Raw genomic sequence first — 72,089 nt, 5'->3', positions numbered from 1 at the left:
GGGTTCAGTTAATTAATTCATGCAGACAGCAGAGAAAGAAGGCTGTTCACAGAGGTAGCCCATTCATGCTTCCTCCAAATTGCATGTTTGCATACCAGAAATAAGCTAAGGGTTCTCAGGGGCTGAGGCGGCTGCCAGGATGCAACCCTCAAAAAAAGTCACGAGTCGGGCTTCCCTGGTGGCGCAGTGGTTGAGGGTCCGCCTGCCGATGCAGGGGACGCGGGTTCGTGCCCTGGTCCGGGAAGATCCCACATGCCGCGGAGCAGCTGGGTCTGTGAGCCATGGCCGCTGAGCCTGCGCGTCCAGAGCCTGCGCTCCGCAACGGGAGAGGCCACAGCAGTGAGAGGCCTGCGTACCGCAAAAAACAAACAAACAAACAAAAAGAACAAAACAAAACAAAAAAGTCACGAGTTCTGGCAGAGGACTGTGGCTAGAGGAGGCTAACATAATAATAGTAATAATAACAGCCGATACTTCTTTATGGTTTATCATGTATAATTCCAAGTGCTTTGCCGCTTTGCAAACTAGAGTGTGATCTGCAGACCTACAGCGCCTAGAAGCTCATCAGAAATGCAGACTCTCAGGTCTCATCCCAGACCTACCAAATGGAAACTGCAGTTTAATAGGATGGCCAGGTCATTTATTCGCAGGTTAAAGTTTGGAAAGCACTGCTTTGCTGTGTTAACTCTTTTAATTCTCAAAAACAAAACAAGGGGGAGCTACTATTGTTATTTCTATTTTACAGATGACGGCATTTAGGCACAGAGGAATTAAGCGATAAATCCCACAACTGATAAATCTCTCACCAGGATGGAATTGAGGAAGTCTATCGCACAGTCTGAGCTCTTAAGCTCTCCTGCTCCTGAAAGGAATGACTACGTTGCCACAGAGAGCTGGGTTCATGCATCATGTCCTTCTTGCTGTCTGTGTGCCTCTGGTCAGGTTATTTAACCTCTCTGAGCTGCCGTTTCCTCATCAGTGAAGTGGGTCAGGATTAGCATTGATGTCACAGGGCTTTTGTGAGGCAAACTAAGAAAATGCACGTGAAGCACTTAGCAATCGGTGTTCATTTCTGTTACGATCACTGTTATTTTCATCATCATCATTGTCATTCTTGTGATCATCATCATTGCTGTCATCATCCTCATCATTGTCACCATCAGGTGGAGGTTGCCAGGATGAGGACCCAGGTTCAGGGGGCTCAGGAGCTGCCAGAGCTCAGCAAGAAGTCATGAGGGCGAAGTTGAGGACTGGTCCTGACCGCTGACTCTGTGGCTTACCCACAGTACCAGTTTCTTCAACCTCCCTAAGCCCCAGTGAGGTTTGTGACTCATATTCTGTGCTCTTTCTGCCCATGCAGAATTGATAGCCCTGACTAAATATCTTCCTGGGATACATAACTTGAAGGCAGGCTTCTCCCCAGGTTGTGGTTGCTGTGGAAACAGGTGTCCCTCAGGACCAGGAAAATGCTGGCAGAGACTTGGCTTCTCGACTCCTGGAAAATAATTGTTCATTTTCCCCTGTGCTTGTTTTTCCCAAGTAGCATTTATTAAAAGAGCACACGTTGTGTGGCGCCCGTCCTGACTCTCACCTCTGCTTTGTGTCTGTTGGAAGGAGTGTGCCTTCCGGCTTGTATCTATCTGTGTGTTTGCAGTTGGTGCTGGTGGGCTGGCTTAGAACTGGTGTTGACTCTTCGAGATCTAGCCTTGTGTTTTCTTGCAGTGCCTTGAAAACATCCTCTTCTTTTCTGGGACTCCTTGTACAAGCACTGCCTCCCTTGTTTAAAAGAAGGCCAGAGTCTTCAAGGCTTCCCCCCGAGGTTTGTCTTCCTTTCAGGTCAAGCGGTTCTATTTGGATTCCCACTGCAGTCACCACGCTTCCTTCATGAGGAATTGCATCCCCTTTAATCTGTTGGGAGATGTGTGTACGTGTTCATGTGGACACAAATAACTTTCTCTTGTTTTCCTTAGCACAGCTGATAGATGCTGAAATGTTAAAAATAAACAAAGAACCTAACTAAATAGAAAGGAAAAGCAAAAATAAAAACAATAACCAGAAAAAAAAAACATAGAGGCATAAAAACAGTCCAGAACTCCTAGACCGAGGGCTACACTCAGTCCCAAAGTTCTCGTCCTGCTGTGCAGGCTCCTTCCCTTCCCTGGTCCCTTTTTACCTCCCAGGGCCAGGCTTCCACCATCTCTGAACCTGCCCTGAATCCATCACAAGGGGAGCTGGTTACCTGGACACCTCTTGAAGCAAAGACCTAGAAGAAAGATTTTAGCTCTGCTATCTGCTCCTCCCCTCCCAAAGAGAAAGAAAATATTCTAGAATAGAACAGGACGTGGAGAAAATATTGGGTCTAAGCTACCCTGGACCCTGAATCACCCTTCTCCCTCTTCATTATTTCTTTAGAAGGGGACTTAACTCTTTGTGTTTAGTCAAGATAAAAGAAGAGGAATTTTGGGACTTCCCTGGTGGCACGATGGTTAAGTATCCACCTGCCAATGCAGGGGACATGGGTTCGAGCCCCGGTCTGGGAAGATCCCACATGCCGCGGAGCAACTAAGCCCATGTGCCACAACTACTGAGCCTGCGCTCTAGAGCCTGCGAGCCACAACTACTGAGCCCGCATGCCACAACTGCTGAAGCCCATGCGCCTAGAGGCCATGCTCCACAACAAAGACAAGCCACCACAATGAGAAGCCCGCGCACTGCAACGAAGAGTAGCCCCAGCTCGCCGCAACAAAGACCTAACGCAGCCATAAATAAATAAATAAATAAATAAATAAATAAAAAGAAGAGGAATTTGACTTAAAGATCATCCTCACCTCATCTTGAATCTTTTCTGCTTTGAAATTATTGGGACTTCCTACCTCTCTCCTTCCCTCCCTCTCTCTCTCCTTTTCTTTCTTCCTTGTCCTCATTTATCCCATACAATACATATTGAGTTTCAACTATGTGTAAAGTGCATTGAGTGGAGCATTGATTTGAAAATGTCTATTTAAACACATTTTTCGTTTCTAAAATTCTTAAGCTGAATAAAACTGAACTTTGCAAATAACGAAACCTCGGTATAATTTCACTCTCCTCTTTTTGAACACACGGTCTTCTGCAACTCCCTACATGTCCGTGTGCGTATATACGTGTTTGGTGAGACACGTGTGCCAGAATGTGTGCGCCTGTCTTTGGAATACAGGTTTTCCTTCACGTTTTTTTATGTCCGCGGACCCAGAGACTTTTTGGAGGTGGACTTTCCAAGCCATTAGCGTCGCAGCAGCCCATCCCACCGTCACCCCCCCCACCTCCCCGACACATGCTACACCATCACCGCGCATGGCAGGTTGCACAAGTCCTGGGGGCCTAGGGAAAGTAGCTGACCGGATGCCTAAGGAGGTGTAGCACAGCTGCTTCTCACGATTCAAGTTCCAGAACAGGCCGTGCACCACGGGGAGCCCTTTCTCAGCTAGGTAACAGGAGGGAGGCGGCAGATGGCGCCCACACACCCCACCCCCCGCCCCCGCTTTTCTGCTGAAGCCCCCCCCAACGCGAAGCACCACTTAAGCCGGCTTCTCACCTCCTCGCTCTGTTCTGGGGACTGTGTTCACGTGAAACAAAGCTTCTGCCAGCTTTTCCTTCCGAGAAGGAGGGGCTCTCCATTAAGCGTCCCCCCGAAAATTGCCATTCTGCTCTCTGTCTGCTCCCCAGCGGCCCAACTCGCTTCCCTACGTCCTTCTCCTTAACTGCCCTGTCGGGCGCATCCATCTCTGACAGGTGCGGCGCAAGCCGCGTGAATGCCGGCAGCAAAGACCCCAAAGGATGACGAGAACCGTTTGCTTTCATGGAGTGCCTTTCTTCCAAGGATCTCCGAGTACCTTTCGGACAATTAAATGTTATTGTTGTAAATGGGGAAACTGAGGACTAAATAAGCTGCTTCCTCAGAGACGCATGGCTGATGACTCAAAAGAATGCAGCCACCTGTTTTTCTCATTTTCAGTCCCTCCAAAAGAGTGTAATTTACAACCTGAAGAGTGATGCTAATGCAAAATTATGGGGTCCGTTTTCTTCTTTTGAGCAGGTCTCTTTCTTTGACTGCCCTTCTTACCTCACCAGCCCATCATCCCCTTCCCAAGGGTCTGCCTGGCCTAAGTCTCTGAGGGTCCTTCTCTGATGCAATTCTAGGTGCAGAGCTGTGCTCTGGAAAAACAGGGCCAGAAAGGTCATTAGAATATGTGGATGCCAGGATACCTCCCTCCCTGGAATCTTCTCCTCCCTTAGCTTAATTCATTCATCTTATGTGTGTGCGCGTGTTTATATGGCCACCTATGACATCTTCCGTGGGTGTGTTCCTGCAGATACGATAGAAGACAATATCTCATTTGGGACATAGATGACCCATTACAATGTTGATAGATTTATTCATTCCTCACAATGAAGTCTACATAATAATAGTCATAAATATTGAAAAAATAGCAGCGTATGCACACACACACATATAGATTAAGTACTACATGTTGAGTTTCATTTTAAGAGCTGTATTCACATTATCTCTCTACTTATATCAGTTTTCTGAGCCAGGAACTCTTAGTATCCTCTTATGTAGGAGAGGAAACTGAGGCACAGAAATGTTATAAAGTTTCCCCAACATCTAATAAGCACGAGGTATTGAACTTGGAACTTTAAATGTAAAATCGCAAATGCATTCCGCAAATCTGAGAAGAACTCAGCTTTCCACGAAGAAAGGGAGGTTTAGGAGATTAAGTCCATTGCTTAGGGCACACAGCCTGTGAGGTGAGAACAGGCATGGGGCCAAGGCCGGCCATTCCCATGGTTATCACTCTTTCTGCCACTGTCCTCCCTGTAGTGCCAGCTCCTTCTACAGTCTACGCAGTGCCCAGCAGAGGGCTGACCCACAACAGACATCCCATAAACACGTGCTCCTTCTTTTTATTGAGCTCATGGATTCAAAATTAAATATTGCTATTAAATTCTGTTATCCACACTCCTGGGAGTAATGGCATGGGTGATTCAAAGGAGTGAATCATTACTCAATCATGGATGCTTTGTTTAAACATGTATTTATCTTTGAATACAGGTTTGCCCTTTATGGGATTCATGTCACTTCTCACAAAATAATGAGGATGTGGTGTGATGGTCTGACTCAGGAGAAGTTGGGAGTAACCATACCTCTCATTGCTCAGTGTCCTGCTGTGTCCAGCCCTGCCACAGGAGGGAGCTATCACACACATGGAGGCCACACCCTGGCCATCCCGGCCGTCCTTGCCTTATGAATGGCTTTTGTCTGACTCACTCACAGAGTGGACCTGCAAAGTGGTGTCCTTTCTCCCGCCCGCCCTCCCTCTCTCTTTCTTGCAGTAGAATTTATTATCCTTGTCAACATTAAGAGATTAGGAGATTTTGTCGAGATTTCCAGTTTCTCTGAAAAAATTGTGTCTGACAACATAAGCCCCACGTTTGCGCTTGGCAGTTAGCTAGAGCCAATTACTGAAAGGCCCCTCTTCTAGAAGGGACATGAACTCAATCTTCATCATCCTCTGTCATCTCTTTTATACCAAGGCTGAGTGTCAGTTGCCAGCAAACCTCAAGCTTAGGCAAACATTTTCCTGACTCCCAGTCAGTGCCACTCATTCCTGTTATAGATCTAGCAGCTGAAGGCATTTGAGTTCGTGAGCCTCATCTTAGGTGATGCTAATCACCTAGGATGAGTAGAAGAACACGCAAAATGTCACTCCGGCTCATCCCCGTGGTCCACCTTCCTTGTATCTTCTCTCTGAACAGGGCACCAAATGAATGTAGCCTGAGATAGAATGGCTCTGCCCCTAGTGTCAAGCCCATAGAACTTTCTAACTTCTCTCAAGGAACCTAGAAAGAGATAGTCAAACATTAATCTTGAAAATTAACTGCCAAAGAAGTCCAACCCTTTCATTTTAAACTTTTCAATTAAAAAATGCCCTTTCTGTGAAACCACTTAGTAGTGAGTGGGTAGTCTCCATCCCAAATAATTTATTTTAGCCTGAGGAATGCTGATTTTTCTACCCTGATATACTCGCTGTCTGACATGCGCCTTTTTGCGGCAAAAGTCGTAACTGATGTTTTGTTTAAGAAGAGGAAAATCCTATGCCTTATTCCATACTCAGGGTGTGTAAATAGAAACACTGGTGCTGTTGCCAAAGGAGCTAAAGGATAAGGCTGTCAAGAACTTGAGAGCATTCTTTGCCTTACCCGAAAGTCACGGGTCAGCACATTTGACATTGACACACATTTCTGCCAATTTCGGCTCTTTTCACCGTTATTGTGGGAGGCTGAATTAGTGTTCCCAAATCTTTTTCAGAAGAGAATTTATATCTCCATTCCCTTTCCTCTCTGACTTTGCAGATCCTTCCGCTGGAGTCTATAGATTATACATCTGTATCCATTTTTGGACTTTACCATGCACTTTGCTTTGATAAGTGGAATATGGGTAATGAGTGACACTGTGCCAGTTCCCAGCTGAGGATTGAAGAAGTTAGCGAATTTCTACCAGCCCTATTAAGTATCCACTCCCTGTAATGAGAAAAATATGCCCCAGGTAGCTGTCGCCCCTTGGGTTTGGAATGAAAATACAGGGAACAGACCTGGATGCAACATAACCCAGCTGAGCCCAGCTACAATCAGCCACACAGCAGACAAACATCAGTCCACAGCTTAAAACAAGTATTTGTTGCTGCAAATCACTGAGATTTGGTTGGTTGTTATGCCACACTAAAAAAATCTGGCTAATACAGCCAGTGAATGGGAGAAAAAGGAGATTCTTTGTTCTAGTTTGCCAATTATTGAGAATTTTGATTATGCCATTCTATGTCATTATGATTTTATCTGTTCAGTCTGCAAATGCACTTTTACTGAGATCTTTTGATTTTGTTTCGCCGTGTTCAGTATGTTTCTGTGATGGTGCAAGCGAGTAAGCTTCACTGTACCCCTCCACTAGACTGACATTTGTACACATCTTTTGTATTAAGTGAAGCCGTCCACCTCAATGGAATCATTTGATGGGAACCACAAGTTTACCAGATATTGTGAAGAAATAAGAGGAAGGCTGGTCCCCCCAAAAAAGAGTGGGTTGAAGAGATATCTTGTAATTTGTCAAGAGCTAAGATAAGCACCTTATTTTTCTAAATAAAAAAAAACCCTAGGTGTTTCAATCTACCTGACTCTACCAGCTTCTACTTTTCAGTAGAAAACTGAAAAACCAACTCCACTGGCTTCTGTTATCTTGATTCCGTGGGCAGCCTTGAGAACTAGTCCCATTGGTCTTCTTATCTGTTCATTTACAGTCATCTTGTCGGGGTCACAGATAAGTACCCAGCTCATTAGGCGCTGACCCGTAGTGGAGCAATCATCGTAAACCACCATGAGCTCTTCACAGTTCAGTTGACGTGTAAACTATTTAAGGACAAGATGAAATGAACAGGAAAGATTTCCTGGTTTAGTTTAATTGCTTCTCAGGTGGCCTCTCATTTACCAAGCTCTGCTACAAGTAAAGAACCAGAACTACCCTAATGAAACTAATATAAAAGACCCAAGTACTTCGGGGAATACAGCTTGATTCAACAGATCCCAGGGAACCTGCATGGCCAGATTGAAAGAAAGACTGTTTCAGTCGGTGTGCTTGGTGGGTCTTCTCTCGTTTGCATACCAGTAACTTCAAATTGCATTCTCTGTAGATTTAATGAGCAGATTGTGTTGTCCACACATTCCTTGCTCTTTAAAGTATAAAAAATGATGGCTACCTCAGGACTTCCCTGGTGGCTCAGTGGTGAAGAATCCACCTGCCAATGCAGGAGGCGTGGGTTCATTCCCTCGTCCAGGAAGATCCCACATGCTGCGGAGCAACTAAGCCTGTACACCACAACTAGTGAGCCCACGTGTACTGAAGCCCACGAGCCTAGAGCCCGCAACAAGAGAAGCCACCACAATGAGAAGCCCATGCACCACAACAAAGAGTAGCCCCCGCTCACTGCAGCTAGAGAAAGCCTGCACACAGCAACGAAGACCCAACGCAGCCAAAAATAAATAAATTTTAAAAAGTGACGGTTACCTTAAACATGAGTCAGGTTGTCTCTATTGTGATGTCTTTATTGAGATGCATTTTTGAGGGCGTCAAGGAAAAGATGGCTTAAAAATTGCAATAAAAATACAGTGGGGTAGATGAAATAAGATTGGCAGAAACGTGGTTGCTGAGGCCACACGGTGCTTCGTTGTACTAATTTCTCTACTTTTGTGTGTGTTTGAAATTTTTCATAATAAAAAGGAAAAAATAATTTAAGTCTACAGTCGTATCAACTCAGATTTGGGCCCTTGCTTTGTGTCTCCTTTTTTTTAATGAAAGAATGGCAGTCAGGAGACCCCATTTCACAAAGCATGTTGGATCCTGGTGTCCTTAAGCGTTCACTGCTTTGTCGAGTCATGGAAACAACTGGATTTTCGAAGTCCGACTATCAAGTTGATGATTGGTGGTTACGGGGTGGGGTGGGGGTGAGGGAAGGGGGTCAAAAGCTACAAACTTCCAGTTATAAAATAAATAAGTCACAAGGATGTAATTATAGCATGGTGACTATAGTTAATAATACTGTAGTACACATTTGAAAATTGCTAAGAGATTAGATCTTAAAAGTTCTCATCGCGAGAAAAAAAAGGAAAAAATTGTAGCTATATGTGGTGACAGATGTTAATCAGGCTTAATATGGTGATCATTTCTCAATATACATAAATATAGAATCATTACGTTGTACACCTGAAACTAATATAATCTTATACGTGACTTAAACCTCAGTTAAAAAATAAAATGAAAAAAAAATGAAAAATAGGTATGACAATACTTACCTGGTAAGGTTGACATGAGGATTAGATCAATTATACATAAAATGCATAACCTAGTGCCTGGCAGACTATATAACCTCACTGAGTGATGGCTGTTACTTCTCTTTTTACCTCTCAGATCCAGAAAGGCCCCAGACATTCAGATCAAATCGGTAAAACAATGGATGATCCAAATTGTTGATGGCCTCACACCATCCAGGTGCCCATCCACATAGAAGAAAGAGTCCAGAGCCAAAGAGCCTCGCTCCTCCAATAATGGTAAGTGTCAAGGGCTGTTTCTTCATGAGAAAATAGCCTAAGCTTTTGTGAATCACAGATAAGCTTCCGGGGGTCACGGAACCTGAAAATGCCATGCACGGTGTTATCCATGTGCCTCTGTGCGTTCTTCTGGGAAGACAGTCTGTAGCTTTTATCAGATACTCAAATGAGTCTCTTTTCTTTCATTCACTCATTCAGAAAACACTTTTTAAAAAACGTTTATTGAAGTATAGTTGATTTATAATATTGTGTCAATTTCTGCTGTGCAACAAAATAATTCAGTTATGCATATATATATATACATTATTTTTCATGTTCTTTTCCATGCTGGTGTATCACAGGATATTGAATATAGTTCCCTGTGCTATACAGTAGGGCCTTGTTGTTTATCCATGCTATATATAATAGTTTGCATCTGCTAAACCAAACTCCCAATCCTTCCCTCCTCCACCCCCCTTACCCCCTTGGCAACCACAAGTCTGTTCTCTACGTCTGTGAGTCTGTTTCTGTTTTGTAGATAAGTTAATTAGTGCCATATTTTAGATTCCACATATAAGTGATATCACATGGTATTTGTCTTTCTCTGTCTGACTTACTTCACTTAGTATGATAATCTCTAAGTCCATCCATGTTGCTATAAATGGCATTATTTCATTCTTTTTAAGGCTGAATAGTATTCCATTGTATATATGTGCCACATTTCTTTATCCATTCATCTGTTGGTGGACGTTTAGGTTGTTTTGAATAGTGCTGCTATGAACATAGGGGTGCATGTATCTTTTTAAATTAGTTTTGTCTGGATATAAGCCCAGAAATGGGATTGCTGGATCCTATGGTAATTCTATTTTTACTTTTCTGAGGAACCTCCACACTGTTTTCTATAGTGGCTGCACCAATTTACATTCCCATCAACAGTGTAGGTGTCCCTTTTCTCCACACCCTCTCCAGCATTTGTTATTTGTAGACTTTTTAATGAAGGCCATTCTGACCGGTGTGAGGTGGTACCTCATTGTAGTTTTGATTTGCATTTCTCTAATAATTAGCGATGTTGAGCATCTTTTCATGTGCCTGTTGGCCATCTGTATTCTTCTTTGGAAAAATGTCTGTTTAGGTCTTCTGCCCATTTTTCGATTGGGTTGTCTTTTTGTTGTGGAGTTGTATGAGCTGTTTGTATATTTTGGAAATTAAGCCCTTGTCAGTCACATCATCTGCAAATATTTTCTCCCATTCGTTAGGTTGTCTTTTCATTTTGTTTATGGTTTCCTTTGCTGTGCAGAAGCTTGTAAGTTTGATTAGGTCTCGTTTGTTTATTTTTGCTCTTATTTCTTTTGCCTTTGGGAGACTGACCTAAGAAAACATTGGTACAATTGATGTCAGAGAATGTTTTGCCTATGTTCTCTTCTAGGGGTTTTATGGTATTATGTCTTATATTTAAGTCTTTAAGCCATTTTGAGTTTATTTTTTTGTATGATGTGGAAAACACTTTTTGAGTATTTATTATGGCCTAGGTTGTAGAAAGTACAGCAGTGAACAAAACAGGAAAAAATGCACTGCCTTTATGGAATTTAATTTCCAGTGGACCTAAAAATTCCTAAGAATCACTGATCCAAGGAAACCAAGAAGCAAATGGAATGTGGTTTAAATCTTCCAATAGCTCTCTTTTGGTTGCATTGAATTATGGACTCCAAAATCTGTCCAATTGGGTCAAACATGTTTTCTGCAGACATAGGTATTTGATATTGTGGGCACCAATGGAAAGAATTAATGAAATTTACTGATTAATTCAAAGCCAGCAAATTTCCTCCGAGTACCCCACTATGGAACTATAGGAATAAAAGGAAGCTATTAAACAATGTGGTAAAGTGAAAAACAAACATCAAAACGAACAAAAAGTCCTGGTATTTTGGCATCAGAAGGACTTCGGTTCAAATCTTCAGCTACCTAACTGTGAAAGATTAGACAAGATACACAAATTCTTTGAGCAACCACATTATCTTGAATTAGATATATTTACCTTGCAGGGTTGTCTTGAGTATTAAAAGGTAGAACTGGCCCTCAGTGAATGTTAGTTCTCTGTGGCTAAGGCAGTGATTCTTATAATGTTGGGACCATGGACCCATACATGTAAAGCACACACACACACACACACACACACATATAAAAACACGCGTGCAAATGTTTGTGATACTGACAAAGACTTGCCAAATTTTAAATTTTGTCCAAGTTGAAGGATTTATAAAACACAGACGGGCTACAATAAAACCAGGCACACAGTCACATACACACACACACGCAACTATCGGTTACCTTCTTTGATTAATAAAGGATTTGAAAAAGACAATACAGTAAGAGAGGTTTAATTTCAGCATAAAAGACAGTCCTTTAAGTGGAATAGATTTTGCTTAAAAACTAATATATTGAAAACTCAATACATTAAAACTCAATATAAACATATATAAATATATAACAATATATTATAGGATATATAACAATACATAACAATGTAAACTTATTAAGTTAAAAGCTGAGTATGTTTTCTTTATTTCCTCATCTCAGTTGCAAGGGTATTGTAATCCATTTGCTCCATCTCTTGATCCTCAGAACCCTATAATAAGATGGGCAGGATGATGACTTTTAGTTGCATTCAAGAGCAAAGGCTCAGGGGCGAGGTGGCTGCAGGTCCCCTCTCTATTCCTGGCTTTGCCAGTGGGTCCCTTAGAACAGAGGCCTGCAGTTGTTGGTCCAGACACTAGTCATTCTTTTAGGGCAAAGGGAGGGGAGTTTCAGCTTGATGTGAGGCAGAACTCTGAGGACAGACAAAACTGAGTTACCTCACAACTGCAGGAGCCTCGTGGTGGAAGCTGGACAGCCAACTGAGAATATCTGCTCCCCTTTCCAACAGCATCTTCAAAGATGTGAGGTTCACACCTTCCAGGTCTTCCTTTGACTCTGGAAGAAGATTCCCAGGCCCTTCGGTTGAATTCATAGTCCATGGTGAGTTAGGAGAGAGGTTGGATATAACCAGATAGACTTGGGCTAGAATCCCATCAACCAGCGTTCCTGTGAACACAGTGTTTCCTGTCTCCCAGCTATCCATATTTGTAAAATCGGGACGGTAATTTAAACCTCCTCGTGTGGCAAACATTAAGGAAGGTCATATGTGTATGTAAAATTCCTGATGTCATCCTCCTGGGGCCGCTGTATACGGCTGTGCAGGTTGCATCTTGCTTAAGGGCACCAGTTCCAGGGAGCAAATGGGGGCAGTGCTCAGCTCTGCTGCAGCCTGGAATGAAGAAAGGCCTTGTAGTCATTTGTGCACCCAGACTGGACCCTTTCTCCTAAGTCTGACAAAGGCTTTGGATGTTGTGGGTAGGTCCTGCCTCCTTTTCTATCCCCTCCCTTTCATCACTTCCCCTTCAATGAACCTGGGTCGTGAAATCTACTACTCCGAACCGTTCACAATTCTCCGTGGTCTGCTCAGCCCCCGTGGAAGGGACTGCAACTGCTTCCAAGCAAATGAGAAGAGGAAGATTTCTTGTTACCTCCAGGGCCTTGACAAGGATTGGCTCCATCTCTAAATGAAATACCCTTTAAATTGCACTGAAATTGCATCGCTTGTCTCAGTTAAGTGGAATCCTATGCACTATAAATCTGACTTGAAAGGGCTGTTTAATTTGACTAAGATGTTACAAAGGGTTTACCAAAATTTAAAGCATTTGTCTATGGAAAATCAATTAGGGCCCAATCCATCTCACTGATGACGGGAGTGTTCTCATTTTCGGATGGCGCATGTGCACAGGCACGCACGTGCACACACAGACGTTTGGGGTGCAGTGGCCGGAGTCTTGTGTTGCAGGAATTCCATACAGATTAAGAAGGGCTTATCGACTAATGATAAGCCAGTTATCAATTGCAGTAATTTGAGCACATTGCTCATTGTTTCTAGAATGCTCGGTCCTTACCCGCCAGCCACAGACCAAGTTTCAGCTTGTTATTCGCACTTAGAGGAAAGAAAGAAAAGTGCTCTCCATTCCAGGTCCCTCAGTTTCTATTTCCCTCCAGTGACATGGGTACAAGTCCACTCAACTGGGTCACGTAAAGCTCTGGTCCCAGTATTGAAGGCAGATTATCGAGTGCACCAAAAGTTCCACGTGCTAAACCGGGGGTCCCCAACCCCCAGGCCACCGGACTGGTACCCATCCGCTGCCTGTCAGGACCCGGGCTGCACAGCAGGAGGTGAGCAGTGCGTGAGTGCTCCCCATGGCTCGCCATCGCTGGCGTTACCTCCTGAACCATCCCTCCGCCCCCTCAATCCCTGAAAAAATTGTCTTCCACAAAACCAGTCCCTGATGCCAAAAAGTTTGGGAACTGCTGGCTTACATGCATCCCTTCCTCTGGGGTCACAGCCTCACCCCACCCTGCAGAGGGTCAATGGAGGGTCCTTAAGACTATAGAGAAGCAGAGGCAGAATTCTGGAAATACATACCACAGTTGTCACTCATTTCAAAGAAACAGGCAGCAAACCAGAAGGTTCGTTTCCCAGTTCTGGCTTCCCAGTGCCATCTGGCAGCCAGGAGTCAGGCTGCACAAAAGAGTCAAGAATTAGACAGGAGCTGTTTGAGAGGAGACACATGCGAAGGCTCTTTCCATTCAGCTCGGTACCTGCATTGCCACCATTCCCCAAACCCTCCACACCCACTCCTAAGAGGCCCCCCCGCCCCCCTGCCAGCCCTCTGAAAGGATCAAGGGGAGTAACCGAGGAGAGGGCAGTCCTCACCTAGGCTGCTTTGGGCATTTGACTGACATAGCGTTTGTAACATTAGAAGAGAAGGTTTTTAATGGCATGAAAATGTCTTTAATCACAGGAGCTAAACTGCGTGCAGCTCAGGTTCAAGGTGATGGAGATGCTCTTGTTCTACATCTGCATTTCCGTCTCACTTAGATTAATTCATATTTTAATTGCTTCTCTCCCTGATTGAAGTACCAGAAAGGAGCACTTTCCTTCCTTTGATCTCACATTCTCCCAGGCATGGCCAAGGTCAGACGCTGGGGACACAAGCCTCCTGGGAGGATTTCCAGGAAGGGCGAGGGGAGGCGGGCGCCCCCTTATGGGCAACGGCGCTCTTCAGAGGGAGGAAAGGCTAGTGAGGATGCAGGGAAGGCACAGCTGGTCTTGCCGGCCATAGCCGGAGCACAATGGCTTTGAAACTGGTCAAAATAAACAGTCACTCAACTCGTTGTCCCAAGCCCTGTGTTTGGATTCCTGCTTCAGCCATGACGTTAGTAAGAATGTAGCCCATTCTGTCCTACAACTGATGGGGTTCCTAAGTGTTCAGCCCTGACTTGTCACGTTGCTCTTTAGTAAGACAATCACAGCGGTCCTCTTGGCAAAAACCTCTGGGATTCTGAAGGGACGTCGTGTCTGTGTCTTGTGGCCTCCTCTTGTCCCAATTTCCTATCCCTTTGTAGGTCTCACACCAGTGGGTATTTTCTTCCCTCTACCCAGAGGCAGCAAATAAGCAATGCATACTCGATTCCCCAACAGATAAATCCAAGGGTGTTCATGTGAAACAGAAGATTCAGCGAAGGTCGGTGTCACAGCAAACCCTCTAGAAATGAGCATTAGACAATATGTTTCCTAAAAGTTCCCGGGCCATTCTCCCCAGCAGGGATGCTCTCCTGGTTTGACAACTGCATGCCGTTTCTGCAACTGTTTCTCATCCTCTTGACTCAGGTCCATGTATTAGTCTCTTAGGGCTGCAGTAACAAAGTACCACAAACTGGGTGGCTTAAACAATAGAAATTGATTGTCTGTAGAAGTCTGAGATCAGCTGTTGGCAAGGCCATGCTCCCTCTGAAATCCTTTCTTGCCTTTTGGTCATGGCCATCAATCCTTGGTCTTGCTTGGCTTGCAGCTGCTGTATCGGTCCAATCTCTGCCTCTGTCATCACGAGGTGTTCTGCTAGGTGGTTCCTCTGGCTCCTGTAGCCATCTTCCTCTGTGTGTGTCTGTGCGCCCCAGTTTCCCTTGTCTTCTAAGGACACCAGTCATTGGAGGAGGGCCACCCTAATCCAACCTGACTTCATCTGGCCCTGATTACATCTGCAAAGACCCTATTTCCAAATAAGGGCACATTCATAAGTATTGGGGATTAGTACCTAAACACATCTTTTTGGGAACACAACATTTCCTCATTTCTGGGAACTTCAAATTCCTCCTTCCTTATTAGGCTGAGAAGTTCAGTTTTCTATGTTTGTGTTCTACCCCATTGGAGCATGTGGAGTATGGGATGGGGGGTGGGTAAGAGAAAAGAGGATGGGGGCAGAAAACAGGAGGTGTCCTCCCCATCGATATCAAAGAAGGCATCAAGGTATTTTCCCAAACAAGATCATGTCTCTCCCTAATATGGACTCTCCCTACTCTGGACTCTGCCTCTAGTCTTTTAAAATAAGTTTGGTTTTTTTGGTTAAATTTCCCCGCGTCAGTAGTCATTACTTTTTAATGAGCATCCTCCGCGTAGGAGATGGTTTTCTTTTTCTTCTTTTTTTGACTTTTGTATTTCTCACCACAACCCTGAAAGTCAGATATTATTATGTTCTTTTCAAAGATTTCGGACTGACGCTAAACATCGTGCAGCGGGTAGGTGACAGAGCCAAGGTTGGAAGACACAGCTACCTAATCCCAAAGTCAATCTTTCTAACATGCAGTTGATTCCAGCTCCGTCACTCCTTGGCTGGCCGGTCCTCCCCCACCGCTGCCACCCCCTGACTCCAGGTCAGCCCCTTCTGGTTTTACATCTTGGGTACTGCAGGAACTGCCCGCCTTAGTTTCCTGTGCTGCTGTAACTAACCACCATCAAATGATTAGTGACTTCAGGCAACGCATAATCATTTTCATGCAGTTCTGGAGGCCAAAATCTGAAATCAGTTTCACTGTGTCAGAATCAAGGTCTCAGCAGGGCCGTGCTCCCACTGGAGGCTCTAGAGGAGGATCCATTCCTTGCCTCCTCCAGCTTCTAGCTGCCAGAATTCCTTGGCTTGTGGCCTCATCACTCCAGTCTCTGCCTCTCTGGTCACTCTGTCTTCTTCTGTGTGTGTGTGTGTGTGTGTGTGTGTGTGTGTGTGTGTGTGTGTACGTGTGTAAAATCTCTCTCTGCTTCCCTCTTATAAGGATACATTGATTGCTATTAGGGCCACCCAGATAACCCAAGATAATCTCCCCATTTCAAGCTCCTTAGCATACTCACATCTGCAAAGATTCTTCTGCCTTGTAAGAAGACACTTGTGGGTTCTGAAGATTAGGACGTGGGCCTATCTTTGGGGGCCATGATTTAGTCTAGCACCCTGCACTTTATCGCTGTCTTCTGGCTGCCCTTCCTTTGGCTTGTGTCTTGCAAGCTCTGGGTTTCTTGCCCTCCTGGCTCCTTCCATGAGTAGGGGCAGATGGGGAGGGGTAAAGGAGAAGTTCCCACGTGTGGCCTGCTAAGAAGACCGCCACACTAGACCACTCCTAAGAGGCACCGGGGAGCTCTCTCTGTCTCGGTTTTATAAAATGGTTGTAATAATGCTTGTTTGCAAAGGAGCTGGAGATCCTCCGCTGAAGATGAACGCAGAGGCTGTTTTGGATGGTGGATAGCTGCTTTGAGCCTCCGAGATCTCATAAAGTGGAGGTCTTGCAGAGCCAAGATGAGGAAGTTATCGTCCTATTGGGGAAAAGAATTATTCAGAGTGAGAAGCGGGAGGGAGGAAGCCTGTTCACTGACCAATGACAAGACTGAATATCATGGCTGCTACTGCCAGGCGGGGGGTGGGGGGAGTCGGTGCCTTCCATTTGCAACCTTACATATGATAGTCATCATGGGAGATTGGCCACAAGTGCCTGGGTTAAGAAACCCCAAACATTGATCAAGCTTTTCCGCGGCAATACCCGACATGGAAACCTTTCCGTCACTTTCGGTTTTAAGGATTTCTATCCTAAGCTGATTTCATCCCTATTGGTCTCAAAGCATAAAGCTCTTTTGCCTTACACGTTTTAGGATAGGTGGTACCCTGAGGCCAACAGCCAAAGGTCAAGGCCAGCTCTCTAATTATGAGGCTCTGGTTGCAAGAATGCATTTGGGGAGTCTTGATTTGGGATGATGGCTGCTTTACATGTGTGTATTTTAGTCAAACGAAATAAGCTGGATTTGATTGGCTTCAGCTAAGACAGAAAAGAAAGAAAGAAAGAAAGAAAGCCTGCGTGGCAGAGGCAGGAGGGCGCCAGTCCTTCTGAGTCCTTGGGAAACATTCACTATGAATGGATGAGCATATAATTTTTGATCTGTGCTGTGATGCTTTTCAAAGTGAAGGGGACATTACTAACAATTAAGTTGGGTTCGAACCCTGGACTGGGAAGATCCCACGTGCCGTGGAGCACCTAAGCCCGTGCACCACAACTACTGAAGCCCGTGCGCCTAGAGCCCGTGCTCCGCCACAAGAGAAGCCACCCCAGCAAGAAGCCCGTGCACCACAATGAAGACCCAACGCGGCCAAAAATTAATAATAAATAAATAAATGTATATAAAAAAATTATTACCTGAAGGAAGCAGTCCAAATTGATCACCGTGGTATAGCAGGCCTTCACAATCCAGCCGTACCTTGAGTTCTGAAAGGTTGGCTACTGTCCCGCAAAGAACAGCTTCACAAACCACAGAAGCCTGTCTCTTTCCTTGGTGTGTCCTTTGGCCGCCTGTGTTCCTGATTCCGCTTTTCTTTTTCCTCGTCATCTTCTCCTTTACCAACGTTACTCAGAGTGTGGTCCAGGGTTTAGCAGTATCTGCATCCCCTGGGAGCTGTTTAGAAATGCAATACGTGGGCACTGTTCCTGACACACAAAATCAGAGTCACCAGGCGCAGGAACCTGTGCTTTAAGAAGCTTGCCAGGTAATTCTTTTGCACACTAATGTTTGAAACATGATACGCCGGTCTAGATCGTAACATCTCCCAACAGTGCTTGGCAGTTATTGGCTCTCCCAAAGGTAGATTATTATCGAAGTAGTTAATTATTTTGTGGCAGAGCTGGGTCTAGAACCCAGTGTTCCTAATTGCCCTTACTGTGCTGCATCACCTTGACTATCTCATTGCCCTGTAAATACTGAGTTGGGAGAAGCGGAGCGTGTAGTCTGTTTCTCACTTGAATCCTCAGAAATGGCCACTATCCTACCAGCCACATAGCCCAGCGTAGCCCTGCCCAGTGGTCACTGACCTGGGTTGCCCCACTATCCTCTGTTCCACCGTACTGTTCACCACCCATGGGACCGTGACACCTTACTGCTGTTAGAAGACACACTGTGTGCCTTTGAGATCCAAGTGCAGAGACACCTAAGTATGGAAATGGCTGGGACACTAGCGAATTCAGAGGACCATCTGGGCCTTTGTGCATTAATACGTCTACACATGGACGTGTCCGCACCACAGGCTCCTTCTATACCCTCTGATTTCTACTCACTTCCAGCTTCACATGCTCTGCCCTGGATGCACTTTTGATTCCCATTTGGTACCAGGTTCTTGCCCTCAGATTTATGTCATAATTCCTGGCTCGACTTATTTTGATTTCTGTAACACATTCTTAGTGGAGGTCAATCAAAGTTGACTCTTTAGGGTTTCCTGCATTAGCCGGTGACTTCCTAGGACTCCATTTGTCCTGGTCCCAGCCCTTATCCTCAGCAAGCCCTAGTACATGGACAAGATAATGACTGGCCTCAGGGTCACCAGCAAGATACAGGAAGACTTCCACCTGCAGAGGATAACCATCACCAAGGCAACCATTACCATGTTTCCCGCTCACGTTCTCTCATACCCCTGTTTTGATCCCATCAGGTCCTCCAGTTCATTGACATTGCCGCTCTTCTGTCCCACCTCTTGTGTGTTCACTTCCTACCCGGTCCGGCTTGGATTCCACACTCCATCCTTATCATCCCTCCCTTGCGCTCATCCTTATACCCCACTCCCCCCTCCCACCATCCTAACTTCCTCCAACGCAAATTTCAACCTCTCCCCTCTGCCCAGCGCTGAACACGGCCACAGAAGATCACCCTACAGAGCTGACAGCTCTCCCTTTAAATTCATGACTACAATTCTCAGGTGGAACCTCAACGCTGTCCAGGTGCCCCATTACATCTCCAGAGTGGATTCTCCCACATCCTCCAACCTCTCCCTCCCTCCTCCTCAGGCTTGTCTGACATCATAGTTCACTGAGAAAATAAAAGAAGTGGGAGAGCGACCCGGATTTGCCGCCATGTTACCTACTCGCCTGGCTGCAGTTTACACACATTCTCTGCCTTCCCTCCTTACAGAGTGGATGACATGGTCTGGCTCTGATGTAAGACTAATGTCACCACTCAAACACATGCCCTTCCTGCGATTATCCTGTTCTCTTCAGCACTGGTTTTCTCCCTCTTTCCAGAGCCATTTCCATCAGCTTATGAAGGTATTGCCAAAGCTCACATCCTTTTAAAAATGCCCTCCCTGGGGCCTGCCTTCTCCTTCAGCTACTGCCCCAGGTTTCTGCTCCCTTTTAGAGCCCAACTCCTCTTCCTTAATCTCATGGTCTCTCTTCAACTCACAGTGATCAGGTATTTGTCTTCACCACCCATGGAAACACTCTTGCCAAAGTGAGCAACCATCTTCCTTCTGCCACATCCGATGGTCACTTCTCTGGGCTCCTTTGACTCAGGGCTCAGCAGCATGTGGCACAATTACTCACCCCTTCTGTCTGGAATGACTGTCTTCACGGGAATTCTAGGTTACCGCGCTCTCCCGGTTCTCCTCCAACCTCAGCGTGGCTCCTGGGTTCTTTAAGTTTCAGCTTTGCAACCACACTCTCCCCAGAACCCAAAGACTTTGCTTTCCTGGAAGCTGCCCGGGGGGTTGTGGGAATAACACTGCCATGTTGTCAGTTGGCATCACTTATATTTTTCACTGAGGTGTAATTGACAGATAACATTGTATTAGGTTCAGATGTACAACTAATGATTCGATATTCGTAAATATTGTGAAATAATCAGCACAATAATTTAGTTAACACCCATCACCATACATGGTTACACATTTTGTTCTTGTGATGAGGACTTTTAAGATCTTTTAAGATTTATTCTCTTAACAACTTTCAAATATAAAATACAGTATTATTAACTATAGTCACCATGCTGTACCTTATGTCCTCATGATTTACTTATTTTATAATTGGAATTTTATACCTTTTGACCTCCTTCGTCCATCTGGCCCACCTGCCACCTCTCACCTCTGACAACCACCAGTCTGTTGCCACTCATGACTCATTCTGTATCTATGAGGTTTTTTCTTTTCTTTTAGATTCCACACGTAAGTGAGATCATATGGTATTTGTCTTTCTCTGACTCATTTCACTTAGCTTAACACCCTCAAAGTTCATACACGCAAATGGCAAGGGCAGGAGGGTCTGGAGGGGCTGGTGGTGAAAGCACAGTCCCTAAAGCCAGACTGCCTTTGCTCTGCTTCTTCCCTCAAGATATTAGAATCTTTCTGCAGATCTTTGCATGGCTCTCAGATCTTGTGGTTCAGTCCTCCAGCTGATTATGGCCTCTGCTCAAAGGTGACTTTCTCAGACCTTTCCTGATCACCCTAAAGAGATCAGCACCTGCAGAGCTCCACACCTCCCTCTCCATCTCATCACCCTGCTTTCTTGTCTCTGCCAACTTACAGTGTGTAGCTGGTCTCCCCCATCCCCTAGAACGTAAGCTACCTGAGGCCCGGCACATTGGTTTGTTCACGGTGTGCCTCTAGCATCCACAATGGCCCTAGCTCCTGGCGCTTGCTCAGTGAGTGAGGGGATGAGCGAATGAATGAATGAGGGGATGAGCGAATGAATGAATGAGGGGATGAGCGAATGAATGAATGAGGGGATGAGCGAATGAATGAATGAGGGGATGAGCGAATGAATGAAGGAGGGGATGAGCGAATGAATGAATGAGGGGATGAGCGAATGAATGAATGAGGGGATGAGCGAATGAATGAATGAGGGGATGAGCGAATGAATGAATGAGGGGATGAGCGAATGAATGAATGAGGGGATGAGCGAATGAATGAATGAGGGGATGAGCGAATGAATGAATGAGGGGATGAGCGAATGAATGAATGAGGGGATGAGCGAATGAATGAATGAGGGGATGAGCGAATGAATGAATGAGGGGATGAGCGAATGAATGAATGAGGGGATGAGCGAATGAATGAATGAGGGGATGAGCGAATGAATGAATGAGGGGATGAGCGAATGAATGAATGAGGGGATGAGCGAATGAATGAATGAGGGGATGAGCGAATGAATGAATGAGGGGATGAGCGAATGAATGAATGAGGGGATGAGCGAATGAATGAATGAATGAATGTATGGTGGGTTGGCTGTGGGGGCATTCAGAAGTGGGCATGTCTGTGGTCCCAGCTGCCTTCATGTTGAGGGACACAGAATTCAGAATGCCTTCCCTGTGTCTTTCTCCTTCTTCTGCCTCCCCGAGGTCTGGAACAGGAGCTCCATCAATGTTAATTGTATAAATAAACAAATGCATGGATTTCAGAGAGTCCATTGCTCATGACTCTCTGTTGCTTTTAAGAATAGTGACAAGATTTGACGAGCCCTGTATCCACATGGATGTTCTAATCAATAAAAATGTCTTCACAGGGAAAACAAGGCAAGATACTTGATGCCCCCCTACACTGAGGATGCGAGACTATAGTCTTAAAGATAGTCTTTTCTGCCGTGAGCCTTCCCCTCAGCCCACCCCACAGGACCATGTCCGGCTTAAGATACATTTGCACATCCTGCCTTAATTTGCTTAGTGACAGATGCTGTTATCAGAGGAAATCTAAATCGCCTCTTCCTGTGCTAATGAACCACTTCACCAAGTGTGTGGGGATTTGAGAACAAGATAGATTTATTAATGAGCGTCTAATTAAAGGGACAGTGACAGAGCTCTTTGACGGGGTGTTGGCAGTAGGGGGGATGTTTCTATTTCTTGTGAAGACTGACACTTTTATGACAAAATGAAAATGTTTTACATTGGTGTAAAATTTTAAATGTCACAATTTCGAAATGCAATGTAGAGTTAGGTTTAATTAAATGCAATCGAATGTGACACCCTTGTCCTGGATGAAGTTGAGTGAGGTCTGCAGATCTGCTGTCACAGCTCTCCCCCTATCTCGCCAACAACCGGCCCTTCTGCTATTTTTTTGTTTTTTCATCTAACACTACCCTGAAAACCCAACTCTGAAAAAAATGACTTTCTTTGCTACTGAAGAGGATGCGCCAGGAGGTGCTTGGCTGCATGACGGACACTCAGCACGTGTTAATGACACCCTACCCCGACCCTCGACCCTCGGCACACGGCACATGACACACAGCAGGGAGCACAGTGAAGACGGATTCCATAATTGATCCTCCATTTCCCCCATTCTACTCCTTAGTGTAGGAATGCAGAGTGGGCTGGAAGTTGCTGTGTCTTGTCTTTGAAAGACATAAGGGCTTGTTGGCCATGTTCAGAAACGGGACTCAATGGCTTGGCTTGCAAATCCAAGCCAATCTAACCATCGTCGCACATCCACGAAGGAAGGCTTGATTTCGCTGGATGAAGAACTGTCTACTGGGCTGTAGGCAGGAATAGGGGATCTCCGGTGCAGGGGAAGGGAAGAGGGAGAAGGGGAGAGGTGCTCTGGAAATGGGTTGGGTACGGCAGCAGAATCAGAACGGAACTCAGTATAGGTTCTACTACTGTAAGCTCTCTTGACGTCACAGCTTGACTTCTGAGCAGCTCTGGGAGACTCTACACCTGCTCTTGCCAGCCAACATCCCTGGGGAGCCCACCACGGTGACCATCATAGACCCATGATGACACAGTGGAAGGAGGGCTGCTTTTTGATCCATCTGAGAGGGAAACTGAAGCTGCAGAGGCTTGACTCCATCGAGGTCACTACAGTGATACAAAGAAGGAGGCTAGCAAAAAGGTCTGTTAGCCTGGGGCAGGGGGCTACAGTAGAGAAACGACCACATGTGGCTGGAAAAAGACCATTTCTTCAATGAAAGAAATCCATTTCTTTTAAAAAGACATTCCCTAAATTATCATTAGTATCCCATTACCTTCAATTGAGAGTAAAAAGGGTTTGCATTTTCTTTGTACTCCAGCCATGTGAAGGACAAGGAGGCTGGGAGAAAGCAGAAGCTATTCCTTTACTTTTGTTATAACCAAAGATACCGTTTAAAGTGATTGGTTCGGGCTTCCCTGGTGGCGCAGTGATTGAGAGTCCGCCTGCCGATGCAGGGGACACGGGTTCGTGCCCCGGTCCGGGAGGATCCCACATGCCGCGGAGCGGCTGGGCCCGTGAGCCGTGGCCACTGAGCCTGCGCACCCGGAGCCTGTGCTCTGCAACGAGAGAGGCCACAACAGTGAGGGACCCGCATACCGCAATAAATAAATAAATAAATAAAATGATGGGTTCACTTGCAGAGACTCTGGAGTTCAATGTCCCTAGAATCATTTCCTTATTCTTGCAGACTCACTCAAGGATTTCCCAGACAATATTGTGACTTGGAGTACAATTTTTGTAACAGACCCAGAGAACGGAAGAGACGTTTTCCAGCCATACGCATGAAAATAACTTTATCCCTTTACATAAAGAATAGTGATCATTCTGTGAGAGTTCCTCGATTGGTCCACTATGTCTTGTTTGATAAAATAGAGGTGATCCTTCATGCTGTACCCGATGGAGGTTTAAAAGTGGTCTCCCCTTGGTAAGGAATCATGGTTCCCTCTTGGGCTGCTATGCTGGGAAAGTGACACAGCCTAGGGATGCCATATTTCTGCTGGGCTTGCAAGTAGTGAATACAACTTCAGCACTCTGGGTTTGAAGAGGAGGGAGAAAGATACGGCCAAATTTGGGGGACCAACAGTGCACATAAATGTTTGAAGAGCTGGGGTCAGCTCAGGCTTGCAGCAGACAGTGTTCATAGTGATATCAGTCCTGCTCTAGGCCCTTGAGACAGAGGCCTTCTGAGCTTGCCTGTACTTGGGGTGATGTCAGGTAAGAGGTGGTTTCTGGTTCGGGCCAGTAGACACAGCTGGGCATACAGGCAATAGGCTCAGGCCTCCTGGGGAGAAGGCCTGGTAAGAGGTGTGATGTCTGGATCCAAGCAGAGCATTGAAGTTCAGGTCTGGGCTCATCCCAGTGGGGAACCGCTACGAACCCTACCAAAAGGACGGACCCACACTGGGTACCTGCTTCTCCATGGACTAGGGTCTGGGACCCAAGCCTGGGTGGGTGAGAGCATCTGGCCTGCAGGTTCCAGAGTAGAGTCAGAGGAGAGTTCACAGGTAGTGTCTGAAGGTGAACCTGGAGTTGAGATGCAACCGGACTAAATCAACTGAAGTGTTGGTTAGAGAAGAAAAAACAGTACGTGGAAGGCAATGGTAAAACCATGACAGGTACCGCGAGGGGGCACGAAAGTCCTGTTTGATGGGTAAGCGGTAGGACTTAAAAATAGTCCCCGAAATGCCTGGACTTAGACATAATGATTATTACACCTCTCATGCATTAAGTACCTACTATGTGCACCTTTTAAGAACCATGACTGATGCTTATAACAACTGCTCCGGAAAATTATCATCCCAATCTCTCATACTGAGAAACCGAGACCAAGAAATACCTAGTAACTTGCCCAACACCTTAGAGCTAAGAATATTGTAGCTGGAATTGAATCAAATGCATCGGATTTCAAAGGTTGCTGTTCTTTGTCATACTTTCTCTCCATCATATAAAATTCTATAGCTTTGCCCACAGTTGAGTGACACTCCGGTTGTGAGAAAATGGAGTGATCATCCAGGGAAGAAATTGGGGCATAAGAATGCAGTGAGCACACGAAAGGCCTCCTGCAGCTGGGGGTCCACCACCTGCCTCCACATTCCACCCGCCTGCTCGCAGCCAGGCTCCTGTTGGCTCAAAGGTGACGTATGCCAAGGCAGTGGTTTTCAAGTCTTTGGTATGAGTTTGGGTGGGGCTGGAGCCACCAGGGGTGTGATTTTCACCCCTCTACGTTGAGAGGGAGGTGCTCCTTGGGTCTTGATATGCCATCACATCGTGGATTCAAGGGGTTGAGTACCACTGCAGAGTGACATGCCAAGTGATGAGAAATTCATGCCTTGGAGGACAATTTCCTGCCATACTTGGCAACAGAGTCTGTGCTGTCCTTTGAGTCAGGCCCTTTGCTCGAGGGTGATGAGGTGTGAAGCTGACAGCACAGGTAAGGTTTCTTCCCACAGATTCCTAAACTTCAGTGGGGCCAGTGCAGAGCCCTGTTGTGTGAAGAGATGGAATCTATCGAGCGTTCGTTTAAGAACAACTGGCAACGGCGCTGCTATTTGTGCAGAAGAGGTCGGGGATGCAGCCAGAGGTGCTTTGGGGGATTTTGAGGTGGTATTGGATGGCTTCTCCAGAAACCGCAGATGTCAGGCAATCCTCCACGCCAACATCCCACCCATGGCAGAGCGCGGAGGTGTAACATCTCCCTGCTGCAAAAGCTGCGGGTTTTTTTTTTTTACTAAGCTGCTGATTATAGTTAAGAAACATAAATCTCTCACCATTGACGGGAGGTCCTGGTGTGCAGAGCCAGACCTTAGAATCAAAATCTGCCAGGACTGGAGCCTTTAACTCCTAACTTAGCAAAAGTGAAGCCAGAGAGAGAAAATGACTTTCCTAGGAGGACACAGCACCGAGTGGAGGACTTACACTGGAATTTAATCTCTTAACTCCCTGAATATCAGTGATTTTTTTTTTTTCTGCAGAAGCGATAGGGTCTCCTATATCACACTGCATCCCATCAAGAACCCTATACATTCACCAAGTGAGGAAGGGGACACAGGGGTGTGGAGTCCCCGCATAGGGGTGCCCATAGTCTGTCATGTATCCAGGATCCTAGATTTCACTTTCTTTGCTTCCAGATGGAACAGTTGCCTCTCCGCTTAAGCATCCCAAGAAGGAGATTTTCTGGTTTTACTTTTTAAATGTAAGCTCTGCATAGGGTCCTCTGAAATGTCAGGCCACAGTCAAGGTTCCAGTGCCTGAAAAGGGGACTCGTATGGATGGACTCTGCCTGCTCTAGACCAGCTTTCGCTTTCTGCACAGATGCCTTCCTTGTCATTGGAGGATGATGTGCTGCGGGGATAGTAAGAAACAGAGAGGACTATCCCTCCTTACCAGCTGCCCTCTCTTGTCATGCTCTACTCCTGGATCAGATAAGTACAAGGACATAAAAACAAAAAACAAATTCAAACAGAAATCCAAAGGAAGGGGGACTAATACCCCCGCTACCACCTGCCCCAGCACACGTGACGCTACTTACATCACAGATCGAAAGACAGAAAATTCTAAAAAGTGGAAAGGGTAGACGTGTCTTCATAGATGCCTTTCCCCGACGCTGGCATGTAGAAGGGGTGTCCCTTAATATAAGTAGTTTTACAACTCTTTTGGGGACTTCCCTGGCGGTCCAGTGGTTAAAACTTCACCTTCCAATGCAGGGGGTGCAGGTTCGATCCCTGGTTGGGGAGCTAAGATCCCACATGCCTCGCAGCCAAAAAACCGAAACATAAAGCAGAAGCAATATTGTAACAAATTCAGTAAAGACTTTAAAAAAATGGTCCACATCAAAAACAATCTTTAAAACTTTTTGTCATAAAGGTGGAAGAGAAGACTTCAGCCAGGCTCTGCAATCTCACCTCACTGGACAGCTGCCCCCCCCCCCCCACTTTTTAAGGTTATTCCAGGGGAGGATCTGAATAGCAGTGGTTCAGGAAGAGTATCCTTCCCGTACAGGTCATGGGTCACCATGACCCAGGTCACTTCTGCCCCGACACTGTGTGTCCTCCATGGACTGGACTCCACCCAGCCTGTTGGTAAGAGATGAGAGGACAGATGAGCAGAAGGTAAAGCAGAACAGATGGGCTTTGTGAAGAACTTGCACCCTTCCTGACCCAAAGTTCTGAGTTATTCTTTTATAAGGCCAGATAGGCTGGAGTTTTAGTGGTTTGGGTTGGAGGCCAATTGTGATGGCAGTGGAAGTGTTAATCTCATCCAAAAACACCTTCACAGAAACATCCAGAATAATGTTTGACCACATACCTGGGTCCATGGCCCAGCCACACTGACACAAAAAATTAATGAAAACAACGTTCTTCAAATAAGCTTAAATGTGGTGTGAAGAGGGAAACGTCCAGGGGCTCTGTAGCGTTTGGAGGAGACAGGAGTGAAGCTGAGTGTCATGAGGTTAGAAGGAGCTGAAGAGGCAAATAGCCAATACAGAATATCGAGAAGGCGGTGGATCCGGGAACTCGTTTCCCGGTATTTCCTAAATCAAGGACATTTGGCATTGTGACTAAGAGATGCTCACCATTGCGCCGACTTACCAAGAACCCTAACCCTGGGGAAAGCATGGATGCACGAGGGTGTATAGTTCCCTGGAATTTTCCTTACTGGCCCGCTCCAGTCTCAGCAACCTTTAAAAGTTCTCTGTGAGTCGTATAATAAATACAGTATCTCCCCTACATATGAACCATCAAGTTGCAAACTTTCAAAGATGTGAACGTGCCCCTGTACGCCAGCTGTTGTACTGCACTACTGTGCTTTTCAAGGTACTGTACTGTGAAATTAAAAATGTTTTCTTTATTTTTTGTGTTTGTTTTTTATGTATTATTTGTGTGAAAAGTATTATAAACCTATTACAGTACAGTACAGTACTATATAGCCAATTATGTTAGTTGGGTACCTAGGGTAACTTTGTTGGCCTTGTGAACAAACTGGACTTATGAACGCTCTCTTGGAATGGAACTTGTTTCTATGTAGAGGACCCACTGTAGCTAAAAACAGCGTTCCTGGCTCAGAGCTCCCATATCTGTCAATACTTTGTGAAAAATCGTTAACACTTACCACAGCGTGTTCTAATTTTCTGTTTGCCTATCTTGAAACACACATTAGTGGGTTGATTCCTCAAGGCAAAAACCTCACCTTATTTATGTGATGGAATTAGCATGCCCCCTAAAGAAGAAGAGAGGAACCAAAAGACAGGGGATAACCACCCCCCAAACCCCCAGACTTAGTTCCTTTGTGAAAACTAGATCATTCCCCATTTCTCCGAGTCCAGCCCTGACAGCATCCCACACTTTTCTCCCTCTCCTCAGCCCAACTCCCACCAGCTACAATAGTACATATTGTGTAGATTAATATTGAATTTCTTACCTTTTCGTGGCTCGCTTTCTTTCTCTAGCCCTGTGGCAACAGGGGAGTTCTCCCTTATTTGACGCTATAAAACACAGCAACTCTGTTTCAGCTTGCCAGCTGAAGGGACTCTTGCAAATGGGTATGTTTCCACAGGCCTACACAATAGGACTAATTGCATGGGTTTGCAGTGTAAGCGGAGGTCGTTTGATTACTAGCTGTTTTGTACCATGAAAGTGCACATTAATTATTTCAGAGATGGACTTATAATTATTGTAAGCCTTAAGTAATTACCTATAATTTTGGCAAGGGTTAGAAAAACTGATAGTCTAGCAAATTGAGGTTTGAGTCATTAGTAAGATCATAATTACATTTAAATTGCAAAATGAAAATTATGCAATTTATCTCCCCAATAATGCATAAACATTACAGTGATTGTAGGTTTTAATGGACTATAAAAATGAGAGCAGCAATGGGCAGTCAGGGGCAGTTGCAGCCCCTTGCTATTATTTTATGTTTTAACTGCTTCTTGCACACCATTGCTCTGTCTGCTGCTCCTTGGGCGAGCAGTGGGGCTGCTGTTTATCTTTCAGCATGAAAGCAATGAGGTCTTTGAAGGAGAGGAATAAAGGGAGACTACAGCGGTGGATCACGAGAAACCTTAAATACCAGCAGAGTATTTGCGCTAGAGCACAGCAATAAAGAACTTCCTCTAGGGACTATCGCAGAGTTTCATACTTGAGTTTTCATTTGACTAGGGTTGTCGTATCTGTTGTACAGATGAGGAAACTAAGGCTCGGAGAGGGGATGAGACTTCCTTGCAGTTGTACTGCTGGCCCGGAACCCAGCATCTGATGCTTTGTAGCTGGCTCTCTCCACTCCGTCATGCTATATTCGGAGTCGAGACCCATTCAGTAGCATGTAAGGCATTATATGGGTTGGTTCTGCCAGGCAAACACAGCCGTGCTGTTTTTTAGGCGTGAAATTGTGACGCTTTCACAGACGACCATCAGCCTACAGTCTTTTCTCCTCTGGGTGGCCAGCGTACTTGCAAAATGAAGCTCAAATATCCCTTCCTCTGGAAAGCACTTCCTGGGGCAGAATTCATCACCCCTTGCTTTGTTCCCATATTGACCTGATTAATTTCCATTGTGAGTCAAATTCATAAACAACAAACTGTAATAAAACACAGTATCTCCAACTGCACTGAGACGTCCTGGGTCATATATCTTGGGCAGTCAGTGAAAGCTGAGGAAATGTTTATTAACTGAGTCAATCAATTAATCACTTATTACCTGTCCGCTCTGCTCATTATCTTACATTAGATGCAGGGAAGGTTGTAAAGAAAGGTAATAGTTTCTATCTGCTCCAGGATTTTGCAGTCCAGCAAAGAGGAACAAACAGCAGATGAAGACGAAGTGACAGTACAAACATATTTATCATCACTGAGCAAACTCCACCGGTGTTAGAAGTGTTTGCTGAGATAAGTTATGAATTTTTCCTCCGTTGGAATGCCAGAGGAGTTGCCCGGACTCCTATCTGCCTTGCTTAATCAGGTTCAGTTCTACCTAGATGCAAGAAGATAAATATTTCCCGTTGTCATCCTCTAATTAGAGGATGATGCCTACAATAAATATTGACTGAGCACCTAATCTGTGCCAGGCTTCATGCTAGGAAATAGGACACCAAAAGAACAAGCTGCAGCCAGTACATTGTTTGGGAAGACAGACAGGGGCAGTACAAATAGAAAAGCAGGATGTATGCTCTTAACCAGTAAGAGCTACGAGAGGCGGGAAGGAGGGTACCGAGGAGGAACAGAAGAGGGTGAAAATGCCCCCAGTGGTGGGGGCAGAGGGAATGCTTAAGGGAGACTTGAGTTATGAGGAACACCCTGAAAGATAAGAACGATTTCAGTAGTCAGGGAAGAAGGGTTGGAATGGGTACCATCCCGAGAGTAACAACATGAGTAAAAGCATAGGATACGTTTAATTTTAATTTGGACTATTGATCTTTCAGGCTGCATGATTTTGATGATTCTTAGGGTAGCAACTTCCATAGATGGTGGGTTCTTGTTAGTTTCCTGATCCCGGCCCCAAATTCAGCGAGGGGTACTATCTGGATGACCCGCCAGCAACGTCATTCCATAACCTCATAGTGGCTCAGAATGATGGGACATCCCCATGGGTGATGCTGCTTTGCAGAAACGATGTGCTTGCATACTTGTTTTGAGCAAGAATTTAAAAGAGGGGCTAGGGTTTCCCCAGTGGCGCAGTGGTTGAGAGTCCGCCTGCCGATGCAGGGGACACGGGTTCGTGCCCCGGTCTGGGAAGATCCCACATGCCGCGGAGCAGCTGGGCCTGTGAGCCATGGCCGCTGAGCCTGCGCGTCCGGAGCCTGTGCTCCGCAACGGGAGAGGCCACAACACTGAGAGGCCCGCGTACTGCCAAAAAAACTGAAAAAACAAAACAAAAAAAAGAGGGGCTGTATGTCAAGCAGCCCTACCATGGGTAAAGTGTCTATTCCAGGAGCCTAAATCTGAATGCTTAGAACACAGTGTCGTCAGATGGAACTTGCTTGATTGGGAAACTTAACTACTTCCAAAACTCTGCTCCCATGACTCGGAGGAATCGGATGGAGACACAATTCAAGAAAAAGCTAAAAGCATATTTCTTCCCACATCACAGTTCACTGCTGGATCTTACGGGGAAGAGCAAACCAATGATCACTCCATCTCTGCCCTTAGGATACTTAACAGTTAATGGAGGATAAGAGGCAAGATCCGACACATGCATATAGAGAGCTTTATTATAAGAGAGAACATTACTGCCATAAAGAAGTAGTGAGTGCCACAGAGCAGACGCGAGCACCACCACTTCAGCTGGGAACACGGGCTGCCATTTTCAATTAAGGCTTTGGCATTTCAACTCAGTCTTGAAAGAAAGATAGGGCTTTGTGAGTTAGAGATGAGAGAATGAATTCTTAGAGAGGAAACAGCAACTACTAAGGCAGGCAAATGGGTGGAAAAGCACACACCACCTGTGTTCATTGGAATTATCGTGGTTGCAAATGACTGAAAAATCAACTCTCCATAGTGTAGGTTAAAATGGAAATTTATAGTAAGGCTCATAAAACTGTGGGATGGGCAGAGGTATAGCTGGTCACAGCGACAAAGGGGACAAGTGGCTTGAAATCACCAGCACTTACTCTCACCGCTGAAGCGCTCAGCTTGTCACTTTCACTGTCTTTCTCCTTTTGGTGGGAACCATGGTGCTGGGCTCTCCTATTAGCATTACTCCCAGGACTCAGACTCTGGTTCAAGATCTAAAATCCCATGCAAGTGCCCAGTTCAGGTTGTACCAACTTCCGTGGGCAGAGAAGGGGCATCTTGTGAAAACACAGAATTTGTGAGAATATGAATGTCACTTCTAAAACCACATATTTGGACTTGGGAAGGAACATTTGGGAGAAGCAATGGTGGGAGGGATAAAATACGAAGCATATTTCCTAGAAGAAAATAAGAAGCATGTGGGCCAATAAAATAACAGATGCCTTAAAATGTAAAATACAAGTTTTGGAAGACGTGGTTGGAAACCCTGGTCAGAGTCAGATTGTGGAACGCGCAGAACGCCGGCCTAGGAGTTAGGGTCTTTGTGCTTGAGACAGTATTTAGCACGGGTGAGTTTTGAGTAGGTGCTTTCCATCGTATTAGTTCACCTGGCTTTTCACTAAGTATTAAATCAAACCACTGTGAATTAGATGAAAGGGGACCTCTTAGAAATAAAGATTGAGATTTATCACAAAGATGAGGCAGATAAACTGGGTAGGATAGAAGTGATAATAATATAAAGCATTCACTTTGAATGCATTTTACTTACTAGATAATGGCTAGTTTTAATTGTGGGTGCCTGTGTGTGTAGGCATAGAAGAAGCTGAGATGGTGATGTGTACTGGCCCCTGCTTCTCTGAACTATATTCTGCTGGTCTCTTGATCCCACAGGGCTGGCTCGTCAGCCCCATCTTGGTGAATCGGAGCTTCCAAGCCTGTATACTAACTCAGCCGACAGCCAAGTTTGAGTTCCTTTCTAATAAAATATGCTTGCTGCGGAGACGGTGAAAAACGTGGGCCCCACCACTACTTTCATTGCAGTTTTCCTTTGGGGAATGAACACAATCTTTCCTCCGAATGTCCTCCCATTTGGCCATCTAAACGTCTCATCTAAAGAGAAGGCATTATTTAGAGGATCTCCCAGTGACAAAGGGTCTCCAAGCTCTGCCCTGCCCTTCTTTTCGTTCCTTTTCTTCAAGCTGGATGGTACTTCCTCGGGGGCCCAGGGACTCTGGTTCTTGAACTGAGGAATAGCTTCATTTCTTGTGAATTTCCATGAATCCCATTTCGTGGAATGTCCTGCATTCGGGGAATGGTACAAGTTTTGTCCTGAAATGCTGGCTTGTCAAGAAATGACCGCAGGTGGTTTGAGTCAGGCGTTCGATAGCAACAACTGAGCTAGAAAGAGCTATCCTTCCCTGTCAAAAGCCTCAAACAACTGCAGGTTTCTGACATCCCGGCTGGAGAGTGAATAATTCCTGTTCCAGTCACAGTGAAGGCTGCATCTTTTCTTGGGTAGATATTAGGTCTAGAATTGCTGAGAAAGGAGCCAGCCCTTCACACAGCTGTTGAATGACTGCTACCTCCGTGCACATCCATGGAACATGAGATACGTTGAATGCCAGGGCCTGGGGTCAATACTGTACAGTGACTGCCCAGGCTAGATCCAATTTTGTCTGCACGTATCTGAAAAGCTCCGTATGTGTGTGAGGCACACTGGGAACAGATGGCCACTCAGGGTCAGTGGGAGGAGGACCAGCGAAGACTGACCACTAAGCTGTAGGCAGAAGTCACCAAGACTGAGCCAGTGTCAGAGGTCTGCCCCAGACGCTGAGACACAGTGTTTAAAGGTGATCGTAGGCTCAGGTGTGGTTGAGCAGATGCCTGTACCAGCAGCATCTGTGCCAGCTTCAGTGAGAAGAGTGGAGTTGGTATAAATTAGGTGAGTTCTCTCCATCCTTGCAAGACCCAGCAAGATTCCAGGAATGGACCAGGGTTGAGCCCTGCAGAGACTCTAAGAGCTAAGCAGGTATGGATAGGCTGGCATTCCAAGGAGGGCTCCAAGCCCAGAAAAAGCCCGGAGCATGAGGCAGGGTAACCGAACAAATAAAGTAGCATTCGAGCAGAGGCCAGTCTGCTGCTACGACGCAGGCTAGGTGTGTAGGAAGAGCTACAACTGACAGGTACATGGGGGTCAGGGCTCACCCATCCGAGGTCTAGATCAAGGTTCTTTTGTCACAAGTGCCACTAGACGCTGAAGCCAACGCTGCCGGGCAGCATTCCGGCTCGATCAGACCTGGGGTTCTTTGGCTCCCCTGTGGGCCCCTCAGCATACCAGGCAGTGGCAGTTAGGGAAGACCAACGCAGGGAAACATCTTTGTGCCTGACCCTGTCGTGGAGGCATTTCTAATTAGATCCAGAAAACTAGTAATGGCAAATGAACTCTCCTGACCCTAACCACTAGAGTGTCCCTCAAAAGGATACTCATCTATCACCGTTGTTCCAGAAGGATTCCTTTTTAAAATTTTTATTTATTTTTTTTTTTCTGGGGTCGGTGGGCTGTGCCTTGCGGCTGGCAGGATCTCAGTTTCCCAACCAGGGATCGAACCCAGGTCCCCTGCTGTGGAAGTGCGGAGTCCTAACCACTGGCCAGGGAGTTCCCATGGAAGGATTCTTGATGACCTAAAATATCACTTCCAAGTCCAATAAATTTTATTTTTATTATCCCATTCCACATAGCTGAGGCCTATGGTATGTGATTAAAATAGCTTATTGTTTTATTTGATTATAAATGTAATACATGTTATCACAGAACATAGAGAAAAATGTTCATAAAAAGTCAGCGGTCTTTTATTAGGTTGACTTCTGGCTCTGAAGGATACATAGCTAAAATTGATGAGAGAAATAAGACTTTAAATATCTCAGAATAATTTTTCCCTGGGATTTTGGTGCTCTGTTTGGCCATTGATGGTGGATGTACAGAGGCAGTCTTTCCATTAACAAATGCAAGGCAGGCAAACAAGGACATGGAGGCTACAAAACGGGAGACCGCCAAGGAAAGCTCTTCTTTTTGATTTTTACATGCACTTTCATTCTTCCATTTGAGCAGAGATGAGTCTGGTGTATTTGAAAATTCACTTCAAAGGAAATAATAAAATCTTGGTGCAAGAGAAATTGAGATGCTTTCCATTTTCCCAACATCAATAAAATGCTCCCCGGCACGTCTCGGAAAGTCACTCTGGACAGGAAATTGACAGCGATGGTTCATTTCCAAGGTGGTGACGGAGGGGACATTGAGGGTGGCAGCGAGCTGAGGCCAGTAGAGCACAAGGACAGGGAGAAACTGGTCTCGTAGCAGTGGGTGCCAACATTCCAAAGCTCTGTGTTGCAAAGACCACGGCTAATTGTGGTCTTGGTGCAGTTTTTAAATCTCTGAGCCGGGACTTGCAGCTTCCGAAGCTTCTGGCAGCATGATCCTTACTGTTGGAGGACTGTGGAAATCATAGACTCAGGAGAGCCGCTCAGATGGAAACAATAGGTGTTACAGTGCCTCCTAAATGGACCCAGATTATCCATGTGACAGGGTGGAAAAAAGCAACAAGGTCAGCCAGGAGCTGCTTCTGCCTCTGACATGTATTCTCATTACCCTCCCATGAACCCACTGTCCTGGTCATCTGCTAACTCCTTCCCCTCAGGTCTCTGAGCCCTTCGGTCATTCTTTGGCTTCCGATGCCCACCTCGGGCGTACTTTGCTTTCTTGATAGTCTAGATGTCTCAGGTGTCAGGATATTTGTCTGCCCAGCCTGACTCTTTCCTGGCACGGACTCTTGACGCCTCATCTTCATTCGCCCTGATACTTTGGGACGCTTCCAAGAAAGTGAATGAATTCCAATAAGGAACAGCAGTCAATAATGAATTCTATGTTGATTGTCTGGAAAAGCCTTCTAGGAATTAGGACAAAAGGACAAGGCCATAGTCCACTAGAGTGGATTCAGGGCTGAGAGTTCTGTGCGTTGGGGAAATGACGGGTAAATCGGATCCAGAGGGAAAGGCAAGCCAGCCAGATGCTCCACACGTGGACCACGGTCCACAGGTTCCAGACTGAGTCTCACCCAAGCGTCAACAATCATTTTCCACTCGCAGGTTGAGAGACTGGTGCGAAATGCCTAAAGCTGGAAGTTGCAGACCTGGTATATGGTCCCAGGCACTATCATTATCCTCATTACCCCGGAGACCTGAGGTCCGTAACCCCAGAAGGAAGCAGGAGGAAGGGGGGGATGGGTACAGAAAAGCCAAAAACTAATAACTGTCCACTGCCATGCGTTACCTACAGGCCACACTTCTTCCCTTACATGTGTTTCTTGAAGTACCGTCACTGAACAATTCAATATTCCTGTACAACTGAAAATACTCCCACCTCTTTACCAAAAAAGAGCAAATTAAACTCCTATCACTCATGCCTCCAGTTCCACGTTCAGAATCTCTGCTTGATATTTACTTCGCCTCCACTTCTGCGTGAGCCCGTCTGGGTCTTCGGCAGTCTACGAAGTAGATGGCTAATTTAACTACCACCCACCCAGCCTCCACTGCGTGTGAGGCAAAAGGAAGAGGAGGAAGGAAGAGGGAAATTAATCAAAATACAAAAAGGCATATTTGTTATTGACCACATGCATTATTTATATCTACCCACCCGTCTCTATCTCCACTTGTATATCTATTGGTCCAGGTCCAAAGTGGGCTCCTGGTCTCTTCCCCTAAAACCCGTGCAACCTTCCCATCTCTGCGGCTTCGACCAGACCCCTTAGGGGCATCCTTGACATCCTCTCTTCCTTATGCTGTATCAAATCTGTCAGCAAGTCTCAGTGATTTTACTTTCAAATTCCATCCAGAATCCAGCCACTCGGCACCCCTTCCCAGTTATAACCCTGATGCAGACAACACCCGCTCCTGCCAGGCTCGCTCCATAACATCCTAGTGCGCCTGCCTGCACCTCCCTTCGCCCACTGTCCACGATTCTCAACACAGCAGACACAGGTAACCTGTGAAAAGGACGTCATGTCAGTAGACACCATCCTGCCCTAACCCCCAGGGGCTTCCAGCAGTCTCCACTAGAAACCAAACTCCCCCAAATGCCTGCAGGGTACCCGTGATCTGGCACCTGTGACTCCCTGCCTGTGACCCTATCCCTCTCACTCCCTCTGCTCCGGCCAGCCTGCCTCTGCACTGTTCTTCCAGCAGGGCTGGCTTATCCCCACCACATGCTGTGCGCACTGGCTAGTCCTTCCACTTGGAAATAGCCACATGGCTTGCCCCTTCATGTCCTTCATATCCTTATTCAAATGACACCTTCTCAGGGATGTCTGCTCTGACCTCTTGGTTTAAGATCATAACCCTGCTTTTCCAACACCCGATTTCCCTTCTCTGCCTTTATTTCCCCCTGTGCTCCTACCGCCTTCTACCGTAATATACATTTTACTTATTTATGTGGTTTATTATCTGCAAAAACTCCATGAAGAAAGGGAATTCTGTTTTCTTCATTACTTTGCCCCTTGTCCCAGACAGTGCTTGGTATATGGGAGGCATTCAGTAAATATTTGTTGAATGAATGAATGAAAGCTCGAACTACTTATGGGACAAGAGCTGGTGTTCCACCAGTCTGTAATGCTTCTCTCTTCCGGTACCTGTTCCACTTTCCCTCATCATTTCCCAGCACCGCAGCCAATGGAGGGCTCTTGGACAGGTTAGGATGACCCGCGTCTGTATCCTGAGCCCTTGGTGGACCTGCCCAAGCAGAGTTGCTGTCACCTCCCATCACCCTTTATTGCAGATCAGAGTGGTGTGACTGTCCCAGGGACTCCCTGAGTTCCCTCTGTTCGTTTCCTACTCCCCATTGTGTAATAGCAGCCCAATTCTCCTTGGTACTTCAGTCAGTTTTCCCAGACAATGGGGTAACCACATTTGTCCCAGATAAATGAATAGCGGGAAATATCTAGGTGTAGGTCTCAGCTCCCAATTCCACTCTCTCTCCTAAAAGAGTCAAAATCATGGGTACAGGAAGTAAAACATTTATAAATGGGTCATTAGGTATCTTCATGAGAATTGCTTCTCTCACATTTTCTTCCTTGGTGAGGGATTCATCATGTGTTCTAGCTCTGGAGGCAAGAGCACCACATGCTGAGCCCTGGTGCACAACTTTCAGAAAGAACCTTGAAGGTCTTGTCTCCCGCCTGGCACTGGGATTGAGCCATCAGTAATCCCTTCCACACATCTGTAAAGTCAGATGCTCCTGGGTGATAGAATTCATGATGAGAGTGAATTGCATGGGCATCAGCTCACTGTCTTTCTTCTCTGCCAGGGGAGAACATTCTTTGGTCAGAAGCAATGTAGTGTGAGACAGTGAATAACATATTCAGTAACTTAACAGATGACAGTACTAGCAGAGAGGCCTGGTAGGCCTAGAAGCAGAAGCAAAATCAAATCCATAAAAAGGGGCGGCTCCAACAGTATAAATTGCACAGCCCTTTATTATAGGAGGCGTTCCGTGTAGTCAACCTGCCACCAGGTAGCTGAATGCCCTCCTACAGGTATGTTATCGTGTCGGTGCTCCTTCATGTCCAAGCTTGATTACTGATGTCAGCATCCTGGTCAGTCTAGAGTGACAGCTGGTGACAGAAGGGCCTTAGTGAGAGGAAGTCCATATCTCTGAGCTTGCTGTTAGCCTGCGTCTTTAGAATAATAGTTGCCATTTTGTTCACGGGGTCCTTTCATTGGGTATTTGCAGAGGAGGATGATTGATGTCAAAGAAAGGGCCAATCTCTCCGTCTAATTATTAAGCACCCTGAATAGCGGGGGGGCCTTTTGCTGAGCATTTACATCGGATACAAATATTCTCATACCCTGGCCAAGTGTAAAACTATATCCTACCCATATAATTCCTCCCCCAGCTGCCTCGTCATCAGTGTCCGGGTCTTGCTCCTTCCAAGCCCCTGTCACTGTAACCACTTTACCTGCTCTCCTGGAATTCTTCATTTGCTTTGTGTCGTCTGTATTAGCAGCAGACTGATTGATCTACAGGAATCCTAGGTGATCGTGGGCAATAACGTAATTAGCTGCTTTTGCCATTGTTTATGATAATTTGGAGGAGGGAGAGCTCTGAGGAATGACAGGAATGCTGAAGAATGAGACTTTAAAGAACAAGGACCAAGGAATCTCAAGGGTCTAGGTAGCACGAATTTTTTTTTTTTCTTTTTTTTTTGCGGTACGCGGGCTTCTCACTGTTGTGGCCTCTCCCGTTGCGGAGCACAGGCTCCGGACGCGCAGGCTCAGCAGCCACGGCTCACAGACTCAGCCGCCCCGTGGCATGTGGGATCCTCCCGGACCAGGGCACGAACCCGCGTCCCCTGCATCGGCAGGCGGACTCTCAACCACTGCGCCACCAGGGAAGCCCGGTAGCATGAATTTTGATGGTCCCACCAGAGGGACCATTCCACCTGCTGGAATAGGTAAGTATTACCATCTTCATGGTCATCATCACAGCTCAAGATTCACATTCTGGTGCAGAATGTCGAATCAATCCTGCCTGGGTGCCGTATCTGTACTTCTTGGCTATTCCAGACTCTGTCTCGTGGGAGAGGAGCAATTTCCCAAAAGGACATCAACGTGGCAATATCAAAGGTGAAATGGACACTGGGCAGCCGTAGGCTCTACAGATTTCTGTTGTGCTGGGCTCCTCGCTCTCAAGATCTTCACGATGTTCAGTGGGGGTGGTTTTGTTGGCTGGGTGGGGATGGGGTGATCATTACTCATGAACTTACTTAGAGAGTTGGAGCCTAGTAAATGCAGGACCCTTCCTACCGCCCACCTCTCTCCTTTCCCACTTCATCTCCCTGTCCACAGCCTGAGCTGCTGATCCCACTGTTTGATGTGTGATAATCACATATTATCACACATGGTAACCCCTCACATGCATCTCAGAGGTGACCTTTGCCCCCGTGACCTGTACTCTCTCTTTTTAAGGACCATCCTGACACACATGAGAGCACACTACCTGCTTTGGGGTTGGGAAGGTATGGCTGTACTTTTCCCAGGCCGCCGGCCCAGCCTCTGTTTCTGGTTACATCCACTCTCTTCTTTCCAGACATGAAATCCTATAAAAGGCCGCCACAAAGGAAAGAGAAGGAAGCTCATAGCGCCCGTGCTCCGCCTCCTGGCAGGGTGTCGTTAGGTCTTAATGAAGCTTGGGTCTGCCATCCCTGAGGCCCTTTTTAATTTCCTCTTGATCTGGCTCAGCCCCCTCCTTAGCCCCGAGAACCCCCAGGAGGCCTGGGTGATTCTTGTGCTCAGGTGTCACGCAGAACTAAAGCTGGGGACAAGGAAAGAGAGAGTGGAAGGAACTGGAAAGAGGCTTTCTATGGCTTCCAAGAGCAGCATCGCTGTGTCTCTAAGACCTTGAACCTGTGTGGCTGTCTCCTGCGTCCCAGCTCCTCGAGAGGGGCCTGGAGAGGGAACACAGGCTGGGATGTCAGAGAACCTTGGTTCCAGCTGCCGCTCCGGCAGTTTGCTAGCTCTGTCCCTTGCATATTTCCCCTCCAGCCTTGGCTTTCCTCTTCTGTGGAGTATCGTAAAGAGCGGCGTCTGAGTGAACACGGTTGTGCGCATGCATGCATGTTTATCATTCACGCAAGTAGTCAGACACTCTGCCGTGCATTTTATCTACATTATTGTATTTAATTACCACACCTAGCTTTGGGGCTGAAATAGTAGTAAACCTATTTTATCGATGAGAAAACTGAGTAGTTAACACACGTTTTAGCTGACGTCAGAATCCGGTCCGACTCGAAAGCTTGTGCTGACACGGTTGGACTCTGCTGTCCCTGTCCTGCATTACGAATGCCGAGTCGGGGGTAGAGCGGCCACTTCGTCATCGTTGCTGTTCTATTTGAACATATGCTTAGTTTCCAGGCCTGTGAGTCTCGCTGACTCCACGTGGGCCGAGTTGCCGTGAACAATATTTCGTCAGCGCTTGTCACCGAGAGCATTTTTCTATGCTAATGAGTATTAATAATTCATGTTCAGTAATCTGCCTGGTGTTGGTCCCACCCCCCGTTTCTCGCTGGGGGACAAAGTAGATGAGAAATAATGCTCCCTGGAGGCCAGGCCAGGCCATCTGCATAGCTGTCTCTGAGGAGGGCTTGGTGGGCTGAGTCTCTGCTGTTGAAGGGGGGATGAGGATGACACAGGGGAGGTGACAAGGCAATGCCAGCCTCGTCTGGGGACACACAGCCTTCATGCTCTGTGCTGGCAGCTGGGGGACTGCCTCTGTCTGCACTGGGGTGGCGCTCTGCTGCCTACCATTTCTTTCTTATCTGACTTTCCGCAGCGATTGTTTCAAATCAGTTGCCTTGTGATTTTCTGGACTTTGTTGAGCCTGAGTAAACTCTCCCTGGGAAGCAGGCCTAGCGGGTCATGAGGGCTTTTCCTATTTAGGCTAATGTCTGTGTTACCCTTGAGCTTGGAGGAATTTTCCAAGCCACTAATTTGTACTTTGCCAGGAGACAAGTGTGGTGAGTGAGTGGTGTTATTTTAGGCTTTCTAAATTGGAGCACCGCTTTTGGGTACTAGATGTTCTCAATTTCTCATTTCTTTCAACTCAGAGACCTGGCAGTTTTGTTGTGTTCTTCAAAAGGGAAGTTAGGTTTTTCAGAGAAGTATTTCGGGCCCCTCTCCTCAACGTGCTAAATGATGGCTTTGGGTCTGCAATTTAATTCAACAGATATTTATCACGTGCCTATTAGTTGTCAAGCTCTGAGCTGAGTGCTGCGGGGGGTATAACGATTGATTTATTCATTCCGGCACCCATCTAATTATTCATACATTTTTGAGCACTGCTATTGACCCGTTACTGGCAGGTGCTAGAGCTGGAGCTATTTGTCAATTAGGACTGTATCCTGCTTCAAGTAACAGAAGACTGAACAGAAGCGCCTTAAAAAAAAAAAAATAAGCGTTTCCTGGCATTAGTTAATAGGCTCTGTGATGTTCAGGATGATATTTCTGCTTTCATTGAGCCTCTTCCTCACAATGGCAAGATGGCTGCTGCAGATCCGGACGTAACTTTTGATTCAAGGCAAGAGAGACGAAGGAGAGGGTGGAGAAGAAGAGACACTTTTGTAACTGAGCCTTTTGACAAATCTAGGGGCCTTGTTGCTGTTTTTTAGGGGAGTCAGTAGGTAAGGAGAACTGGGGGCCATCAGCCAGCATATCCTGTAGAACGTCCAGGTGTTGCCTGGGCAGAGCTGAAGGTACAGGAACACCAGGTACTAGGAAGGAAGCTACAATCATTTCCCCACCATCCAGATTCTTTCCTGTCTCAGGCATTCTAGCGACTTTCTCCTGTATGAATTCCCTATGGACTCTGAGTTGACTTTCCCCGGAAACCCAAGGCTGGGGTTGCCATGGAAGAAGAATAGAAAGTGTCCTCCATGCTGTCACCCTGTCAGGGAGCAGGTCACAAATCCAACCTAATCAGGGCCCCATCCTTATGACCCCATTCATGTTAATTACTTCAGAGGCCCCAACTCCAAAGACAGCCACACTGGGGGTTAGGACTTCAGCATGTGAATTTTCGAGGGCCACAAACGTTCAGTCCATAACAATAGCCTTCTCATTCATTCTCAGAAGAGAAGAACTCAAGGCATTATTCACCATCTGCCCCATAAAGGGGCAGATCACATGGCATAAAAGAGGTGTTCATGCCTGTCCATGAAAAAGATCTTTTCCTCAACTCCAAGGACACGTCTAGTTACAGGCATCATGCCCGTCCCATAGTAGGTGCTCATAAATGTTTACTAAATGAATATGTGGCATACAGCTCATAACATTGTTCGGACTGTTAAGGCTCAAAGGAAGTGATGAATACACTAAGATCTGTGTAGTGGTAGACTTCACAGCCTGGTGAGACTTGAGAGTCAGCAGAGAAGTGATGCAAATTATGGACCTTGTAAAGGTTTATATCCAGGGGAGACATTCTCCATGCCCGCATGCACTTTGCAAATCTGAAAAAGGAGCATCATTTTCTGACTAATTTAGGTAGATGTACAGGCAGGGTTGTTGTCTCAAGGATGTGTTGATTTCATAACCACATCAATGATGGAGAAAATGGGTCCTCTGTCATTAATTATTAGCTTCAAACAAAATGTAAAATACACAAATTATTCTTTCCTAGGATCAAAACCTGACTTTGTCTCCCGCTAAATTATTAAAGGCGAATGAGAGCTTGAGGTGGTGGGAGGGAAAGAGGGGATATGGAATCATCTGGAATTACTGTTCCGCCCTTTACTATTTTCATGACCCTGGTCCAGGAATTAAATGTCTATGATACTCATTTTGTAAAAGCTAATATTGCCCTCCCCACTAGGTCATGGTAAGGATCAAATCAGATCATTTTTCTACAGTACTTAGCGTCATGCCTGGGACTTCACCAGTAACCTGTAAATGTTAGTTCTATCTGAATATGTGATAACACAAATCATCTGATATCCTTTTCAGAACATGGACGTGGACATGGTGCACGTTAGGGTGTGGAGCGGGCAATTTGCTCCTTAGATGAGGCCGTTTGTCTTCCAGATGTATTAGTTTGAAATAAATCCGTTAAGCTTCAGTCTCTCTAAGTGACATGGTTAGATACAGGTTTGCTGTTGTGATTTTAGTCAGAGACACAGCAACCACTCTAGATGTTGTTATCAGAAAGGGATTTAACCCAGGGAATTGGGTGCTGAATAGGAAAAACCTCAGTCTTTCCTCCTGGGTCTCTCCTTTACTCCCATGCTACCATCAGACTCACAGCAATTCTGATACCAGATGTGCGGGGGTCTTCCCCCACCAAGCAATTCTCTGTGACATCAGCTTGGTGTGCAACGGTTTAACTCAATTCTGACGCTATCAACCTGGAGATAGAGTCAGATCCCACAGATTAAGGCTTAGTCCTACAACACTCCCCCGACCACCCCCTCCTTCAGAATGTCAGTTGCAAATCCAGGTTGTCATTTGTGCCTCTGACTGATGGGGCTATAAATTGCACGTTCCCATGACTCCCTCTTCATGTTCGATTAATTGGCTAGAGCAGCTCACAGAACTCATGAAAACAGTTACTTACATTTATCATTTTATTAAAGGATATGATGAAGGATACAGATGAACAGCCAGATGGAGAGACACATAGGACGAGGTCTGGGAAAGTCCCAAATGCGGGAGCTTCTGTCCCCATGGAGTTGGGGTGCATCACCCACCTGGAACAGAGATGTCTTCACCAGCCCAGAAATTCTCTGAACCCCATACTATTGGGATTTTGTGGAGGCTTCCTTCTGTAGGCAAGGCCAATTATTAACTCCATTTCCAGCCCCTCTAACCTCTTTGGAGAATGGGGACTGAGGCTGAAAATTCCAGGCTTCTAATCGTGGCTTGGTCTTTCTGGTCACCAGCCCCCATCCAAGAGCCAACCAGAAGCTCGCCCAGGAGCGCAGCCAGGAGCCACCCTGGAGCCACCCAGGAGCCCACCCAGGAGCCCACCCAGGAGCCACCCAGGAGCCCACCCCAGAGCCACCCAGGAGCCACCCAGGAGCCACCCAGGGTCACTCATTAGAGCAAAAGATGCTCCTACCGCTCTTGTTATTTAGGAAGTTTTAAGGGTTTTAGGCGCGGTGTTTCATACATCGGGACAAAACAAATATATATTTCCTATCATAAATCACAGCATCATAGGTGCTGCATGGAACTTTGGCAAAACTGGGGATGCCAACACCAGGGGAAATCAGCAGTGATCCCAGGAAATCAGGCAGTTGCAGGAATTGCAAGAAACAGCCACCCAACGAGGCAGGTGATTCACAGGAGAAAGCTTGGAAAAAACCATGAAACATCACACCACTTTCTGCTGAAATCTGTGCACCTGCCCACCTCTGTCCAAGGCTTATAATTGTTTCTGCTTCTCTCCCACCTGCCACATATGATGTGAGTTCCTGTCATTGGCAGAACCTAAATAAGAATCCAAATGACAAGGGAGCCTGTGAAATGTAGTTTTCTGGATCCTCTCAGTGGCCGTACAGGGAGAGCTTAGAATGGAGAGATGCTGCTGAGGACCAAGGGAGGGTTAGCCCTCATTATTCATGGATTCTGTGTTTACAGATTCACCCACTGGCTCACTGAAATTCATTTGTAACCCCAAATCGATAAATATTCATAGTACTTTTGCAGCCATTCACAGCCATAAGAAGAGTGGCGAAAAATTTGTGTTGCCAACATACACTTTCCCAGCTGAGGCTGAACAAGAGGCAATCTGCTTTCTTGTTTCAGCTCTCAAGCCGTGAACAAGTATCCTTTCCATGGTCTGTTTAATGCCACGTGTTTGTGTGTGTGTGTATGTGTGTGTGTGTGTATGCTTTTTCTATTGGTGATTTTGCTATTTTAAATGGCCCCCAACCAGTGTTGAAATGCTATCTAGTGTTCCTATGTGCAAGAAGGCTGTGATGTGTTAGATAAACTAGGTTCAGGCATGAGTTATTGTGCTGTTCTATGGTAATGAATCAACAGTATATATTAACTAACGTGTCTTTAAACAGAAACACATATAAAACAAGTTTCTGTATTGATCAGTTAATGGATGTGTGACCAGAGGCTTCCAAGAGCTTAATTCTGTATGTATGCTAGGGGCAGTGATTCAGTATTCGCTAATTCAGCACTTGCTGTGACTTCTCAGCAAGTACCTACTACGAATAGCTGGTGAGAATCAAGTGTAATATTTAGTGCGTAATGAGAGATGCGACAAGTGTATCTTTGATACATTTCTGAGCTTGTAGTTTTCTTTGTGGTGGTGAGGACAAGAGGCTCACTGAGGCTCTTCCTTTGATGTCTTAGGATGTCCTTGTGAGTATATCCAGTTAAGAAGGGAATTGATTCAACATGATTTGACATACTCAAGATCATCCCAAATTCACATGCAGGAGCTGGCTTTGAAATTGAGACTCTAGAATTTCCAGCACGGTTTTCCCAAGTCTGTGCACCTTCTCTGGTAGATTCTTTTTTTTTTTTTTTTTTTTTTTTTTACCACTTATAAGATTAAACAACTGCCTGAACCTCCAATGTTTTTCAAACTTTAAAAGGAGAAAGATAGAAGAATTCATGCTGTCACCTTGGTGGAGGGAGGGAGATAACAGGTTTAGCCCACTGTCCCCTGGCAGTAAGTTTGCCCTTGTTTTACATATGAAACACCCAAAGCCCACAAAGGTTAAGAGGTTTGCCTGAGGCCACCATGAGGTCAGAAAACCTGCCTACCTCAGTGTCTTTCCTTTTTGCTTGGTTGCTTTAAAATACAATTCAATTGCTTGTAAAATAAGGAAGTTGAACTAGGAAGACTCTGAGGTCTCTTAGAAATCTAAAATTCCATGACTTTGTGACTCTGACATTTATTGAAGGTTTAAAACTGTTTAACACTATGTTTGCAGCTGGGGCTGACCTGGTGAGGGAAGATATAAGAACAGAACACACTGAATATGCTACAGGGCATGTGCAAACAGGTTACAGAGACATAAAAATTTAAATAATAGTACACTGCATTCTTTATGCCTTTGATCAAGTAACACCTCCTCCAGGAAGGCAGCCTTGATTTCTACCATCTTCTCAGTTGTAAATTATTTTATGCTCTTAACTGCTATAGCATTAACCCTGATGTCTCCTTAATACTAATGACTAAAATTATTGATTGCATATTACAACCATTGCATTTTAGATAGAGGTAAAATTAATCTTCAAAACAGCCCTGTTAGAGATCTGTCCTTACTAGCGTCATTTTATACATGAGGGTATTATCTTTCCTCTTCTGACAGTCTCTTGTCAGCATTACAGCTTCTGACCACTCTCTCCTCTGAGATACTATGTTTCCTTTGATTTTTATCATTCAGCATCTCCTGGTCCTTCCCTGCACTCTCTGACCATTACTTTTTCCACTTTCAAATTTTTAAAAATTTATTTTGATCATCTTTATTTAGGGTTAATTGACATATAAGAAACTGCTGCTGTTAAAAATATACAATTTTATAAATTTTTATTTATGAATATACCTGTGAAACTGAAACCGTATAACTCAGATGGGGACTTGAACCCACGGTCTTTTAACTGAGATCACACACCTGGTCTCAGGACTTAATGAAGCTCACGTTCTTGATGTCTCATCGCAGAAAGAATTCAGTGAGAGACCAAGTGATAGGTAAGAAGTGGATTTATTTAGAGAGAAACACACTCCACAGACAGCGGGCGGGCCATCTCAGAAGGTGAGAGGCCCTGAAATATGGCATGATTAGTTTTTAATGGGCTGGGTAATTTCATAGGCTGATGAGTGGGAGGATTATTCCAACTATTTCGGGGAAGGGGCAGGGATTTCAAGGAATTGGGCACCGCCCACTCTTTGGCCTTTTATGGTTAGCCTCAGAACTGTTACGGTGCTGGTGGGTGTGTTATTTAGATGCTAATGTATCACAGTGAGCGTATAACGAGGCTCAAGGTCCACTGGAAGTTGAATCTTCCGACATCTTGGACCTAGTTGGTTCTAACTGTTGCAGGAAGGGGTACCCGCTTCCAGGGCCCAAGAGCGGGCTCTTGTCTAACACTTGGAAATGAATTGTCCGAGGGGACACACGTGCTGACAAAGCAAGCGACTTTATTGGGAAGGGGGCCCAGGCGGAGAGCAGCGGGGTCCTCACAGCCACAGCCACGTGGCTCCCAGTCTCGGGTTTTATGGTAATGGGGTCAGTTTATGGGTTGTCTCTGGCCAGTCGTTCTGACTCAGGGTCCTTCCTGGTGGTGAGCATATCACTCAGCGAGAAGGATTCTGGGAGGCTGGTAGGACATATGGACTGGCGTCTCCTCTCTCCTTTTGACCTTTCCCGAATTCTTCCAGTTGGTGGTAGCTTGTTAGTTCTTCATTCCTTACCAGGACCTCCTATTGTAAGATAACTCATACAAGTGGTTACTATCTTGCCTGGCCAGGGTGGGCCGTTTTGGTCAGTGGTTCCCCTAACATAACCAGTTTTTGTCATGTCCTATGGCTATGTCGTTCTTTTAAAAGTTGTGCCCTGCCCCCCTTCCCTCCTGTTTCAAAACCGGCACCACAATCAAGATAATGAATGTACCCATCACCCCGAGAGTCTCTTTGTGTCCCTGTGTGTCCCTTTGTATCCTCCACCTATCTCTCCCCTCACCCCAGGCAACCATTGATCTGCTTTCAGTCAGAGTTGAGGCCGTACTTTATATTCTCTAGAGTTTTATATAAATGGGATTTCATATAATGTGTACTCTTTTTTTGGTCTGACTTCTTTCAATCAGCAGAATTATTCTGTGGTTCATTCTTGTGTCTATTGTTAGTGAAATTTTTTTTTTCTTTTTTTTTGCGGTACGCGGGCCTCTCACTGTTGTGGCCTCTCCCGTTGCGGAGCACAGGCTCCAGACACGCAGGCTCAGCGGCCATGGCTCACGGGCCCAGCCGCTCCGCGGCATGTGGGATCTTCCCGGACCGGGGCACGAACCCGTGTCCCCTGCATCGGCAGGCGGACTCTCAACCACTGCGCCACCAGGGAAGCCCTATTGTTAGTGAACTTTTTTATATTGCTAAGTAGTATTCTACTGAGTGCCAGTTTTACCACGTCCTTGTCCACACTTGGCATGGTCAGTCTTTTTAATTTTAGCCACTCTATTAGGTATGTAGTATCACATTGTGGTTTTAATTTCTGTTTCTCTGATGACTAATAATGTTGAACATATTTCTATGTGCTTATTTGCCAACCTCACATACTCCTTGATGAACTATCTATTCAGATCTTTTGCCAATTTAAAAATATGTTTTCTTTTAATTATATGTTGAGAGTTCTTCCTACATTCTCGATGCAAGCACTTTATCAGATACACGTTTGGCAAATAATTTCTCCCAGTCTGTGGCTTTTCTTAATAGTGACTTTTGAAGAGCAAAAGTTTTCAATTTTTATAAAAGCCAATTCATCAATTTGCTCTTTCATAGGAAGTGCTTTTGGTGTCACATCTAAGAAGTCTTTAGGTAACAAAAGTTCAGAATGAATTTCTTCTAAGTTTTCTTTTAGATGTTTCACAGTTTGATATTCAGTTGTATGATCCATTTTGAGTTAATCTTTCTATATGCTGTGAGGTATAGATAGACATTTTGGGGGGAGGGGGAGGAGAAATTACCCACTTATTCCAATATCATTTGTTGAAAAGACTATCATTTCTCAACTGAATTGCCTTTGTACCTTTGTTGAAAAGCAGTTTTCCATATATATGTGGATTTAGTAAGTCTTAAAATCAAGTAATGTTAGTCCCCCAGCTTTCTAGTTCTTTTTCACAGTTGTTTGGCTATCCTAGGTGCTTTGCATATCCATACAAATGTTAGAATCTATTTGTCAATCTCTTAGTAAAAATTATTTTTAATTTAATTTCAAGTTTCCACTGTTCATTTATAGTAATAAAATTATGATGATTTTTGCCTTATAATCTTCAACCAAGCTAATCTCACTTACTAGGTTTTTATAGGTTTCATCCTATTTTCTACATCATCAACTCCCCTACCTTCCTGGGGCCTGTGAATTAAACTGATAAAAGAAAGATTAACAGGAGAAAAAGGAATACTAATTTAATTAATATTTTAAATTTTACATGCATGGGGGATAAAGAGAAAAGACATGAAAACCCAAACAACTGGTTAGACTTGGAAGCTTATATACCATTTTAAAAGTTGACAATTATTTTGTGTTTTTTTTAACATTTAATATTTATTTATTTGGTCGTGCTGGGTCTTAGTTGTGGCGGGTGGGCTCCTTAGTTGTGGTATGCATGTGGGATCTACTTCCCTGACCAGGGATCGAACCCAGGCCCCCTGCATTGGGAGCATGGAGTCTTAACCACTGCACCATCAGGGAAGTTCCTGATATACCTTTTTTTTTTTTTTTTTTACATCTTTATTGGAGTATAATTGCCTTACAATGGTGTGTTAGTTTCTGCTTTATAATAAAGTGAATCAGTTATACATATACATATGTTCCCATATCTCTATACCATTTTAACGAAGTGTGATAAGGAAAAGTAACTAGACAAAGGAAAGGGGAATTGGGGCTTCTAGCGGTAGTAAATTGTGGAGAGATAAATATATGGGGAAACGAATGGAAGATAAGGGTTATTTTAGTAACGTTTGTTTATACAGACTCTTCTTGATGCTGACTTTCTGTCTTCTTCATGGCCATAAAACTCCCCTGGAGAAGGAATTTATAGCAACCTCCTTTCTCAGAATTTTCTGTTTTTAGTCAGATAAGAGAGGCTCCAAGAAGTTGTCTTCCTGCATCTGTTGATTCTCAATTGCCTTCCTCTTGAAACAATCCATATGCCAAGGTGGCATACTTTGGGGTGGCATATTATGATCCCCTTCACAATCATGTCATCTGTAATAAAGACAGTTTTACTTCATTATTTCCAATACGAATGTCTTTTATTTCTTTCTTTTTATTACCTGACTGCACTGCTAGAACCTCTGGTGAGAGCTGATATCTCTGTCTTGTTCCTGATCTTAAGAGGAAAGCATTCAGCCTTTCACCGTTAAGAATGATGTTAGCTGTAGGTTTTGTTTAGATGTGCTTACCAAATTTAGACGATTCCCCTCTCTTCCTAAGCTGCTGAGAATTTTTATCTGCCATGGATGTTGGACTTTTTTTCAGTAGAACCTAAGAAGTCTTTGAGTGACAAAAGTTCACAATGAATTTCTTCTAAGTTTTCTTTAAGATGTTTCACAGTCTGATATTCAGTTTCATGATCCACTTTGAGTTAATTTTACTATATACTGTGAGGTATGGATAGACATTCTTGTGGGGGGTGGCAGGGGACATTATTCAGTTGTTCCAACATCATTTGTTGAAAAGAATTTTTCTGCATCTATTGAGCTTCTCTTGTGATTTTCCTTTTAAGTTCATTAAAATGGTGAATCACATTGATTTTCTAATGTGAAGCCTTCCCTCGGCAGTCTTTTTGTGTTTCCAAGATAAGTCATCATCCCTGATCCTCCATTTCCTGAGCAATGTTGGGCTGTGAGCCAGAACAAGTGTGGGTGGGAGGAAGAAACTTTCAAGTCTCAAGGGTGAAAAACAAGTCTTATTAGTCAGTCAGTCCTAGGATTCTGCACTGAACCAATTCAAAGAAGTTGATGAATGTAGTTTGGCTGGAGAGGGAGAGTTCTGGGGACAGCTCATGGCTTTTGGAGAACTAGAAGAGGTCCCTTAGGGACAGACAGAGGTGGGGCTCTGGGCACCTTCATGACACTGTTCATAGGTCATTGTCATTTTATTTATCTGTGGAAGGGAAGATGCAGCTAAAAATTGAGAACTTCCCTCCTATTACTAGGATTCCACTGGTCCTTGGTACATAATCTGTCACCTTCTTTCAGTTCCTCCCTGAAGCTGTTAATCAAATGATTAGCTTAAAATCCAAATCTAGACATGTTACTGTCTACCCTGTAACTCAGCTGCCTAGGAAATAAAGTGTCTATCCCTTTATCATGACTTACAAGGCCCTTTATGTTCTACACCCAACCTACCTGTCCAAGTCCTTCTTCCATTGCTTTCCAAGCACACCCAATGACCCCGAAGGACCAACATTTCTGACGTTCAGAAAACAATACACCTTCTCTCCCAAGCCTCATTGCCTTTGTCGGCAGTGCCTTCCCCCCATTTTCAATCTCTTTCTGTCTCTCTCCTTTAATAGTCTCAGGTGTAGAGTTATGTTAATCTCGGTTTTAATTCATTGCACACTATCATCTGTTGCCTCCAACTCCCCAGAACCCCAAATGATGCTACAATGGATTTGTATGAAAATTTCCCTGGGAGATAGATGCTCAGAAGTTGAATTGCTGGTCAGAGAGCATTAGTGTACCCAATTTGACTAAATATTGACAGATTGTTCTACAGAATGGCTGCTCCAATATCTACATCCTCTGCATCTCAGAAACACTTGGCATTATCCAGCTTTCTAGATTTCCCAGTCTGATAGGAATTAATTACTGTGATTTTGAATGTATCATCGTATGCTCCTTGGCTTTTAACATTTCCTCTGTCAATTTCCTGTTTATATCTTTTGCCCTCTTTTTTCTTGCCTTTGCCTTTTTCTTCACCTAATATTCCCTTCTGTCTTCTCACATAGGACTCAGTTCAAGCGCCACTACCTCTCTGAAACCTTCCTTGATTACCTCTTCTGAGTGTCTGTGACATTTTGCTTATACCCATATTATACATATCATAATACACTGCCATTCATTTCCTTTTTTGTCTCTTATGTTAGAATACGAGACAGAAATAGATAATAACCCCATTTCTTTATCAAAGTACATAACACAGGACTTGGCACAAAGCTAGATCTCAGTTATATTTAATGAGAGGAGAAGAAGAATTGTGCAACGAGATTAAAAATATTCTTAAGATAACTTAATCTATGAAACCAGAGAGAATGCTACAGAGAAATGTAGATTATCCAACAGCATTGGACATGCTGGCAACAGAAGACAAGTATGTTTAGAGGACAACCCTATGTCCAATTCTTAAAGCAAACATCTCTTCCTTTTGATCTACATCTAACCATGCTGGGTAAACTCCCTGCTCTATAACCATACACATTCACAGTGTTTGTTGACATTGGGCCAAAAGGCATCAAACTGAATTCAGATGATTGGAAGGACGGATCTGTGAACTCAGCATCTCAAGACACTGCCAAGTACATTCACGTCAATTTGCACAGCCACCATTCCAGTTAGAGGTGTCATCTTGAGGGGCTATACTTGGAGTTAAAACAAGACAAGCACAGGGTTTAAATGTCATAGTATGAAAAGCCAAATAGACCTTTACTGGCAAAGAAGAAGGATGTTTCTATTCCCAATGCCCAGTGAATGTGGTCAAGGTTGGCCTTAGAACTGCATAATTAAGGATAAAAACTGGCCTCAGTTCTTATGAGCAAGGTCCTGTGAGAGTCGCTACGGTGGGAAAGGCCTGACCAAAGGAATTAAAACCCAGTCATCTGCTCTGCAGCCCTGGAGTGGTGAGTGCTTTAGACTGTGAGATTGGCCAGGCCTTCCAAGAGTGAGTCTGAGGACTGGCCAGCTCACCAGGGCTGGAATGTGGTGTCTGGGGTACCCATATCCCACTGCTGCCTTGGGGTGTGGGGAGGTGGCATTTGAATGAGCCGGAGGTCACCACTGACCTGAGCGGGCAGTGTTTCCTCATGGCTTCCTGGAACTTCTACTGATGATGAGACATGCCGGGACTTGGGATGGAAACCCAAGGAGAGAAAATTGGGGTTGAAGGGGGTCAGGTCTTGGACTGGCCTTTAGGAATTATTCAGTCTTAATAACTGATCTTCAAACAGGCATGGAATACTGGAGCAGGCATCAGTTTCCAGCTCGTCTGTTACGGATGAACAGTTTGGGATGAGAATGACCGTAAATTGCAGGCCGGTAGGAACACCTTGGTCCTTAGCTGAGTGTGGAATTCCAGTTTTTCATACAACATTGCCCTAAGAAGACAAGGATGATTTTAATAGGATATTCATTTTACAGAATGGGTAACTGAGACCCTGAGAGGATAATTGTTCTTGCCAAACATATTCATCATTCGTTCATTCACTCATTCACTCATCCAGTGAACACTAAGTAAGGGTTTACCATGCACCAGTACCTTTGCCGTCTTTGGAGACACAGAGGAGAACAGGACAGATAGGATCCCTGCATTCATGAAGTGCACAGACCTAGTTGCTCAAGATGGCATGTGATTATAGCCATGATAAAAATCCTCTGAAGGAAATGAACAACAGACTGGGAGAGTGTAAAACAGGGAACTCCAACTAGTCCGGGAGAGGCCAGCAGAGGTAGTGAGCTCACCCTGGAGGGAATGGTCTCCCTGGGGAAGAAACAGTTAAGCTGTTTCTGAGGTGCACAGTTTCACTGCCATGGAGACTGGTAGAAAGGAGGCTGTACTCTGGGGACAGCACTGGGAGGGAACCAGCCAGAGAGACAGCAGGATCAGAACAGACCTGGTTGGAGGGTGCAGCTGCTAACCAGCATCCCTCCTGAGTGGCAGAACTTCACTTCAAAGTCACGTTGTAATAGACAAATGTCCACTCGCCAGGCCACTGTGAACAAGGTGATGCGAAAAGCTCAGCCTCTCTGTGCACCGGGGCCCAATCAAATCTCGGAGACAGAGTTTTGGGTGAAGTAGAAAAGAATAGCTTTATTGCTTTGCCAGGCAAGGGGGGACACAGCGGGCTCCTACCCTTGAAAACTATGTCCCAACCTGGGAGGATTTGATGAGGGGTTTTATAAGCAAGAGTTCAAGGGTGGGGTTACTGGCAAGATGAGGGTGTGTGCAGGGTCTCAGGTGGGCTCCTAATCTTGATGAGCTTCTCTGGTCCCTTTCATCTCTCCTCAGCTGGTTTCTTTTTTTCTTTCTTTTTTTTTTTTTTTGCGGTACGCGGGCCTCTCACTGTTGTGGCCTCTCCCGTTGCGGAGCACAGGCTCCGGACGCGCAGGCTCAGCGTCCATGGCTCACGGGCCCAGCTGCTCCGCGGCATGTGGGATCTTCCCGGACTGGGGCACGAACCCGTGTCCCCTGCATCGGCAGGCGGACTCTCAACCACTGCGCCACCAGGGAAGCCCCTCAGCTGGTTTCTTGACTGCCCCTCCCTTGATTAGCAACTGTTCCAATCTGCCCTTTGGAACTCAGGGAAGGTCAGGGAGGCTGGAATATTGCCTACAAGAAATGGGGGACAAAAATAAAAAGGAAAAACTTCCGTGCCCAGGAACCCCACAGGGTCCTTCTAGGCTTCAAAGGGCGCTGCTCCTCTGAGGAGAGAAGGGGAGCAGCAGGGAGAATCTACAGCCCTTTTCCCGTCCCAGGAGCGGGTCCACCCCCTTTTCCCGTGCTTGGAGACCGTCGTTTATAAAATTCAAGTGTAGAGAAGAATTTCCTTTGCTCTTACCAAGATAATGATCGAAATCATCATTGTTCCCACTCTGAGTCAAGAATATCCATCACAATCTCATTCTTGGAAAGTTAACAAAAACACATATGTGCGTTTACTTAGCACTCACATACCGCTGGGATCCTGTTTATTTCATCTTCCCAGTGATGTGAGGAACAGCATTTTTCAGATTAGAACTTTAAGACTCAAGGAGGTTTGGGCTTCCCTGGTGGCGCAGTGGTTGAGAGTCCAACTGCCGATTCAGGGAACACGAGTTCGTGCCCCGGTCCGGGAAGATCCCACATGCCGCGGAGCGGCTGGGCCCGTGAGCCATGGCCGCTGAGCCTGCGTGTCCGGAGCCTGTGCTCCACAACGAGAGAGTGAGAGGCCCGCGTACCGCAAAAAAAAAAAAAAAAAAGACTCAAGGAGGTTTATATCATCTGCCTCAAAGTCATTTAACAAATAATTTGGCAGGGCCGAGATTTATACCCAGGTCTCCTAAATCCAACCAGTTTACTAGCTGACTGTCCTCTGACCCTAAATTCCTTGAGTCTCAGACCTTTACCTCTGTGATCCTGTGACCACAGCCTCCGGCGTGGGCTGGGTCCTGAGCTGAGGACAGGGCTGGGAGCTTGGTGGGTGTCTGGTGCCCACGGCTCCTGGCTCTTACCCTCTCACACTTCCGGGGACCAGGGTCTGGAAAGCCTCCTCTTTCTTTGATTTGAACTGAAGTGAAAACCTCTCCCCCGCCTCCTGCCCTACACATGTTAACACACGCGCTGGGAGGAAATAGGAGACATGTTCTCACTGTGTTGTCGCACAGGAAGAGGGTTCTGAGGTGTTAACATATTCTTTCCAACTGGAGTTCTAATGAGCCCAGCAGGGGAGAGTGTGTGCCAGTCCCGGCTCAGCTGTTCCCTCTCCCGGGGTCATCTGATGCTTCAGCCGTTCAGGGGCCCCTGAGTTTCCAGATGATGCTTCCCAGAGAGGGGGCGGGATTTCTGGACTGCACACCCAGTTGTCCACACAGGTAAGGAGGAATGACAAGGCATAGCGGTCCCTTCTCCACTGCTCTGATCCAGGTGAATACATATCTTCAAGAACATTGGCTCCTGGCAGTGGTTCCTTGCAAAACAACCCTCCAGTCATTGCGCGGTGCATGTGCGGCCTTTGGTCCGTCCAGCGAAGCTGTGCAGGCTTCAGAGCTGCCGCGCCCTCTCTGGGACTCTGGGACCTCAGACCTGCCTTGCCTTCCCGGCCTGCTTTGTCCCTCGGGGCCCGGCCTGCAGACTGCGTTTCCCAGACTTTGTCTGGGTTCAGCCAGTGGAGGAATCCGTGGGAAACTGGAGGCAGTAAGTTGGAAGGAGCCAGAGTACTGCTCTGTTTCTACCCCGCCTTCAGCAGCATTTCCAGCATCTACTGTATCTCCCTCTAGGCCCTCAATCTCTCTCCTCCCTGTCTCTTTCTCTGTTTCTATCTTTCTGTGGCCCTCTTTCCCCTCACTCCCTTTTTCTCTAATTCCCTTCCCTCATGTCTGTTTGACCTAAAGGACCACCAACAAAGTGCTGCTGGGTAATACAGGACTTATTGGCTGTTCATATTGCCAGTGATTCCATACCTATTTTTGCAAGATATCTTAGAAATCACAGACTACTCCACACTCTCCCATCCTGGGGATGGTGCTGGCCTGTGCCGGACCTTCTTAGGCATATTAAATCTCATAGGTTAATTAATAATATGTAATACTTAGGGCATTTGGCTGGTAACACGATGGTCCACTTCATAAATTCTGGACACTAGATAGTCCAATGTAACCCTTGGCTATGAAATGACCACAGATTTTGAACTACTGGTTTGTCCTTAAGGCCTTGACATTACCATGGATTCCTAATTGTACCCCTAAATATGCTCAGGAAGTGGGGATTTTTGTTTGTTTGTCTGTTTCCCTTCTAGGAACCAACACCTGTAGACTTCTGCCCAAGGTTACAGGTTATTCTCCAATAATGCAGACTGTGGTGTGGGGTCCACCTTAAAGGCAAGTGCACTACAGGGACCTATTCATAAAGAGTCACTTGTTAGTGACAAAAAGAAACAACAGGAAATCCATGGGCGTTAGTCAAAACCTACAGGGGAAATATAGTATTTATCCCTGAACAATCTGTGGTTTTGAAGAGTGGGATTTCATAGACAGTGTGGGATTCTGAACAACACTTTCTCGCTGCCCTCGCCCTATGCATGAGTCTGCGTGATGAACGCTGGAAATCTAGACCTAAATCTAGGCTAGGTTGTTCCTCAAGCATCCCACGATGGAGAGGGGGAGTGAAAGTAGCAAATGCATAATTGAAATGAATGTGAAATGTGCTGGCTGAGTCATTAACTCAGACTTAGCAAGTTGAGGAAGATCTTCATCACAGGGAGTGAAGCGTGAGATAGATCTGGACCATGGAAGGTACTTGGCCATGTTTGTTGACTGAATACATGAGCACATGAATGCCAGACAAAGTAGATTTTTTAATCAACTAGCAACATGTGGGTCAACCAGAGGAAATAGCATAGTCGGTGCAATAGGAGAGAACATATCGTTTTAAACCGGAGCATCCGAGTGTCTTTTTGTAATCATTCTCCTGGATGTTTCTGAATTGGAATTTGCGATCCTGGAGCTTACGGCTTCAAGGTAAATAATGTGACGGCTGTGGAGAGAGAACACCTTTCTCATGTCCAGGTCCCAAGTTGCAGGAGGCCTCCTTGGAATGCCCTGGGCAGAAGAAGAGGGAAGGTCCTCAGAGGTGAGCCAGGCAGTCAGAGCTAGGGGTTCCTTCACCTATAAACCCACAGCCTGGGCTCTGGGTGAGCCTCGCAAGGCACCCCTCCCCCCCACCTACTACCCTGCAAGCCTGTCACCACAGAAGGTGATAGGAACCAGGGAGAGCAGGGCCTTTATTGTACAGAGGGAACAGCATAGGAGAGAAGTCTTGCTCTGGCAACACTGCTGTTCAGAGGCAGGACATTTTATTCAATACCATGGGTGCCTGATCGCCCATCGTTCATTCATGTATCAGCAGGCATTTACGGAACACATACCTGTGCTTCCTGCTGTCCCAGGCCATGGAGGTAAAGCAGTTTGGGTCTCTGCACTGACACAGATCCCATTCTCGTGGGGAAACAGGAGAGGAAATGGACGATTATGATGGAGCATATGCTGAGAGCTGCAGCAGGCATTAGGGCTGCGCACACAGACTCTGCCCAGGGTGTGAGGGCTGGAGAAATTCCACTGGGGAGGTGCTGTAGTGAAGGTAAAAAGGTATCTCTTGTCATGTTCACAGTTGAATGAAATCTGTGTATGTGCGTGTGCGCGCGTGTGTGAATTTTCTGCTAGCAAGAGGTGGAATGAAAAAAAAAACATTCAGGTTTTAGTCTATAGCTTTTGAAATCAACCCTGAGCCATGCTATGCCTTCATCTACATCTGGAGATCCAGGAGATGTGAAAAAATAGTAACAATATGGGAGTTTCTTTTGGGGGTGCTGAGGGAGGAGGAGATGAAAGGTTAATTTTTGAAAATAGGCAGTAGGAGAATTTGACATTTGACTAATATGCTGGAGTAGTATGCATCGTGTGTGTCTGCTTTTGTTCTAAGATATATCAACTTTTCTTCAGCAGAGGCCTAAGGGATCAGAAACAATGAGTTGATTTAAAATAAAGGTTATGAAAAATGGTAAGGCCCTGGAGACAATTTACGTGAATTTCCAAAGCCAAGAGATTGTCAGCTGGGGCCATGAAGCCAGGACTGGGCTTCCAGGGACAAGCTTGCTTATTTTTTTCCAAGTAAAACTGGGAATTGCTTTTTTTTTTTTTTTTTTTAATATTTCCTGAGCTAAAGTGGGTCAAGTCACTGGTGAGATCTCATTTGCCCATCAAGTCCTAGTGACCAGCTGTGAAACTGCGAAAAATGGATTAAAGTCAGCTCTGCTGGCTGTGTTTACAGAGTGCCAAAGAGCGGAATCCAGTTTTCTTGCCAATGAAATCAAAAAGTTATCCAAGTGTCAACGGACTGAGTGTTTTTGCAGTCCCCAAATTCCTACGTTGAAACCCTGACTCCCATTATGATGGTATGTGGGGACAGGGCCCTTTGGGAGATAATAATGAAGTCGTGAGGGTGGAGCCCATGATGGGATTAGTACCCTTATAAGAAGAAACCAGAGAGCTTGTACCAAGGAAAGGAAATGTCATGTGAGGACACAGCAAGAAGGAGACTGTCTGCAAGTTAGGAAGAGAGCCCTCACTGGGCAGTGAAAGCCAGCACCTTGATCTTGAACTTCCCAGCTCCCAGAACTATGAGAAAGAAATTTCTGTTGTTTAAGACACCCAGCCTATGGTATTTTTGTTGCAGCAGCCCAAGCTGACGAAGATACAAGCTAACTTATTCAAATGTTTTAAACCATGCCCCAAACTCAGAATTACCAGCTTCCTCCCTTAATCAGCTCTTGTTCTTATCTTTCTTAGTTGATCGAATTGCCCACTTTCCCAGCCTAGAGGATCATCGAGTTACATGTGTCCTGTTCTCATCAGACACATTCAGTGACCAAGTCCAGCTGAAGTCTGCTCCCTACCCCTCCAAGACATCTGTTTTTTTCTTCCACGGAGAGCCTCCTACCAGATTTATTCTAGCTTTAGTGTTTCTCTTCCAAACCGTGTTTCCACACCATTTTATCACAGTGATCCTTTAAAAACAACCCAGAACTTAAGGCTATTTGTTCCCCTTTTGTCTATGATAAAGATGCAAAAATCCTCACACTGCATATAAGACCATTTCCAACTAGCCCACCCTTCTAGTTTCATCTTATGCCCCCCTCCCCTTCCATTCCCTTCCACCCCTGCATCCTTCTCTGCAATTAAAAGGACTTACTTCTTCCTCCGTCTCTACCTACACCTGCGTCCATGTCTCTGATTCTTTGCACACATGTTTTCTATGCTTAGAATGCTGCCTCCATCCTTTTTTGCCTGTAACCCATACCCCACACTCAGGGCCAGACTAGGGCAAGGAGAGTGAGGCCCCCACGGCACAACTGTAAGGTGCTGGCTCTCAGGATCATGTGGGTGCCTGAAAGCAAGTGTCGCCTTTGGTTTGCTCCCTGAGCCCTCGCTGGCCTCACTGTAGTCCCAGCCCCATCCCCTCTCCTTATTCCTCACCAGCTGAATGCTTCCTCCTTAGAAACCCTGCTTCTTCTCTCCAAGGCAGAGGTAGCAATGCTCTGCTTTTCAGCTTCCTGAGCTACAGAAAATAATCTCCTCAGATGTATTCCTTTGCATTCTGTTCACAAATCTGTTCCAACATAGATTCAATTCAATCCATTGGGCATTTAATGAGGATTTGCCATATTGTGTGAATAAACAAATAGCAGTGTAGCCATTCTGCTCTCACTTGCAAAGCTTCCCAAGATTGATTCTTGAATCGAGTGCAGGGTGAGTGCTGATCAATATATCATATCCACATCGGTGTACGCTTAATCAGTTGACATCGGACTTGTTTTCTGTATCTGTGACAGTAGACATTTGTAGAGGAAGATTCTAAAACACAGGCAAACTCATTTTGCAAGTCCCTAAAAGATCATTCTTTCATTACAGAGCAAATAGATATGAGAAAGTCAACTCTTTAGGAGGTAATTTATGAAGATTAGAAGGTAATATCCTTTTTCAGTCATACAAGGTATTGATTATGTCAAATCCTCCAAGGCATCAAGGGTAGGCAAGTAAACATCTACTTGCAATCCATCTAGCTTTAGCTCCTGTGTATATACATAGTGTTTCTGTGACGTGGGAAGAAGCAGTTAATATTGCCACATATAGATCCACGGCCAGTGACAATGAGTAACTAGTTTGGAGAAAAGGTAAAGGAGCTTCTAAAGGGAACGGCCAAGAGGGAAGTGCTGTTGGCTGAGAGCACACCCTCGAGGGCCTCCTAATATGTCATGTGGCAATCAGAGGGCACAATGTATCATGAACACTATTCATCAATTGCAAAGAGTTAAAGGCAGCTCTCTATATCATTTCTGGTTTATGAGTTTGCAAGGATTTCTCATGGTTGAAGAAAATGGTCAGAAATTACAAACAAGCTCATTTAATGGATACCTTTTATTTCAGCCAATACTATGAATTTTTTCGGAAAATAATTGGTTTGCAACTTGTGTTAGCCAGGTCTCTTTTGGTTGACAGTGATAGAAACCAAAAGAGGGATTTTTTTTTTTTCTTAAATAACTGCTAAGACAGGGTATATATAGCTTCAGGCATTCCTGGATCCAGTGGCTAGAAGGATAACATCAGAAATATGTGTATATTTTTTTAGCTCTGCTTTATCTGTGTTGTCTTCATCAACAAGCAGGCAAAGATGGCCACCAGAAGGTCCAGTTTTATCAGCTTATAAACTTGTGAGAAAAGAGCTTCTAGTATTGCAGCAAAACGGTTGGTTGTGCCTCATCTTGGTGCAGTTCGGTTCATGTGCCTGTTTCTTAATCCATCACCATGAATAGAGAGAAACTGCTCTGCATGCCCAGATCTGGGTTTCCTGGAGCCAGGAGTGGGATTAGACCTGCCGTTACATTGTGTGAGCTGAGAATAGGGGGTAATACCCCATTTGATTCAGGTTTCCAAGCTTGTTCATTCATTGGTTTATTCATTCATTTATCCTGCTTTTTATCCAGTCTGACATTCTCTGCTTTTCAATCTGTTTTATTTATATTGAATGTATTCATTGATCTATGGTCGTATTGAAGCCAACCATTTTGCTATTTGTTTTATATTTGTCCCATCCGTCTTCTGTTCCTCTGTTTTTTCTCCCCTGACCTCTTTGAATTAATCAGATATTTTTCATGTTCCATTTTAACTAACTAAATAGCCTTTTAAACTATAATTTTTCATATTAATGTGTAGTGGTTGCTCAAGGGATTATAATATACACCCTTATAACCTGCTTTGATTTAATACTGTACCACTTCACATAAAATATAAGAATCCTGAACCACTACCATATGACTGCATTTACTGTTCCCCTCAGATTTGTGTTGTCCTTGTACTTATCTTACAGGTACGTACCTTATAAACCCACAAAACATTATTAACATTTTTAAACTAAATATTCCTGTGCCTTCGAAGAACTTAATAAGGAACAATTGACTTCCTTATCTGCTGATATACAGTTGCTACTCCATTATTAATGGTAATGTTCTATTAAGTCTCTGTGAACACTGAGTAAGTGCATGTTAAACTGTTGTCCCTAGGGAGATACAGGGTTAGGTTCCTGCAGGACTCTGGTCATCAACTAATTAACAATGAGCCTTGTTTTATGTGTGTTTATGTTTAAAGACACCTTAGTAATATAGAGTGTTGACTCATTAACATTGGACTCAGGGCCAACAGAGCTGTAACTCGTGCCTGAATTAAGCTTACCTACACACATATTTTCTCATAAGGCACACATCACAGCCAACCGCACTTCAGTATTACATTTAGGGGACATTTTAAACAGCAAAATCCCAACCAAAGCACAGAAATGTGAAAACCATGGCACTAAATAAAATACAAAAAGGTCACTAGTTTACAGCATGAGTGCTGAAACAAGAAGGCAGCATGTCACTTCAAGTGGGAACAGTGCACATCAGGCAACTCAAAAGTTTCCCCACTCTGCACACGTCTGTGAAGGACTGCAAAATAGTTACAAATATTCATTTTGGGTTACACATTTAGTGAATAGGTAAATTCACCAATACAGAATCCATGAATAATGAGGATTGACTGAATGTATCGTTTCTGGTATCCTTCATTCCTTACAGAACTTAACTGCTGTCTGGTTTTATTTACTTTCAGCCTGAAGAAATTTCTTCAGCATTTCTTAAAATTCAGGTCTGCTAACAATACATTCTCTCAAATTTTGTTTCATTGAAATGTTTGTATTTTGCTTTCTCGTTTGAAGAACATTTTTACTTGATATAGAATTTTAGGTAGAGAGTTCCATTGTCCCTTCATCTCCATTGTTCCGAAAGAGAAGTTATTTATAAATACTACCATTGTTCCCCTGTATATAATATGTCATTTCTCTCTGGCTGCTTTGAAGACATTTTCTTTATCTTTGGTTTCCAGCAGTGTAACTATGATGACCTACTTATGGTTTTCTTTATATATATCCTGCTTAGGGTTCTCTGAGTTTCTTGGAAGTGTAGGTTAATGGTTTTCACCAAATTCTTGAAGTTAATATTTACTTCTTTATATATTATTTCTGGTATTTTTCTCTCCTTTAGGGACTTCAATTACACATATATTAGAGTATTTTATATTGTTCCACGTTCTGAGAACTTCAGTTTTTTTCAGACTTTTGTTTTCTTTTAAGTTCTCAATGACTTTTTTTTTTTAATGTATCTCATCTGTTGTTAAGCCCACCCAGTGAAATTTTCATTTCAAATGTGATATTTTAAAGTGCTAGATTTAATTTTGGTTCTTTTTTAAATACAGTTCCTCTTTCTCTGTTGGTATTCATCTTCTGTTCACTAATTAGAACCATCTTTTACTTTATGTCCTTGATCATGTATTTAATTACTGCTCACAACTCCTTGTTTGTTAATTACAATGTTGAGTTATCATATGGTCTTAGTCTATTGACTGATCTTTCTCTTGACTGTGGACCACATTTGATTGTTCTTTCCATGTCCAGTGATTATTTTGTACTAGACATTGTGGATGCTGCATAAACTCTACATTATTTTATCTTCCTTGGATGAGTTGCTTTTCGCTCTAGCAAGTGATCTAACTACTGGCTACTTAGCTTGAACTTGTGAATGTTCTGTTCTATCCTTTGTTAGGGTGGGTCAGTTTCAGTTTTTCTCTTAGAATGAATCCTTAGTCCTGGGAAATTGTCTTTACATGTAAGGCATGACCCTTCTTAGAAATCAACAGCCCAAGGTGTTGACCAACACTTTATAACTTAAGATTCAGACTCTGAACTCTGTCTCTCCTCAGGCAGGTCACAGCTGAAATCTCACCTCAAGTTTTTCAATTTTCCTGCTGTTGCTCTCTGCTGGGTGACTTGGCATCTCCCTTACGTATGCATAATTCAGATGCCAGTCAAGGATTTAAGGAGAGTTTACATGCAGATTTAGGGATTTCTCCTTCTGTAGATCCCTCCTTTGGACCATTTTCCTCTCCTTAAATTTTCAGCTATTCTGGAAGCCCCAAATTCTTCCTTCTGACACCCCAAGATAAAAGGCTGCGTGTTTTTGTTTGAGTTCTAGGCAACCTACACTGAGCATACTGGGATAGTTCTCAGAGGAAAAGCTAAATAAACATAGTTGTCACCAATGAATTTTCTCTCATTCAAGCATTGAATCCATTCCAATTTCTGCTTGCTTTGATTGTTCTCCAGTGCCAAAAGAAAAGTTGTTCTTTGTTTCGTTTTGTTTATCACAATTGTATCATTGTTATCTGCATGAAGCTTAATCAGATATAAATTATTTCACAATTACTGGAATTGGAACTTTCATTTATTCTGTCTTTAACCCATTTATTCAATGAGATACTTCCACCCTATCATTTGAATCTGTCAGTGGTGGTATAGGCAGCCCCATGGGGAAATGAGAAAGTGGATATTTGGAGAGACCCTCTTGAGATGGCTGGAAAAGACATCTTCCTGGCAGAAAAGCAAACTGAGTAGAAAACATTTGGGGAGAGAACAAAGATTTTCTCTTGGTGAAGTGGGAAAAGGTTACACAGTATGTAAGCAATTGTTCTCAGAGAGAGCAAAACGATTCCCTACAACTCTGAGATAACCAGTGAGTGCTGGTAAGGTTTAAGTTTGGTGAACTTTTATACATGTGTTTGTTTACTCTGTTTTGTTTTGTTTTTGAGCAGCTTTGATATGGAGAAAATTAGGGGTTTATAATAACAAAACCAAGCTTAGTTCAGTGATCTGGTTTTCTCAGAAAATCTTTATTCCTTTTGCTTTCCCATCTTTTCCATTTAAAATAATAATAATTTATTATGTATATATAATTTATTATATTAATTTTATAAATTAAATAAATGATATAGTTGAAGGTATACATATATGATATTATATATATATGTATTATTTGGATAGATACATACTCTCCTTCCTTTCTTTCAGTACTTCTGCCAGAGCTGAAACCCATGGACTTATTGAATGTCTTATCCTCCATGTCTGTATTCTATACAACATTGCTTCTGATGAAGGAAACTATTTTACAGCAAAATAAGTGTGCAATGGACTCATACCCACGGAATTTACTAGTCTTACCATGTATCACATTACACATAGGCAGCTGGTCAGAGAGACGGGAAATGGTTTCATTCAGAGTTGATTGTAGTACCAGTTGGGAGGAAGCATGCTGGAAACCTGATTTGAATATAGCTTCAATAAGTGACCAACATACAGTGCTGTTTCTCATAGCCTGAATACACAGGTCTGGGAATCAAAGGACGCGATAACCAACTCACAGATAATTGGCTTCCCATCCTTGCCATTTTAGGTTTAATTTTCCACAGGTGGAGTCCTTCCAACAGAGTGCACAGGTAGGGTAAATAGGAAGTTTAGCGTACCACCTGGTCATTTGGGGGCTGTTTATGCCATTAAACCAACAGGCAAATAAGGTTGTTCTTCTGCTGGCTGAAGTGATAGGTCTTGATTATTTAGGGTAAATTGGGTTGCTGCTACATAAGGCTGGCATTCCAGATCATACTTCAAACCTGAGATCCTCTGGAGAAGCCATTTCTTAGTTCTATGTTCAATAAGAAACCATACCAATCATATGAGGGCAGGGCCACCCAATATTCAAACCCTTCACGAATGACGTTTCATATCACCACACAAGGTCAAGAACCCTGACCAGCTTGGGCCCTGATTGAAAACAAAGGGAGCATGAAATGGCAGTGGGAGAGGACAGTTATAAGTATCAACAGTGACTCGTTACAGAAATGTAACTGTTTTCCCACATGACCTCTGAATAATACATTCAAGAAGAAAAGGATACTGATTTTGGTGAACTTCTAGGGACCTCTACCACACTGCGGCAGTGATCATTGGTCTTATTTTGATTAATGATCGTGTTAGAAGTGAATCGGGGCATGGTTTATTCCAAAATCAGAGTCCCTTGTCTTTAAATGTGTTTTGAAAAAAGTTGAAAATTAGGTTTTTACAAAATTTTCCAGCTAGAATGCAGGTAGCCTGAAAATGAAGTGGCAGTGGAAGGGAGAGAGCGAAGTCAGGCCGCAGGTAACAAAACAGAGTAGATGCCGACTGTCAGTAAGCTTCAAAACATGATTTACTGAGTTGAAGTATAGAGGAAAATGGAATTTGCTGATCCGGGGCCAGCCACTGATCCATCAACCCACGCCCCTGGCTGTGGGGTTTTTTGCGGGGGAGGCAATTGTTATCTCTCTGTGAGAGGATCTTACTTCGTGTGAACAAAGACGACGCTAAGGCATGGCGTGCCATCCGTTTGCAGGAGCCTCTGGGCTGAGCTGCCGTGCTGAAAGCTACAGCCAGGCGGGAGTCACAGCTCAATCTCTGGGCCTGAAGTGGCGAACAGTGGCTTTTTCTTTCACTCTCTCTGAATGACCACCTTGAAGGCAAATCAACAGGAGTGACGGGAAGAGAGAGCCATGTGGCCGAGCTGTCTGCCAGCCAGAAGGGGGAATTCAATAGCGCTCTCTTCTCAACTGAGCCAGCTTTTCTGAAATCCACTGACATTTCTGCCTGTTAGAGAATGGGAACACACGCCTTTCATTCCTGAGTTGAGGGGTGGTGTTTTGTCTGCAGTGCCCTTGCTCTCCTGGCCTGATTGTTTGCTGAGTGAAAAAAAGAATTAAATCTCTCATTCAAGGAGAGCCTGTTTGGGTCTGAAGAGCTGTTTAAAACCAGAGAGCTTTATCATATTAATGAGCGCTGCCGCGAAGATTAATACCAGGAAAAGGGATTCCCTAGAGAACTGAAGAGCCGAGCTGAGAATATTAGGATGTTATGATCTTCACACGATAGAAGATGACGGATAAAATGGCACATTACCCCCAGAGATAGGGACTTTTGTGTTAAATAGGCATGAAAATGAACACATATATATTTCACATAACTTGATAGATAATACAAACTCAGCTGTAATGCGCACACACTTATAACTAATTATCTGCCTAAGATCCGCTTTGTGGGAGACCCAATGCTGGCCTTCCCCGGACAATAGGAGTCAGAACTGGGAACGCAGGAATAAGAGAGGCAGAGGGGTAGACCAGCTCCAGGTGGTAGAGGGGTGCTCGCATCAAATGCTGGGACAAACACAAATTTCAGAGCCAGAAGCAGGGTTGAAGACAAAGCTACAATTCCAGGAGCTCGTAGGAGAGATGGGAGGCAATAGTGTTTGGGGGAGGATAGGTCAGTAGAAAGGGAGGCCCTGTCCAGGCTATAGGCATGCACAGCTTTGGGGCTGGGCTTGGTCACCTGGTAAGAGATGTGATGCATGGACCCATCTGGCTCAAAGGGCCAGAGGTGAGTGGATGGCTTGTCAGATTCATACAAATTTAGCTTCTTCTTTAAAAAAAAAAAAACCTCTCTCTCTCTCTCCATGTATATATACATATATATATATCTCAAAGTAGCTCAAAATGGGATGTGGTCAGTCTTCACAAGTGTAGACTGCAAATTGATTGATATGGTTCAATTAGTGGTTACTTTTATTTTTTATTTATTTAATTAGTTAGTTTGTTTGTTTACTTACTTATTTTGGGCCATGCTCTGCAGCTTGCGGGATCTTAGTTCCCCAACCAGGGATCGAACCCAGCGCCTGGCAGTGAAAGCACAGAGTCCTAACCACTGGAACGCCAGGGAATTCCCTATTGGCTACTTTCAGAAAAACACATATTTGCAGTACTCACTCTCACACCAAGAACAGAAAGTATGAAAGTTATATTGGGTCTGCTTGAAAGGCTTTGGGTCATTTACGATTTGTTTATTAAATATTAATGGGATTCTTGAGCCTTTAACTGTTTAGCTTTGTTTAGTTGGTTAACTGCCTTTCACCTTTGAGAAAAGGTCTGGGGTGAATAATGACACCAGGACCCATATTCTTGTGCCTCTGAACTTCAGGAAGACCCAGGCAATGGGAAAGCCAACTGAAGAAGCCTCAAAGACCAAGTTTGCTATTATTAGTAGATTATGGATTGAGAATGAAACTCACAATAATAATAGAAAGCCCTCCATTAAAGGGATTTTTCAGAATCAAGGCACTGTGGTATCAGTGGAGGACGGAAAACACTGGACTTGAGGTAATTTGGCCACTTACTAGCTGTGTGGCTTTGGGGCAAGTTAGTTAACCTAGTTGAACACGAGCCCTGTACTGAGGAAGAAAGCAGTAACTGATCTGAAGGGCAGTTTGGGGAATGAAAAGAGATTTAAGGAGTTACGTCACACATATAACTCAGTCAGCACAACGCTCAGATGTAGTAAATTCGTACTAAATGGCAGTAGTGCGGCAGAATTGATTACCTTGAACCTGGTAGCAGGGGATAGAGAAAGTAATGATGTCTTTATGGGTGCCACTGAGTTGAAGGGCCCTAGAAAAGAGAGTCAGGAAAGCCTGAGAACTGGCTTCAACAAGCCCACATTTTTGGAATTAGCATCCGTCTCTGCCCCAGTCAGAGAAAGATTGTGATCTATTCTGAGCTCCAAGAGCTGAGGGTGAGACGGGTGGGAAGGTGGAACAGAGGTGGCAAGACAGATGGGCTCAGAGTGGCAGTAAGAAGCCAGATCTTGCGGTGGGAGTGGGTCGGCGGGTGTCCGAGTCTCAGATACTTCACCTCTGAGAAGCCAGAAGAAACATGCAACAGGGCACCATGCAGGAAGCTGATGCAGCAGCGTTATTACAGGGGAACATTCTGCCTCTGCTGGTTTCTGCTTAAGCTCTGCTGTTGCATGATGATGGCAAGAAGAAAGACCCTGGTAGACCAGAGTACAGGTAGCTGCTGATGCTAGTGCGCCTGACCCTGTACTTTCATCATCCCAGTGGCTCCGGGGAAAGAGGTGGAGTCTTTTAGAGCCCAATTTGTTGGATAGAGACAGAAGCAATTCCTCAAGACTGCTGAATGAAAATGCTGACAGCTCAGAGACGGTACCTTGGCTGACCAGAGAGGAATGCATGCCTCCTCCCATTTTCTCCACCTGGACATATATCAAGAGTTAGACAGTTAGGGGGATCAAGTTGATCAGGGCTGGAAACCCTATGTGACTGAGGTCTCCACTCACCACCCTCTCAGAGCAAACCTTAGAGGAACCAGCATTCTGGGACCCAGCTATATCCCACTCACAGCTAGGTTAGCAATCACTCATGGGTCGGTTAATAGAAGGAAATTGGAAAGGAGTCCTAGAAGCATTGATGGAGTTTAGGGGCACCTGATATCTTTTTTAGTTTGAATCCTAAACTCGGGTTACTTTTGCCTATAAATGTTCTTCAAACCTGTATGTAGAGAGTTGATTTAATTTGCCCAAGGCAAATTTGTGTGCACGTATAATTCAGCTAATACTTCTAGAAAGGTAAACTTAAGTTTCTGATCTGGATAAATAATCATAAAACCTAGATTATTAAAATAATTAGGTATTGCCATTCTATTGCAAACTATATTTAGGACTAGAACATGAGTTCTATTTACTGAACCAGATGCTGGCATTTGGGTGCTTTATAAATTTTCTGGGACACTTTCAGCTTTACGTAGTCTAATAAATACATTCACTTTTTAAGACAGCCTTATTGGTATATTATTGACATAAAATAAAGCACATATATTTAAATATAAGATTTTATAAGTTTGATGCCCATTATCTCAAGCAAGGTAATAAACATATCCATCACTTCCAAAAGCTTCCCTGTGTTTCTTTGCTTCCTTACCTCCCTGCCTTCATGGCTTCCTCAGGTAACTGCTTATAAACTTTCTGTCACTATAGATTAGTTTGCATTTTCTAGAGTTTTATATATATGAAATCACACAGTATGTACTGTTGTTTCTTCTCCCACCATTTACTCAGTATAATTATTTTGAGATTCGTCCATGATGTTTCCTGTATCAATAGTTCACTCTGTTTATTGCTGAGTAGTATTCCAGTATAAGGATGTACCACCTCTGCATATCCATTCACCTGTGAATAGGCATTTGGACTGTTTCCAGTGTTGACCTATTACAAATAAATCTTCCAAGAATATTGACATGCAAGTCATAGAAAGGAAATATACTTTTATTTCACTTGGGTAAATATTTAGGGGTAAAATAGCTGGATCATATGGCAAGTATATGTTTGGCTTTTTAAAACACTGCCAAACTGTGTTCCAAAATAGTTGTACCATTTTACATTGCCATCGGCAGTGTGTAACCGTTCAACATCCTCGTCAGCACTTGATATAGTCAGTATTTTTTATTTTAACCTCTTTCAAAGGTGTGTAGAGGTATCTTATCATGGTTTAATTTATAGTTCCCTAATGGCTAATGATATTTAACATGCTTTCCTATTTATGCATATTTTAATCTGTATATCTTAATAATACATATACTATTATATATATGATTGGCCAACATTTTCACCTAGTTCATGGCTTGCCTTTCATTCTCATTACAGTGTCTTTTGAAGGGGAAAAGATTTCAGTTTTTATGCAGTCAAATTTATCCATTCTTTCTTTTACAGATTATGCTTTTAGTGTCATAGCTATGATATGGGGTATAAGATCAACACAGTTTTTCCTTATGTTTTCTTCTAGAAATTTTATAGCTTTAGGTTTTACATGATACACCTCTCCATTTATCTATTTCTTCTTTAAATTCCCTTAGCAATATTTTGTAGTTGTCAATGTACAATCCTTGTACACTTTGTTAGATGGACTCCTGAATATTTCATCTTTTGATGCTATTTTAAAGGGTATGTCAATTCCTGATTGTTTACATAGAAATACACTTTATTTTTGTATCTTGATCTTAGATCCTGAAACTTGGCACTTTTTAGTTCCAGTAGCATTTTTTGTGGGTTCCATTGTGTTTTCTATATAGATTATTATGTTGTCTGGTAATAAAGACAATTATTACTTCTTCCTTTTCAATCTGGTTGCATTTGAATTCTTTATTTTCTACCTGATTGCATAGATTACACAGAATGCCCAAATACAATGTTAAGTGGAAGCGATGATAGATGATATTCTTAACTGTTCCTCATCTTACAGAAAAAGCTTTCAGTCTTTTACCTGTAAATAAGGTGATAGCTGTCAGCTGTAGCTGACAGCTGTAGCTGTCACCTTATTTTCATAGCTGCTCTTTATTTGATTGCAGAACTTCCTCTCTATCCTAGAATGCTGATCGTTTTGTTTACTTTAAATTTGGAATAGATGTTGGATTTTTTTTTTTTTTTTTTTTTTTTTTGCGGTACGTGGTCCTCTCACTGCTGTGGCCTCTCCTGTTGTGGAGCACAGGCTCTGGACGCACAGGCTCAGCGGCCGTGGCTCACGGGCCCAGCCGCTCCACGGCATGTGGGATCCTCCCGGACCGGGGCACGAACCTGTGTCCCCTGCATCGGCAGGCAGACTCTCAACCACTGCACCACCAGGGAAGCCCCAGATGTTGGATTTTTAAAATAATTTTTCCATCTATTTAGATGCTTATATGGGTTTCCTTTCTTTTCTTGTTTCTTTGTTAATATGGTGAATTATATTGATTGCTTTACTAATGTTAAACCAAAATTGCACTACTGGGATAAAATTCACTTGATCATAATATTTTATTATAAAATTTACTTTGCTAAAATTTTGGTTAGAATTTTTGCATCAGTGTTCATAAGGGATATTAGTATGTAGTTTTCTTTTCTTGGAATGTCTTTGTCTGGTTTTGAAGTAAGGATATTGCTACCCTCATAGACTGAATTGAGAAGTATTCTTTCCTCTTCAAATTTCTGGAAGAAAATTCTGAATTAGTATTATTTCTTCCTTAAACATTTGCTATAATTCACCAGTGCCACAATCTAGGCCTGGAGTTTTCTCTGTGGGAAGGTTTTAAGCTACAAATTCAACTTTATTTAATAGATACAGGACTCCTCAAGTTATCTATTTATTCTTGAATGAGCGTTGGTAGAATATATCTTTTGAAGAATGTGTTCTTTTCATCTAAATTGTTGAAATGATTGGCATATCCTTTTGTTATCTATAGAATCTAGAATGATATTACCTCTTTCATTATGGTATGAATAATTTGTCTTTCTGTCTTTTCTCTCTCTCTTTCCTTTCTTTCTCCCCCCTTCCCTCCTTCCTTCCTTCCTTGCTTGCTTCTTTCCTTTCCTCTCTCTCTCTTTTCCCTCTCTTTCTCTCTTTTCCCTCTCTCTCTCTCTTTCTCTCTCTCTCTTTCTCTTTCTTCCTGATTAGTCTGTCCAGAGGTTTATCAATTATATTGATCTTACAGAACCAGCTTTTGGTTCCATTGTTTTTCTGTCTGTTTTTTGTTTGTTTGCTTTCAATTTTATCAATTTCCT

This window comes from Leucopleurus acutus (assembly GCF_964270905.1).
Source record: "Leucopleurus acutus genome assembly, chromosome: 16".
NCBI classification, from domain to species: domain Eukaryota; kingdom Metazoa; phylum Chordata; class Mammalia; order Artiodactyla; family Delphinidae; genus Leucopleurus; species Leucopleurus acutus.
The sequence above is the reverse complement of the archived record's forward strand: the minus strand, read 5'-3'. Positions refer to the sequence as shown.